This window comes from Malania oleifera, chromosome 6 (assembly GCF_029873635.1).
Source record: "Malania oleifera isolate guangnan ecotype guangnan chromosome 6, ASM2987363v1, whole genome shotgun sequence".
In the NCBI taxonomy this organism is placed as follows: Eukaryota; Viridiplantae; Streptophyta; class Magnoliopsida; order Santalales; family Ximeniaceae; genus Malania; species Malania oleifera.
Genome location: NC_080422.1, coordinates 1,026,976 through 1,099,064, shown reverse-complemented (window position 1 = coordinate 1,099,064; position 72,089 = coordinate 1,026,976). Strand labels below are relative to the sequence as shown.

At 39.0% G+C, this 72,089-nt stretch overlaps 1 protein-coding gene across 1 annotated transcript; it reads left to right on the top strand.

Annotated features, from left to right (window-relative positions):
- The first annotated feature begins 31,996 nt into the window (after positions 1-31,996).
- On the top strand, positions 31,997-45,549 carry LOC131158810 (subtilisin-like protease SBT3.3). The gene is made up of 10 exons (XM_058113695.1): positions 31,997-32,309; positions 32,637-32,728; positions 39,981-40,078; positions 41,341-41,496; positions 42,074-42,741; positions 43,651-43,739; positions 43,847-44,098; positions 44,275-44,389; positions 44,513-44,705; positions 44,791-45,549. Exons 1-10 carry the CDS (start codon positions 32,208-32,210, stop codon positions 45,369-45,371), a joined length of 2,346 nt encoding a protein of 781 aa, XP_057969678.1. The 5' UTR covers positions 31,997-32,207; the 3' UTR covers positions 45,372-45,549.
- Positions 45,550-72,089: the final 26,540 nt, after the last annotated feature.

Here is a 72,089-nt window from a genome sequence, read left to right as displayed (position 1 = left end):
AATCGGACTCGGTGAAACTGTGGTTCACGGTCCTATGTGTGTTTTGGATACTCATTTAGGGGGATCTAACGGGGAAAACTATGAGTTTTTCATTATTACAGTTTTGGAAAAAAGGGGGTGACGGGCTGCATCCCTAGTTTTCTTGAAAATCGAGTGTATATGGTGATTTATACTGTGTTATTAGGATGATCGTGCCTTGACTTGTTTAAACTGTAATTGTTTGGAAAACCATGATTTAGATTACCAAATGGGTGTGGTTTGTTTGGTTATATGAGCATGTGTGTGTGTGTGACTGTTGAAATGCTAGCAGGAACGAGGTTCCAAATTGTTCTAGGTACTGAGAGTGTCCTACTTTATATCCGAGGGCGTGTGTTTATCACGTGCCACATAGGCAAGAGTGTCTGGCTCTATATCTGAGGGCGTGAGCCTATACCGACAGATCAGGCCGAAGGGTGTGGATCTACCAGTTAGCGCTAGTATGATGCCATAGGAGTCGGGGACTAGCTATGTGCCGGTGGCGCCGTGTTCGCAGGTTGGCTACAGGTCAACGCCGTATGTCGAGGGCCGGCTTCGGGGTGAAGGGTGTGACGACACCAGGATTTCTGATCATGTGTATGTGTGTGTGTATGCACTGTGTTAAATTAATACTGGACCGCATTTAACTGCGTGTATTTTGCATCATGATAACACTCAAATGCCACATACCGATATAACATGTGTTCTTCCTTATCGAGAGGTGTCTCACCCCTACTGTACGTACATTTTTACAGGTCCTTCGAGTAACCGGAATTAGCATCCTGGTGTAGGGAGCGTCATGGTTGGTGTACTGCGGTTAGCGCTAGGTAAGTGCTAGTACTGTATTTTGCTGGGTTGCCATTTTGAGATGTATTTGGGCACCCGTTTTTACGTTTTTTATAAAGTCGTGTTCTGCACTTGTATAATCTTTGGTATGGTACTATATATATATAGAATGACCTTTTCCGCTGTATATATTCTGTTGTGTTTGGATGTGTTTAGGGTGCCTGGGAACCCCACGGGGTCGGACCCTCATCCTTTGTACTGTATATGTGCACGATTTGTGTGATACAGGGACATGTTAGGTTACATTTTCACCCCTAGGGGCGTTACAGCTTGGTATTAGAGCTAATCAGGTTGTAAGGTCTTGTAGACTTGGTTAGGCTTAGATGTGGGTACATACCAGAGTATAGGATGTTGGATATGGGTATAGTTGGTTGAGGGTTGTTCGGTTACTAGACCAGGATTTGTCGACCGTATTTTATGTTTTTCCTGGGATGACGATTCCAGTAAAAGCAGGGCAGATCATTGATGACTTTCGTGTTAGTGCGATAGGACAGACCTAGACCTGGCTTGGAGTAGTTAAAACGATTAGTATAGATCATTGTGTTAATTGTATGTGTTGTAGGGATACTGAAAGATTCCTATTGTGTTATAGAATGGAGCCCAAGGATAATGACTTGGGGAGTGGTTCCGAGGAGACTGCGAGTGATGAGTCCCCTTATATGTCTCGAGGTTTGACGAGGCAAGTATTACAAGAGATTGGGCGGAGTGTGAGGAGACGCGAGCGCTCTCTTGATGCTACGGGGTGCACCATTGAGAGGTTCACACGCATGCATCCTCCGATGTTCTCCGGAGGACCTGACTCGATGATAGCAGAAGATTGGGTGGAGAAGACGGAAAGGATCTTGGAGGTCCTGCACTGCACGGATAGGCAGCGAGTCCTTTATGCCACCTTCCAGCTGTCTAGGGAGGCGAGTCGATGGTGGACTATGGTGAGTCTACTAAAGAAGCAGAGAGCCGGTCCGGAGGAAATGACGAGGGGCTGTTTCAAGGAGGTTTTCTTCGATAGATACTTCCCGATTTCAGTACGTGATGCGAAGGCAGATGAGTTTTCTGCTCTAACTCAGGGGAGTATGACGGTGCAGGGATATGGGGCTCGGTACATAGAGCTATCCCGGTTTGCACCATGTTTGATCTCGAGCGAGTACGAGAAGACTCGGAGGTTCAAGAAGGGTTTGAGGAAGGATATCCACAAACTAGTGGGTATGCTTCAGATCCGTGAGTTCTCAGTGTTGGTGGATAATGCCACTGTGATTGAGACAGGTATCTGAGAGGACGAGGTGGATCAGGAATCGAGGAAGAGGACAATATCTCCTGGTTCTCAGACAGGATCTCGTCAGGGATCGTGGAAGAAGAGGAACAAGGGCTCTGGCTACATCCAGAATACCGAGTGCCAGGATTCTCAGGGGAGCCAGATTAGTGGTCGTTGTACTAGGTGCCTCAGATGACACGAGGGTGAGTGTCGGTCTTTTGAAGGTAACTACTATAACTGTGGTCAACCTGGTCACATGACTCGTGATTGTCGTGCATCGAAGCGAGATGTGCCTGCACTCAGTGGGAACCGAGGGAGCAATCAGATACCTCGGGGAACCATTCCGATGAATACAGCGCTGGCTAAAGTATATTCTCTTACTCCAGCGGATGCTGAGCATGCAAGGAACGTGGTGACAGGTACCTTATTATTGCTTTCAAATAAGGTTTCTGTTTTATTTGATTTAGGTGCAACCCATTCTTTTGTATCTGTGAGTTTTATTGGACTGTGTGGGACTGAAACCCAAGACATGAATGAGGTGTTATCTGTTACTACGTCATTTGGGAGTGTATCTTTCTGTAGGAAGATGTTGGTAGACTGCCCAATGGAAATTTGGGGAAAGCTGCTACCGGTAAATCTTGTTATGTAAGACATGTAGGGGTTCGATGTCATTCTGGGGATGGATTGGTTGTTCTCCACTTATGTGGTGATCAAATGTCGTAGGAAGGTGGTAGTTTTCAGACCTCCTGAGGAATAGGAGTACGAATTTGTGGGATCGTGTGTGCGTCCAGCGCCACAGATTCTGTTAGTACTACAGGCGAGGAGGCTACTCTTGGACGGATGTTAGGGGTACCTAGCTTGTGTGCAGGAACCGTCGTAGAATGAGTTGAGACTTGAGGACATTTAGGTAGTCAACGAGTTTTCGGATGTATTTCCAAATGATTTACCCAGTTTACCTCTGAATCGTGAGGTGGAGTTTACGATAAAGTTACTGCCTGGCAAGGCACCGATCTCTAAAGCTCCATACCGGATGGCTCCAGCATAACTTCAAGAGTTAAAGGAGCAGTTGCAGGAATTACTGGACAGGGGATTCATTCGACCTAGTGTTTCGCCCTAGGGAGCTCCGGCATTGTTTGTGAAGAAGAAGGATGGGTCGATGTAGATGTGCCTTGATTATCGTGAGATTAACAAGGTGACTATGAAAAATCGCTATCCTTTACCTCATATAGATGATCTCTTTGACCAGTTGCAAGGAACGTGGGTCTTTTCGAAGATTGATTTGCTCAGGATATCATCAGGTGAGGGTCAAATCGGAGGATGTAGCGAAGACGGCTTTCCGAACCAGATATGGCCACTACGAGTTTTTGTTCATGCCTTTTAAGTTGACGAATGCTCCGACAGTGTTTATGGATTTGATGAATAGGGTTTTCCATGAGTTCCTGGATCAATTCTTGGTGGTATTCATTGACGACATTTTGGTATACTCGAGGAGTACGGAAAAGCATGTGGAACATTTGAGATTAGTGTTACAGATTCTGTGGGAAAAGAAGTTGTATGCTAAACTGAAGAAGTGTGAATTCTGGTTGAGTTAGATTGCATTCTTAGGCCATGTGGTAACTAGTGATGGTATATCAGTTAATCCTAGCAAGATTGAAGTTGTGGTCGACTGGGTGAGGTCGAAGAATGTGCAAGAGGTTCAGAGTTTTCTATGACCGGTGGGTTACTATCGTCGGTTTGTAAAGGGATTCTCTAAACTTTCTGGACCTCTAACATGATTGACCAGGAAAGGAGTGCAGTTTGAGTGGACCAATGATTGCGAGTAGTGCTTTTAGGAGTTGAAGCACCGGCTGGTTACTGCTCCAGTGTTGACCATTCCTTCAGGGGATGATGGGTTTGTGATTTATAGCGACGCGTCTCTGAAAGGCTTGGGATGTGTGCTCATGCAGCAGGGTAAGGTAGTAGCTTTTGCCTCTCGACAACTGAAGGAATATGAGAAGAACTACCCTACGCACGATTTGGAGTTGGCTGTTGTTGTTTATGCACTAAAGATCTAGAGACACTATTTGTATGGTGTGTAGTGTGAGATCTTCACATACCATAAAAGCCTTAGGTATTTCTTCACGTAGAAGGAGTTGAATATGAGGTAGAGGCGGTGGCTAGAGTTGATCAAGGACTACGACTGCATGATCAGTTATCACCCGGGAAAGGCTAATGTGGTAGCAGATGCGTTGAGTCGGAAGTTAGAGTATGCAGCAGTAACTGCAGTTGTAGCTCAGGGTCATGTCAGGCAGGATCTGGAAAGCCTTGGCATGGAGTTGGTGTCCGGTGATCATCAGGCTTTCATTGCTAGCTTGGTGATCCAACCAACCTTATTTGAGCATAAAAAAGCCACGCAGACTAGTGATATAGAGTTGGCAGAGATTATGGAAAAGGTACAGCAGGGATTGACTACGAAGTTTAACATCTCTGAGGGAGGTGTGTTGAGGTTTGGGACCAGACTATGTGTTCTGAACGATGATGAGATCAGAAGGACGATTCTAGAGGAGGCGCATTGTTCTCCGTATACGGTACATCCGGGTAGTACGAAGATGTATCGGGACTAGTGCGAGGCCTTCAGGTGGTCTGGTATGAAGAGGATGATTGCTCAGTTCGTGGAGCAGTGTTTGACGTGTCAGTGGGTGAAAGCTGAACATCAGAGGCCAGCGGGCCGTTGCAGCCTTTGCCTATTTCGGTGTGGAAATTGGAGCATATTTCCATAGATTTTGTGACCGGTTTGCTACTAGCGCTTCACAGGCAAAATGCTATTTGGGTGATCGTGGATAGATTGACGAAATCTGCTCATTTCATACTGATGAAAGTTGGCTATCCTTTGAGTAGGCTAGCAGATTTGTATATGCATAAGATTGTGAGAATGCATTGAGTACCGGTGTCCATAGTATCGTATCAGGATCCGAGGTTTACTTCTCAATTCTGGATAAGCTTGCAGAAGGCATTGGGGATGAAACTTACTTTCAGTACAACGTTCCACCCCCAGACTGATGGACATTCGGAAAGGACGATACAGATATTGAAAGATATGTTGCGAGCATATGTGTTAGACTTTGGTGGTAGCTGGATACAGTTTATGCCACATGTAGAGTTCGCTTATAATAACAGCTTCCAGTCTAGTATCGGGATGGCACCGTTCGAGGCTTTGTATGGTCGGAGGTGTCGATCTCCTTTGTGTTGGGATGAGGTTGGTGAACGTTAGGTGTTAGGACCTAAACTCATGCAGCAGGTATCTGAGAAGGTGGGTTTGATCCGGGAGAGGATTAGATCAGCTCAGAGTCGACAGAAGAGTTACGCAAATGTTCGCTACCATGAGTTAGAGTTCGAAGTGGGAGGTAAGGTATTTCTGAGTATTGCTCCGATGAAAGGGGTGATGAGATTTGGGAGGAAGGGCAAGTTGAGCCCGAGATATATCTGGCCATTCGAGGTACTTGAGCGAGTGGATCCGGTAGCCTACAGGATTGCGTTACCTCCAGCACTTTCGAGGGTCCACGACGTGTTTCACGTATCCATGTTGAGGAGATACGTGTTGGATCCTTCACATGTTATTAGTTATGATGAGTTGGAAATTGGGGATACTTTAACATATGAGGAGATACCTGTTCAGGTTCTGGACCGTAAAGTTCAGAAGCTTCGTACCAAAGAGATATCATTAGTGAAGGTATTGTGGCGAAACCACGAGGTTGAGGAAGCTTCTTGGGAACTGGAAACGAAAATACGCCAGAAGTATCCACAGTTGTTTTGAGCACTTGTACATGATCCTACTATGGGTTGGGATAGGTGGTTAGTCATCGGGAGTGTGTGTATTGTGAACTCCTAAGACAGTTGTATATGTAACCACGGTATTCCTCCGCCATAAGTGAGGGTATGTATGGGTATGTGTATGATGGGCCTACGCTGTAGTGGTTTCCAGTTTTTCTCTAGATTGGTATATATGTGTTCGATTGTAAGAATGAGTTCGTGTATGAGAGAGTACAAATTTTGAGGACAAAATTTTTATAAGGAGGGGAGGTTGTAAGAACCCGACTCTTGATAATGGTTTTTAAATATTTAAAGAGAGGGGCATTTTGGTAAACGAGTAGGCCTCGTCGACGAAGCCAGATTTTGTCGATGAAGTCTTTGTCCTTTTCATTGTCGAAATTCAGGGGCTCATCGACAAGGAAATGCCAAGGGTTCTGGGGAAATTGAAATATCAGCCTCGTCGACGAGGACGCCAATTCGTCGACGAATCCACCCGGGTCAAAGGCTCTTTAAAAGGATATTTTGAGTTTCTTAGTAGTGAAGTAATGGTTTTTTTTTTCTCTCTCTCTCTAGAAACTCGGGATTCACTCTCTCTCTCTAGATTTCTTCGTCGATTGTTGCTGGAATCGGGAATCTGAAGTTACCACGAGGATCGTGGAAGGATTCTCTACAATTTCTACGGATCGGAATCTCGTTTCGGAGATTTTTGGGTTTCGGTGAAAAATCAAGGTAAGGCTCGGTTTTCATTTTTGATCCTGTAGTTTTGTAAAGGATGGTCTTGTGAGTATATTTTGTACTGTGATTTGTAGGTTTTGGAACTCGGTTCGCTATTTAGGGGTCTTGGAGTTCGGGATTTGCTATTCGGGGAAAAGGTAAGGGGAACTATGTTTATATTGGTTATTTTTGAAATCGAACTCGGTGAAACTATGGTTCACGGTCTTGTGTGTGTTTTGGCTGCTCAGTTGAGGGGATCTAACGGGGAAAACTATGGGTTTTTCATTATTACAGTTTTGGGAAGAAGGGGGCGACGAGCTGCATCCCTGGTTTTGTTGAAAACCGAGTGTATATGGTGATTTATACTGTGTTATTAGGATGGTTGTGCCTTGACTTGTTTAAACTGTATTTTTTTGAAAAATCATGATTTAGATTACCAAATGGGTGTGGTTTGTTTGGTTATATGAGCATGTATGTGTGTGTGACTGTTGAAATGCTAGTAGGAACGGGGTTTCGAATTGTTCCAGGTACTGAGAGTGTCCGGCTCTATATCCGAGGGCATGAGCCTATACCGGCAGATCAGGCTGAAGGGTGTGGATCCACCAGTTAGCGTCGGTACGATGCCATGGGAGTCGGGGACTAACCATGTGTCGATGGCGTCGTGTTCGCGGGTTGGCTACAGGCCAACGCCGTATGTTGCGGGCCAGCTTTGGGTCGAAGGGTGTGACGACACCGGGATTGCTGATCATGTGTATGTGTGCGTGTATGCACTGTGTTAAATTAGTACTGGACTGCATTTAACTGCGTGTATATTGCATCATGATAACACTCAAATGCCACATACCGATATAACCTATGTTCTTCCTTACTGAGAGGTGTCTCACCCCTACTGTACATATATTTTTACAAGTTCTTTGAGTAACCAGAACTAGCGTCCTAGTGTAGGGAGCGTAGTGGCTGGTGTACTACGATTAGCACTGGGTAAGTGCTAGGAATGTATTTTGGTGGGTTGCCATTTTGAGATGTATTTGGGCACCCGTTTGTACGTTTTTGATAAAGCCGTGTTCTGCTCTTGTATAGTGTCTGGTATGGTACTGTATATATATAGAATGACCTTTTCCACTATATATATTCTGCTGTATTTGGATGTGTTTAGGGTGCCTGGGAACCCCACGGGGTCGAACCCTCATCCTTTGTACTGTATCTGTGGATGATTTGTGTGATACAGGGATATGTTAGGTTACATTTTCACCCCTGGGTCCCATTTCAGGGTTCGGGGCATGACAACGTACCCGTGAACCAACGAATCTGAATTCTTGCTCTCCAGGGGGTCTGAAAATTACTTCTTTCTGACGACAATCAATGCTGGCATGATTAGCAGCCAACTAGTCCATACCCAGGATTACATCAAACCCACACATGTCAAATACAATCAGATCTGCTCGTAGCACTCTCCCCTGAATTTCTGTTGGATGACTTCTAAGTACCCTTTGACATCTCATCACTGACCCTGATGGTGTAGCTACTGACAATGCTATATCTAACAATTGAGTCTCACTTCTAAAAAATTTAATGTAAGATGCAGAAATAAAAGAATGAGTGGCACCTGAGTAAAAAAGAACAATAACTAGATATGATAAAACAGTAAATGTACCTATCACCACATCCGTAAGCCTCTCCATCACCTGGAGTCACAGCGTATACTCTCGCTGGGGCCACATTCCTCTGCTGGCCACCACGAGGCGCCTGATATCCTCCTCGAGCTGCCTAATGTCCTCCCCGATATGACCTAGGAGCTGGAACCTGGTCCTGCGGCCCTGGGCATGCACGTGCTATATGGCCGGGTCTCCCACACCGATAACATACACCTTTCCCTACCAGGCACTCCCCCAAGTGTCGCCTCCCACATGTCTAGCATACTGGAAAGGTCTGTATACTCTGGTACTCCCGAGGTCTTGCTGCCTGCCTCTGGTCTCCTCTATCACGGCCTTCTCTCCATGGACCCCTATTGGAGCCAGCCTGGTAACCCTGAGGCGCCGGCCTTTTCCTCTGACTCTACGCTGCTAAACCCCTCTGAATACCACTCTCAATAATCACAACCATCTACAACCTCTGTAAATGTCTGAGCTATGAAGCCAATCACCTACTCAAATAAAGAGTTTTTTCCCGTTTTATAATTAAAAAGAAATAAAATATAAAATAACACTCTGATTGGAAAATTTTTTCCCAAAATAATGCTCACGTAATCTCGCAGCTTCATGCTGCGAGATTTAAACTCATGGGTCGCTTTGGCTTCGACGCGTGGCAACGAGAGAAACAGCAGGTAGGTGACGCGTGGCGACGCTGGACCAAATCTCGCAGCTTCGAGCTACGAGATTTAATGAGGGCATCGAATTGGAACGTGACGCATGGCGGAAATCTCGCAGGACCAAGCTGCGAGATTTGCGCCTGAAATCCATCCGCGTGGTGACACGTGGTAAACAATAAATTTAATCATAACTTTCCTTTATAAATATAATTTAAGGTTAAATTTAAACTTAAATTTAAATTTTTAAAATTTTAAATTTTAAATATATAATTTTAAAAAAAATATTTACACAAAAGAATATGATTCTAACCCCTGAATTTTCAAAAAAATACTAAAAAATTTCTTACAATTTAATTTTATTGACGAAATGAATATTTTGTTAGTTAACTATTAAATGCATGTGGAATAACAAAATTTTTTGTTAATAAAATGATATTTTAAAATGACATTAATTTAGTAAATAAAAAATATATATATGATTAATATAATTATTAAAGTCAAATAAGTGGATTACAGACCGAACAAAAATTTCAAATTGACTGCTTTGATGCTTTGGGCCAACTAATTATATAAGTAAGACAAAATAATTTGTATTATTTCAAAATTTTTTAAAAATATAATTAGAAAAAATCAATTTCTCAATAAGTTATAAAAATGCCTAGTAATTATAATGCTGAAAAATATTTATTAAATGTAATATTTAAAATTAACAATTAAACATTTTGCAAGACAAATTTAAATTTATTATTTGAATTTAAATTTAAATTTGTAAAAAGGGAAAGTTATAATTAAATTTAAATTATAACTTTAAAAAATTTAAATTTAATTAAATTTTAAATTTATAAGGGAAAGTTATATTTTAACAATTAAACAATTGTTATATTTTAATTTTAAGTTTATAAAATTGAGAAACTTAAATTTTATATTTTAAATTATAATTAAATGTAATTATAATTAAATTTAAATAAAACACATTGTTAATTTTAAATATTACATCCAATAAATATTTTGCAGCACTATAATTACTAGGCATTTTTATAACTTATTGAGAAATTTACTTTTTCCAATTATATTTTAAAAAAATTAACAATGTGTTTAATTGTTATGAAACCCAACAAAACAAAGTACTAATCTATTGGAATTTAACTGAAAAATGATTAAAATTATACGAAAATTATCTTAGGATACTATCATATAGGTAGGTAGAATATTCTTATTTAATTTATTATTTTGAGATAAGGTATAAAATTGTTTTATTAAGAAGTTATTTATTAAGACTCGATTATTGTTAAATACAATAAATAGTCTTAAACACATATGACACTAGTTTCCACGCACACTTAAATGTCTAATTTGTTTTCATAGTCTTGGAAAATTATACGAAAATTATCTTAAAAAAAATTGAAGCTATTTTTTTTTTAATACACAAGTAATCTTACTTTGACTACCCACGACACTAAATACATTGCGAAAAATAAAATCCATTAACCAAATGCTATACAAATTTTAGCGATACGAATTTTGAGAGGGTTAAGACAATTCAATTTAAGGAATTAACTGAACTAGACATGCAAATTCTAGCGATACGAATTATGTCTCATTTTTTATATTTGGCAGTATTGAATTCTTTAGAGATACGAATTATTAAATGATATATACAAAAGAATCAAAAAAATAATCAATTATATACAAATGAAATCAAAACAATCAATGATATACATACAAATAAAATGCAATTAAAATAATGCTAAACTACTTCGTGCCGCAGCGAGGTCGTCTCCGGGGTTGTGGTGGCTGCCGTCTGTGTCTACCCTCTTCCTGCTGGTCAGCATCATCAGGTGTCCTGTCCCGTCGTCCTGGATGTGGATCCTCTCCCCCAAGAGGTGCTGCATAATCATCATCATCCATGCGGAGCGCACGCAGTGAGAAATAATACGATGTCTCGGGACGAGAACGAGGCGGCATAGGGGGTGCATCGACCTCCACCCCATCGAAAAGATCGTCCAATAAAAATGACATATATGGGGTAACAGCAGAGTCGGATGGTGCATCAGTCGGTCTGCTTGACGGTCCGGCAATATAAGCTGCAGTGGAAGGCGCATAAGGCGTTGACGGGCCGAACAAGTACTCGGCCTGTACGACTGGTGGGGAGGACATGGGAGTCCCTGGACGACTAGAGGAGGCATGTCGTCCTCCTCGTACTAGAGCTACTCGACCTCCTCGTGCTGGTATATCAGGTTGGCCTCGTCGTTCTGGGATCCGTCGACCGTCCTCGTGGACGAGGTCCAGTGCAGCACTCATCAATCGATGGATCGCAGGATCCGAAGAGATCTGGTCTGCCTCAATGACTATGTCAGCCTACAGGATATGAACATATATTATTAACGCATTCAAATCGGAACATATATATATATATATATATCATAAAATGAGTTGTGGCATTAGTCTTCTTACGAGGCTCAAATATACAGCAGCGGTCTTGTCGACGAAGCGGCGTGTGATAAACCTATACAAGTGAAGTATGGGTCATCTAGACGCATCGGACCGTGCTTCGCCACTCCTCGTACGATGTAGTCTCGCCGATGCTCTCACGCAGTGATGAATATCGCGTGTGTACTCGACTAGTCTGTGACCCCTCAACCGCTCCCATCTATGCCGTGGAGATCGTCCCCAACAATATCTACCCCCGAAGTCATAAATGGGGCGGGAATGACCTATCGAAACCTGAACTGTCACATGACTCGATCGGGGAGATACCACTCAATAATATGAAAGCATATGAGTGGCACTCAAGCTACCCACAGGTTCCTTCCATCTGCATAGTCAGGCGGCATGTCGGCTAAAATCTATTCCGTGTAGGGCATCCATAAAAACTGCACTTAGACAAAACAAAAAGATAAGTGGACTATACACAATTGAAAGAAAGAAAGAATATCATGTGCTATACTTTAACTGATTTATACTTCATGCTCCCGGTGCATGTCCAACTCGAACCTGTACCAGGGCAATGTGTGAAGCGCAACCATCGATGCCCTCAAGTCGTCACTCCATCTGTATCAGATGAAATGTAAGATCCCAAATGCAAAACTACTACGTATTACGAATTAGTATTCGTAATAGTTATAGAGTGAATGAGGAGGGATAAATAAAGTTTGTACTAACCGGTATGCGAGTGGGAGAGGATCAACCGGACGATTGTCCTGACCCCTCTCAATCTGCAGGAAACCTCGCCGCGTAGGCGCGAATGAAGGAAATCTATCGTAAGCCCAAACCTGGAGTAAGCAAAGCCCGCAATCTGTGTCTTCGAGTGGTGCGCGGCGCGACACATCTCTCTGTACAACCACGCCAAAGTGGCGAACCCCCAACTGTACGAGTGACATGCTTCGAAGTCCTCAAGGAGTGGAAGGAACATCAGATGTGCATAACTACCGGAAACATTAGAGAAGATCACCCCACAAATCAAACGCAACAAGTGGGCTCGTGCATGGCATGCTATCGTCTGAAAATCTGCATTTGTTAGGAGCTCACAAAACGCATCCCCCTCGAGGAACTACATACGGATGCGTGCACCAACCAATTCTCTGTCAAGCGGAATGACGCCTAACAAACGCTCGCACATAGTACGCAGGGCGAGTCGACCCTGACGGTCTGTAGGTCCCTCCATTGGTCCGGCAATGCGACCAGTGACGGCTCGCCCATCAATCGGCAACCCGAACAAAACAGCTACGTCCTGTAATGTTACAGTGGCCTTGCCATGAGGTAGGTGGAACGTGTGCGTCTCGGGTCTCCATCGCTCCACCAATGCTGTGACAAGATGCCAATCAAGCTGGATATGAGCAATCCGATAAATGCCATAAAACCCCGTATCGCGTATCATCTGGACAATGCGGGGGTTTGCCTCTAACCAACGCTCTGCAAACTGCATGCCACCTCGGCAGAACAAGGGCTCTGCATGCCCATCAGCCCACGCTCTGCTGGCCCTGTGATGATTGCCCATCGTCAAGATGCTTGGATTGGACGGCCCTGGATCAATCCTATAAAATGCATCGTTGCATCAGAATAGTTATATACAAAAAAATAAGGGTGTGAAAGAGTGTCAAACTGCATATGACATCAACGCGACGGTCCAGCTGCATTGCCCGAGTGGGTCCTTCTCGGACACCTTGTGCGATTATGTCCTTCTTGATGACATATACTGCACGTACTCCTCTTCCTACCTTCCCTAGCGTCCATCTCATTGTGTATACGGGAGCTCCTAGGATGACCTTTATGTCGAGCATACGCTGGATTTGCCTGTATAGTCGGCAACGACGATGTTGGCCAGTACGCCTCGCGCATAATCGGCTGAAAATCCGCTGCATATGTTGCATAATGTTCGGCGGTGCTCCAACAAGGCTCAACATACTGTATGGCGTTCAGTCGTGTCTCTGCACATGCAGCGAGAAGATGGGAGCATGAAAGTGCAAGGCTTGCCACTTCCCACATGAGCAGACGTGCAAATCCTGAATGCGCAGGGTTTGCATGTTGTTTCCTTTATAAGGTCCCAACTGCGCAGTTGTGATGCTAAAAGTACCTTTAGAATGGTTGAACGTCGTCACGCGATGTCCAGTCACCTTCAACTTCCTTCTTTCCATCGCAAGCAATATATGAGGAGTTAATGCATTTCCTCTTGATATTGCATTACGAGCAGCCTCCCGTCTGCTGTTGAAATAATGTGCAACGCGATAAAATATCAGTTTCACAAGGGCAGTGATTGGGAGGCTACGAGCACCCTTAAGGATGGAGTTGAAACATTCGACGAGGTTTGTCGTCATGTTCCCATACCTTCTGCCACCGTCGTGGCACTGAGTCCACATATGAGGAGCGATCTGATCAAAGAACGTCTTCGCGGTTTCCCCACCCTCTTCGAAGATCTTCTCCATCCACATGTTAAACTTTCTGACCTGATGCTCCTTTCCCGCTCGCTCAGCCATTCGCTTAAGATTGACATTGTGCACTTTCGTGCTGAAGTTGCTTACAATGTGTCGAAGGCAGAATTGATGGTGCGCATGCGGTGGCTACCAATCGGGATTGTGAGACACTGCAGTGATGATCCCTGGATGCCTATCTGATATAAGGCAAATGTCGTCCCTGTCGGTAATGGAACGAAGACAACACAGAAACCAATTCCATGTGTCCAAACTTTCCTCTTGCACAATAGCGAATGCAAGGGGAAATATTTGCCTGTTTGCATCCGGGCACGTCGCAATAAGGAGTTTTCCCTTATACTTACCGTACATGTGTATCCCATCTATACATATCACAGGAGGATAGTGGGGAAAACCCTTAATAGATGCTGCGAATGCCCAAAAGACTGATACAAATGTTACGGTCTGATCGCTACTTGGTATAGGGTTCCACCTCCACTTGACGACAGTACCAGGATTATAAGTGCACATTGCTTCCATCCACCTAGGCAAAGTCTGATAAGACTTATCCCAATCGCTGAATACTTGGGCAATTGCCTTCTGTTTTCCTAACCAAATCTTATTATATGAGATGGAATAGCCGAAACGACGATCTATGAATTCTTTCAATGTAGCGATTGAGGTCGACGCATCACCCCTTATCATATTCACAATCTCCCTAGCAATAAGGGACGATGTGATTTGGCTATGGTCTTGCGAGAGGAGTTCAATCAAGCATGTATGTGGACCACCATATTGAGTGATTTCGAAAAATCGATGTTTCTAACGATACATCGCACGTAGTCTCCAACTGCATTCAGAGTTCTTACACCTAACAACCCATAATAGTGGGGTCGACTACAAGACGTGGAAGTCATGGTGTGTTCGAGCGTGGTATATTCACACAGCAGCTATCAATTGATCTTTCGACCCGAATAGCATCCCTTTACTCAGTTATGATGATTCATCCCAACGAGTTACCCGTATAGGAAACTCGTCACCATGGGACAAATCTACAGCATCTATGTCAATTACACCATACATAGGAGGTTCATCCATGGAATCTGCCGTATACATCGCATCGTTCTATTCACGGGGGGGTAGGTCGACATCATCGAGGAACTCGTTCGTCTCTTCACCAATTTCCTCCTCATACGTGTCATCTTGTAAATGAACATCGTTCGTGATGTTCATCCCCTCGTCTAGCGTGTTGTTCGCAATAGCGAACAACGATCCTGGTTGTTCTGCTGAAACTTCTTCGCAAACACCATGATAATTTGTATGAATAGTAGTTCCTTCGTACGTCTGCAGCTCGAATGACGATCGTGGACATTCGTTCATATCCACAACAGGCATCCCACCAACATCTACTTCTTCTTCCTCCGCTTCAACCACGTGCTCAATAGACGTTCCCGGCTGCCCATCTGCGGCGACACCCATTTGAGGAATGTTTTCGACATACAGTTGCACAGTCAAATATGTTGTCCCTATGCAGTGTGCATCCAACACAATGCGCAAACCGTAATCACTAGTTACGGGAACAACCTCATAGAAGATTGTATCATGATGCCCCTTAATCGAGTATCTTGCGATTACTCGCAATGCATATTGATTTGGATTAATATGCAAGTACTTGTATATTTTTGTATACAATTTAGTTAATTTACACCTATGACCAATTCTAATAGGTTGAACTGGCGAAATACTATAACTAACACCGGTTTGTCCGATTATAATGTTACCCCCATGTACAACAATACCGGAACCGGAATACTGCTTGAACTTCCTGCCATCTAGATTAACGCCCGGGAAATATAAAAGACCTACGCAAAACAACAATTTTATGTATAAGTGATGTGCTAAGTGAATAGTAAACAAAAATTATTTTCACTACGTTCATGTGCATGCAATATTCTCTAAATGTTTCACTTGTCACTTTGAAAATATTTTTGCATGCAATTCTGACTTTTCTACGAAAAGTCGTATCGAAATTTCGGCAGCATTCCGAGTGTAATTTGAACATTTACCCATTTTTACAATGACCTTTAAACGTTTGCAGATAATATAATAATATAGTTTAAGCATGCGAGAACCTATGATATCTACCAGCATGCAATTCACATCACTGCATCAGCCACGTATGAGGCATTTAAATTCGCGCTTAGAAAAAAAAAAGACTTCTTAGATATAACATATAATATCTTTGGAACTTTTTTGTAAGCAAGCCTTCAATTAATGTGTGTGTCACAAATATTTATTTAATATTTTATGAAAATTAATTAACATTTTATATTTATATTATATAATTAAATTAATTATATATATATATATGTATGTATATATACATATCTTAAATATAGATTGCAAAGCTCCAAAACATCATGTGCCATTGAGTGTATACTAAATAATTAACTTATAATTCCTTCAACTTATATGCATGCCACTATCATATTCACATTGCTGCCAAACATGAATAAAAAATTGTTTTTAATATATCATTTATCTCCAATGAACTCATCTTGTCACTAATTTAGAAAGTTACTTTTGATACATTAGAAAGAAAATGAGATTCATTTTTCTATTTTTTCTTAAAAAAAATTTGGGAGGAGTGAGAATCCACACATCAGTTATGATTAAAGTTTAGGCTATGTTGAATTTTATCTAAATTTAAACAAATTTAAATATAAAGTTTCAAATTTGTGTCCTCAAATACAATATAATTTAAAAATTTTGATAAGTCAATATAGAGAAGTGATGCGACAAGCTTGATGAAGATGACACTACAATGATAGATCTAAATAATTATCTCATAAAGAGAACTAGTTAACCACATACCTTTTGTCATTTATATAGTTTGTATTATCAAACTATATTAGAATCTTCTCTTTGTAAAAAGGAAGGGATTATAGTTTTATTAGTGCTCGTCAACCTCGAGTTTGTTAAAATTTTAAAAAGTAGGCACATATCTTACATTATTGTAATTATTTAAAAAATTACAAATAAGAATAAAACTATTTCTAAAGGTAAATAAATTTTCACTATTTTTATTTTTTTCGCATACATATGTTGTAAAATAATAAAATAGTTTACTTTTTTATAATTTTTTTTAAAAAAAAACTTGAATAGAAGAATGAAAACTATTTTCCAACAAATAGACAAGTCATTACTTTTCAATTTCAAGATTCATGCTCTAAATAGGATGGACATAGTTTTTACCACTCTCGATTCTTAAACTCACTACTTACTCTATTAGATAAATTACATGAATAAGGGCATGTAATGTTTTTATTCATTTTTAAAATATTAAATATAAATGAAAATAATTTCTTGATGACAGTGACTTAGGGATGTTTATGGACTAGTTTATATATATATATTGTATTTTTTATGATGTCTAATATCATAAGCTTATCGACAAATTTCAGTTTTATTTTGGACACATCGAAAATAAGAATTTAATTACTACTTTAACTTCAACAAGTATTTGCAATTAAAGTAAGGTAAGTTTCAATTGTTTCAAATATGTATTTGTATTTATCATGTTTATTTACTTACTAGCTAATTAAGATATTAAGGACAAACATTTTAAAAGTAATTAATTACTCGAGATAAATAAGGGATGTTATGTACACATCCCATGTTTTCATTGATTAGTTTGGTGAAACATTTTTTTGTGTATGTAATTTTTAGTGTTTGATATTATGAGCTCGTGGTGCCGTATTGATATTTAAAATTTAATTAACTTCATTTAAGCGCATTTTCTTATTTAATGTAACCAATCCTTTTATATTTCAACATAATGTACGATAATCTTGAAATATATAGCCCTTTTATTTGCATATATGCATGTCAAAAGAATAATTTCTTTTTCGATTTGAAAAATTTTGATCTTCTTGAAAATAAAAAGCACTATCTACAAATGTTGGACATAGTTTGGTTAACTGAACAATGCCCTCGAACCGTTAACCGAACCAATGTTTCGATTCTCTACAAAATGCGAATTGAAATCAGTTCGCTTAAAATGGTAATTGAAATTCGGTTGATAGATTTTTAAATTAATTTCCATGGTTAATTGAACCGAACTATTAAGTATAATTTGAAAATTTAAAGACACTACAAACAGTATTTTTTCTTTGATAATAATGAATATGTAAATTTAAAATATTCAACATAAAATTTGAAGCATGAATATTAGATCAATATACTTTTTTTAATTTAAAATATTAAAAATTGACATGATATTATACATAATATGCATTATATATATATTTATAGTATATCGGTTTGGTTTGGTTAATTGTGATTATTGAATGGGCCAAATAAAAACCAAACTGATAAATGAAAAAAATTAAAATTTTGTGACCAAAATTGAACCAAAGAAATGGTTAACCAATTTTTTGATTTGGTTTGGTTTGATGTTGCGGTTCGATTTTTTATTATGAAACATAGAATCTTAAGTAATATCAATTAAGCAAATAATAAATAAATTTTATAAACTGAAATAGTCAAAACTACTCAAGTGACACAATTGAAATTAAACATTGAATTTCTAAAAATAGTAATAATAAACTTGGAAATGGAAAAAAAATTTATTTTCAAGAACTAAACAGGCCCTAAGTGTACAGCAATACCAAGTTCTACAGATCATTATGCACACAGAGTATATACACATACTAATAGAGACACAAACATACATGGCATGGGTAACTGATTTGTGAAGAAAACTCAGGTTTATAAATATAGATATATTCATGGATCTTATGATACTTCATTGCTTTTACTAAAATTGCACGTAAATTAATTTAGTAAATTAAAAAAAACTAACCTTCCTCTAGATGCAACAACGAACCCAAATAGTCGGAAAGAAAATATCAAACGAAACCAACTCAAAATAGAAAATAAATCTCAGTAAGTAAAATAATATATTCACGTTTTTTCTAAATAAAAAAAAACCTACCCCATCTTCGGCCCTTAAATAGCATCGCCTTCTCCTTCGCCTGAACGGTCACCTGCCACCTCGAACGGTAACCTGCCACCTCGAACGGTCCTCTCTGCAAGCTCAGCTCGAACGGTCCTCTGCAACTCCTCTGCGATATTGTCTTCTGAGAGAGCTCGGGAAGGATTTGAGAAGACGAAGCAAATCTCACAGGACTATCCTGCGAGATTTACCACGTGTCACCACGCGGATGGATTTCAGGCGCAAATCTCGCAGCTTGGTCCTGCGAGATTTTTGCCACGCGTCACGTTCCAGTTCGATGCCCTCATTAAATCTCGCAACTCGAAGCTACGAGATTTGGCCTAGAGTCGCCACGCGTCACCTGCCCGTTGTTTCTCTCGTTGCCACATGTCGAAGCCAGAGCAGCCCATGAGTTTAAATACGTGAGCATTATTTTGGGAAAAATTTTCCCAATCAGAGTGTTATTTTATATTTTATTTCTTTTTAATTATAAAACGGGAAAAAACTCCAAATAAGTTCTGCCTTAATCCCTCTTCAAACTTCCTGGCCTTTTTGTCTTCATTAGGTGCTAGATGTGGAGTAAAACGTGACAACTCGATAAAATGAGCTGCGTACTGGGATATGATCATTTGCCCCTATACCAAATGCAGAAACTCTGCTGCCTTTGCACTCTGAACAATAGCAGGGAAATACCGCTCGAAGAACAGCTCCTTGAATCGGTTCCACGTCACTAGCACCAGAGCCGGCCTCTGCTCCTCTATCAGTTGCGCTGATCTCCACCAGTGCTTCGCCTCCCCTCTCAGTTTAAACACGGCAAATGCCATTTTCTGTTCATCCGTACATGGAAGCACAACCAACGTCTCTTCGGTATCCTAGACCCAATTCTCAGCTACAATCGGGTCATCTCCTCCTGCAAAGGATGGAGGCTTCATCCGCGTAAACTGCTCGATCGAACAGCCATGCTCCCCAGAGCTCTTGGCCATCTCAGCCATCACTTGCTGGGTGACGCTGCGTAGAACGACATCAGTGTTGGCTTCTCCCATACTGGAAGGTCCTGCTCCATCCCTCCCAGTGTTTGTATCTCTACTTCCTGGATCCATCCTGAAAAACAAAAACACACTTGAGATGCTTATCCTCTGCACAAACCCTATTTATTTTATACTATTCAAATCCTACATTTATATTTAACTACTCTCCCTAATCTTAACTCAAAATCCAGTTCTGCAACCTAGACACACGACCCAACGATAGTTTACTATGATTTTCCTGAAATTGTCATCTCAAGAAAAACACAGAAACCACCACAGAAAATCCTGTACCCAGACCACAGAACAAACCTCAAATCATTTCCTATACTCTAGTATTGCTTCCGTTGCAATTCTAAAGTCTATAGAACCTAGCAACCTAGGCTCTGATACCAAATTGAAATGACCTACTAATAAAATAAAATTATTTTCCCCCTATTTTAATATCCAACAATAACCTAAACAGCGGAAATCCAATCATATAAAATAAGTCCACATATAATATAATACTAGAGTGTCAAATCATTCCATGATATACAAACAACACTGTTTCTCTCAAAACTACCCTTTCTAATACCAAGGGTTTACAAAACATGCCACCCAAAAAAAAATAATACTCACTCTCAAAAAGGGCAGTACAACAGCCCCTTTACCTGCGAGCTTGCTCCGCTCGCCTAGCTGGTTCACCTGAAAAACAATTCAACACTGGGATGAGCCAATGCTCAGTAAGACGAAACATGCTATTACTAGTGTGTGGCCACTGAGCTATAGTCAGTAAAAATAATCTGAATTAAGAATAATACGAATAATTGAATTTGGAAATGCTGATATTACATAACGTATAATAACATCATCAACTATATTATTTAACATGTAAATCTATATGAAACTACTTTTCGTATTAATATTACTATTTCTGAAAATCTACTTATACTTATAATATCTGAGAAAATTCTCCTGGATGGCTGTATGTCATTATTTAACCCCTCATGACAGGGTTGTTCGACCCAAAGGCGGGATCTATCCTGGTTGGCCGACCATGGTAAGTCAACTGAACTCCGACAGTCTGATCGGCCCCCTCAATCCATATCTGATGGAGAGCATGTCCCAACGTGGGCATGATCGACCTCATACCACTTAGTATTTGAGTAAAGTGGTTACACTACTGAACTGAATATATGTAGCTACGGTACTGTGCTCTACTGTCTGATCCATCAGGGTCTGATACTATATAGGTAACTAATATCTATATACGGTTTTTACTGTGATTTCTAAAACAACCATAACCCCATAAAATTTAACTGAAATTTCTAAATAAGCTGACTGAAAATCTATTTTCTGTTTAACTAAACCACTGTCTGAATAACTATATATTGGGGCGTTATGGTACTGATAAACATGTTATTCTAGAATTACTGAAAATGCATATTTCTGAGTATACTATTTACTGAAAAATTCATCATTCTATATCGTGCAAATATCATGATATTTCTGTTAATGACTATAAACATAGTATTCACAAATTCTGTAAATATAGTACTTTTTCTGTTATCGACTCAAGCCACACAATTACATACTAATATTATCAAGTCCTGGAAACTGTAATATATATATATAACCTGAATAGTAATTTGATAAAAATATATAATTCATGCTGAAATCATAAAAGAGTTCCCTAGCATAGCATGTTTCCTTTACCTGACTACTGGGAAGCCCCCTGTGGTATACTGGTCTAACACCCGCAGGGCTTTCTACTCAACACCCTGAAAATAATATTCACCAGAACAAAATATCAATATTTCTTGGCCTACATCATTTCCTACAACTGTTAGAAGGTCAAAAATTAGCTAAAAAGTCTTACCCTGATTTTGGGAAGAAATTCAACTTGATTCCACCGACGATCCGCTCCGGCAAACTTGTAGAGAACTCCATCAGGAGCGTCGTGGTGGCCTCAGATCGTCGATCTAGAAACTTTCAAGGCCAAAATCGAAGGAAGAAGAAGGAAGAGCTGCAGGGGTAGAGAGAGAGAGAGAGTTTACAACAAATTTCTATGATTAAAATCAATTTAGGGCTATTTATACTATGGGATCCGTTGACGAGCCATGTCATCTCGTCGACGAGTCCTTATGTAATTTCATCGACGAACCTTATCCTTCTTCGATAAAATTCAGAGTAGCCCAAATTCTTCTTTTGAGATTTTCTCGTTGATGAAGCTCGCCCTCGTCAGCGAGGTCCTGCTGTACCCTCGTTGACAAATCCCTTGTATTCGTCGAAGAGGCCCTGATAAATTTATTGGGGTATTTTTCCCAAAGTTTGATGTCCGTGTTCGTCGACGAAGTTGTCTACCTCCTTTTGTTACTGTTTCCATTTATCTCCCTCATTATTATTTAAATACTATTATTCTTCGGGTTACTACATTTAATAAGTTCAAACCATCTTCTTTGCCTCATATTCAGTTCATTCTAAGTGAAAAAGTACTTTAAGCTCTTGTGGTCGAAAAAGATCTCACACCGCTCGCCATACAGGTAATGCCTCAAAATCTTCAATGCGTGTACAACTGCGGCCAATTCAAGATCATGGGTAGGGTAGTTCTTCTCATACTATTTTAACTTTCTGGAAGCATACGCCACCACCCTGCCATGCTGCATCAACACATAGCAAAGTCCTTTCAAGAACGCATCACTATAAGTGACATAACCCTCACCCCCCTGATGGGATGATCAACACTGGTGCTATGACTAACTTCTGCTTCAATTCCTGGAAACTCTGCTCACAGCTGTCGTCCCACTCATATGAAATTCTTCCTCGTCGGTCATGTCAAAAGCCTTGCTAATGTTGAGAATCCCTCAACAAAACGACGGTAATACCCAGCTAGCCCCAAGAAACTTCTGATCTCTTAGACGTTCCTCGGTCTAGCCCAATTCACTACTGCCTCAATCTTGCTAGGATCTACAGAAATTTCATCTCCAGAAATAACATGCCCCAAAAACACGACCTTCTCAAGCCAAAAGTCACATTTTCTGAACTTAGCGTGCAACCTCTTTTCCCATAGCATCTGCAGAACCTGCTTTAAGTGCGTCTCATGCTCCTCATAGCTCCTCGAATAGACCAGTACATCATCAATAAACACAACAACAAACTGATCTAAATATGGATGAAAAATCCTATTCATCAAATCCATAAATATAGCAGGAGCATTCGTCAGACCAAATGGCATAACAAGGAACTCGTAATGCCCGTACCGGGTCCTAAAGGTCGTCTTCGAGACGTCTTCTGCTTTCACTTTTACCTGATGGTAGTCGGATCTGAGGTCAATCTTCAAATACACCTGTGTACCCTGGAGCTAGTCAAACAAATCGTCTATACGGGGTAGAGGATGTTTGTTCTTGATCGTCACTTTTCTCTCTATACTCTATACACACCCTCATCGACCCGTCTTTCTTCTTTACAAATAGAACTGGAGCTCCCCACGCAGATACACTTGGTCGTATAAAGCCTTTATTAAGTAGATCTTGCAACTGATTGTTCAATTCTTCCAATTCCGTTGGTGTCATCCGGTAAGGTACTTTAGAAATCGACGCTGTACCTAGAAGTAGATCAAGAAGGAAATCTACCTCACAATCAGGTGGCAAGCCTAGTAACTCATATGGGAAAACATTTGTAAACTCTTTTACCACTAGTGTGCTAGCAAGTTTCAATTCATTCTCTAACATCTCCTTCACAACTGCCACAAACCCCTGACAACCACTCAGCAGTAGCCTTCTGGCCTGGATAGCTGAAACTAACTGAGGTGGGGATTGCACTCGTGATCCTACAAACCTGAATTTCGCTTTCCCCAGAGGTCTGAATATCACTTCTCATGCATGACAATCTATGCTGGCAAAATTTGCTTCTAGCCAATCCATACCATATATGACATCAAACCCATGCATGTCTAGCACTATTAAATCAGCAGACAAAGTCTTCCCCTGGATATCAACTGGACAGTTTCGGAGCACCCTACTACACCTCACCACTAACCCGGTCGGTGTAGATACCAACAACCCCGTATCTAATAATTGTGTTTCTACCCCACATAATCTAATGCACTCTAAGGATACAAACGAATGTGTAGCCCCAGAATCAAACAATGTAATAACTTTAAAGGTAAGCATGCTAACCATACCTGTCACCATAGCGCCGGCTGTCTCAGTATTCCCCGGCGTCAAAGTAAAAACTCTGGTTGGAGCCGTATTCCTTTGCTGGCCCCCATGTGGTGCCTGATAGCCCCCCTGGTATGGTCTGGAGCTGGAGCACCATCTGGTGGTGTAGAGCAATCACGCATCAAATGCCCCTGTCTACCGCAGCAATAGCAGATAGCTCGTCCTAGTTGACACTCTCCCCAATGCCTCCTCCCACAAGTCTGACAGACAGGAGGATTCTGCACCGCCTGCACCTCATGACCCCCAACCACCTGCCTCTGTCCTCTACCATAGTTTTCTCTCCTCCACTGACCCTACCTAGGACCCTGCTGAAAGCCTGATGACGCAGATCTCTTCTTCTATCCCTACTCCTCTACGTCCATATGCTTGCTAATCTCAGCCAAATCTGCTATATCGACCAACTCAGCAAAGTCTTGTATCTTCAGCACTACCACCTACTTGAATATACCTTGCCTCAAACCTCTCTCAAACTGTCTCACCTTCTTAATCTCATCAGGAACAATATACGGAGCGAATCGTGAGAGCTTTATAAAACGCGCCGCATACTACTGTACCAACAGCTGTCCCTGTTTCATATTCAAGAACTCTTCCACTTTAGCTTCCCTGACCGTGGCTGAGAAATACCTATCAAAGAATAACTCTTTAAATTGGTCCCAAGTCATGGCTATCGACGTTGTCCTCTGCTGCTCCAAAAGCCTCACTATAGTCCACCACCTCTCATCCTCTCCTACCAGTTTATAGGTGGCGAAGAGGACCCTCAGTTCTTCCGTACACTGCAACACAGCCAAGATCTTCTCAATCTCCTGCATCCAATTCTCAGCGGCTACAGGATTGACCCCTCCTGAAAATACCGGAGGATTCATCTTCATAAACTTCTCTATAGTGCACTCATGCCCTGCATACGGACCTCCCTACTCTCTAGAGCTCCTAGCGATCTCAGCCATAATATGCTAAGCCACGCTGCACAAAACTACATCAGAATCAGCCCCGCCGGCAGTCGAGGGCCCTACTCCATCACTACCACTCGCGTGGGCACTACCTCCTCCAGGGTCCATCCTGAAAAATAATAAACATGATTTAGATACCTATTCCCCATATTTCGCTCGCTCTATATAGTCCCTTATCTTAATAACCCCATCCTATTCCTAAATCTTGTTCAACATTCTAGGAACACAACCCGATAATAGCTTACTATGATTTTCCTAAAATCGTCATCCTAGGAAAAACACAGAAACTACCATGGAAGTCTTGTCTCTAGACTGTAGAACAAAACCTCAAATCTTTTTTCCTATACTCTAGTATTGTTTCCGCTACACTCTAAAGTTTACAGAACCTATCAACCTAGGCTCTGATATCAAACTGTAACGACCTGCCTATTTTACCATTTTTTTTCCAAATTAATAAATCTTACAGATCATAATCCACCTGTACCCGTGGGTACTACGGACATATCAAAAATACAATGCGGAAGCTTAGGCAGCAGGAAAACATAAAATCATATATATCCTAGAATATCATTAAATACAAAACTAAAGTTTACTATATCCATAATACAACTCCCAAAATCTCCAAAGACCAGTCCTAGGGTCGTTTCCCACAACATCCATCTGACCCTACCAAAAAGACTTAACCTTCAAAAAAGGGTAGACCATCGATATCTATCTCAGCAGAGCTTTATCCGCTCTCCTATCCGGGGCTTCAGAAATAATCAAATAATTTGGGGTGAGACACCTCTCATTAAGGAAAAATAAACTAATACTAGTGTATGACAACATGAGTATTCCGTGTTATACATAAGAGCATACATAAACATATTTAGTATAACTGTCAATATTATTTCTGAGAAAACATGTATAATCATAACATAACCAAACATATTGAGTTTCTACAAACATAATCTTTCTTTTATAATGATAATAATACGAAAACAACCTTGATAGGTTAGCTGGCTAATGTCATGTATTACCCCCACATGACTAGGTTGTGTGGCCTAAAGGTGGGACCTGACAATGATTGGCCGACCACTGGCAAGTCAAAATAAATGTCCATAAGTATGATGGGTCTGCCAGACTAGTTCGCACACTAGGGCGCCAACACTTCAATAACCACATCGACTATCCATCCTCACGCTGCCCCGTACGATAGTGATAACACAAATATCTCGATAAACGTGACCACGTAGCTATGGTACAGTGTTTAGTGTAAGCCTAAACTAAGCTAACCAGGTTCTGATACTATATATCATATTCCAAACCGTGATACATCATTATTCCATAGTAATAATTGTCAATTCACTATCATCATACCACATTTCTTATACAAAGTGAAAAATCATCGGCCTGTACGCCAGCATTTTATATTTTATCAATCACGGCCCGTACACTGCATTACACAACAAATAAGAGTCTCGGCCCGTACGCCAGCTCAATCACCTCAATAGCTCGGCCCGTACATCGGCATATCACATCAGTAGCTCGGCTCGTACGCCGGCATATCATATTAGTAGCTTGGCCCGTACACCAGCATATCATATAAAAATATTCTCAGAAAACAGTATTTCACAATAAATCTTACTCATGCCACACAGAATAGGTATTAGGTATATTTAAACACATCGCCATTTATCACAATATTTCCCAACATAAAATATACATATATATTCATTTTCCTGAAACCAAATATTGTAAGATCATACATACATTTTCATAAAATTATTGACTTAATTTATTCCCTTACCTGATTCCTGAAAAGCCCCTAAAATAATCCGCTCTGCACCTGTAGGGTTCCCTGCTCAACACCCTGAAAAAAATATTTTTCAGAACTAAACTTCAGTATTTCATCGTATATAGCATTTACTACAACTATAGTAAGACCAAATACTGGGTAGAAAGCCTTACCCTGAATTTGGGATGATTTTCAACTTAGTCCCACCGACGATCCACTCTAGCAAATATGCAGAGAACTTCACCACGAGTGTCGTGGTGGCCTCAGATCATCGAACCAGCGATAGATCGGCTTGAGATCTTAGAAAGAAGGAAGGAGGGGCGTAGGGGAGAGAGAGGGAGGAGTATTTGCGTCGGAAATGGCCAAAAAATGAAGGTTGGCTCTACTTATACACTAGGCTTCGTCGACGAGCCACGTCATCTCGTCGACGAGGCCAAGAAGAAGACCCGTCAATGAACTCTCTCCTCATTGATGAAATTCAGAATCACCCAAAACCCTCTCTCGGTATTTTCTCGTCGACGAGACACGTCCTCGTCCTTGAGCCCAATTGTAACTAGTGTTCATCGACGAGGCATGTTGCCCCTTTCTTTTCCCTTCCAACTTCTATTTTCCCTCACTTTATCATTATTTAAAATACTACAATTCCTTCAGGTCATTACATAATAACCCCTTTCAACGGAGCTATTTTCAAAAATACATGAACGCCTATATCAAATTCCAATTTCCTGTGGCGGTTATCGGCATAACTCTTTTGTCGGCTTTGAGCTGTACTGATTCTATCCCTAATGAGTTGAACCTTATCATATGCTTGCTGTACCAACTTTGACCCCACAACTCGCCGCTCACCCAACTCATCCCAATATAAAGGAGAATGACATCTCCTACCATAGAGCACCTCAAACGGTGTCATGCCAATATTGGCTTGATAACTGTTATTGTACGCAAATTCCACCAGCGGCATAAATTGGGTCCAACTACCCCCAAAATTTAGCACACATGCTCGAAACATATCTTATAATATTTGAATCGTCCTCTTAGTTTGCTCGTCGGATTGAGGATGGAATGTTGTATTAAATGAAAACTGAGACCCTAGAGCCTCCTGCAAGCTCCTCCAAAAACGTGATGTGAAATGCGGGTCCCAATATGACACTATAGACATAGGCACACCGTGAGAACGAACTATCTTCTAAATATAAATCTCTGTCAGTCTGTTTAGAGAGTAGCTGATCTTGATGGAAAGGAAATGGGCAGTCTTAGTCAAACGATCTACTATCACCCAAATTGCATTTTGGCCATGCAATGCTGACGACGGTCCTAAAATAAAATCTATAGATATGTGATCCCATTTCCATTCTGGGATAAAAAGTGGCTGCAACTGGCCTGCCGGCCTGTGATGCTCAACTTTTACCTGTTGGCATGTCAAACACTGTGCTACATACTCGGCAATATCTTTCATCATACCACTCCACCAATAAGACTGGGATGTACTGTAACAACTCGAAATTTTTGCACAGGGTTCGTCGACGAATACAAGGGATTCATCGACGAGTGCATAAGGGACTTCGTCAATGAAGCCACGTCTCGTTGACCAGAAAATACCAAGAGAGGTTTTGGGGCAGCCTGAAATTCGTCGACCAGGGAGGAAGTTTGTCGAAAAAATTATTGAAGAACTCGTCGATGAGGTGACGTGTCTCGTCGACGAATCTGGCCCTATAAATAGTGAAAGCTCAGATTTTTATCTATTTTCAGTGTTCTTCTCTCTCTCCTCTCTCTCTCTCTCTCTACGTTCCTCTCTCACTTCTCTCTTCATTTCTGGGCCTATTTCTCGCCGGATCGAAGATCTGAGGCTACCACTACGCTCTTGGCAAAGTTCTTTGTAAGTCTACCGGAGCTGATCGTTGGAAAAGTTGGGTTGGATTTCGTCCCAATCTTAGGGTAAGGCAATTTATTCAGTATTTTCCATTCCCTCAGTTATAAGAAATGTTGTAGGTAAGAAAATACTGATATTTTGTTCTGGGGGATTGTGTTTTCAAGACGTTAAACTAGGAACCCTGCGGGTATAGAACCAGAATTTTATAGGGGCTTTTCAAAGTTAAGGTAAGGGAAATATGCTATGCTAGGAGTTTTCATAAGGCTATCAGAGATTTCATAGACATATATTTATACCAGTTTATTATACAATTTTTACAGAATATGAGTTTAAATGCTAGTGTGGCTTGAGTAGATTTTCATGTGATGAAGAACTTATATAGCTTTTATAATATGTCATACTATACTGAATACACAGATATAGACAGTATATACAGTTTATATAGTTTTTCCCAATATATGGAGTTATACAGAATATACAGAGATAGATATATATATTCACAGAGATTATACAGAGAAATTTACATGCATATACAGTTTTTATACTAATAGTTTCATGAAATATATATACATATATAGGTATACATTTTTATTCTGATCAATATATATATATATATATATATATATTACAGCTTTATACATAACAGTATATAAAGAGTTATAGCATGCCATGTTTCCTATTACCATAACATACAGAGTATACAGATAGATATACAGAGGTAGCATCAAGATGCTACAGATACAGTATACAGAGATTTACAGTACAGAGAGATAGCGTTATGGTAATTTTGGAAACATGATGAAAACAGTAAAATAGTATATATGTATATACATACATAGTATCAGATCCCAGTGGAAAGATTACAGACAAATACAATACAGATATAGAATACAGAGTATGGTACCGTTGCTATATACAGATAGAGTGCAACCACATATCTCAGATAGTGTGTGGGTACCGTCAGTCGTGCTCGGAAAGGATGCAGCTCCCCAGTTCACTGGGTTGAGGGGGCCGATTTTGACAAGGTAGTAGCCAATCCCGAGCCTAGGAGTGGATGCAGTTTGGCCTGGTTGAGGTAGTGTAGAGTATATTGACTTATCTGGAGGGCCGACCGGATGAAGTCCCGCCTATGGGCCACACAACCCTGTCATAAGGGGTCAAATCATGACGTACAGACTCCCAAGGATAAAGCACAGTTATGTATATATATATATAGATTTATAGTATATGATGAGTATAGTATGATATTATCAGTATAAAAGTAGAAAATACAGATGATACAATATATTTTAAATTGTGAAAGAAAGATATGCTTTGCAGATTATTTATTGCATTACAGTTCAGTTACTATTTAAAAGTATCCTTAACTTAGTTGTCACACACTAGTAATAGCATATTTCCACTTACTGAGCGTCGACTCACCCCATTACTTTAACATTTTTCAGGTGAGCCAGTTAGACGAGTAGATCAGGCTCGCGGATAGAGAGTGTTTTGATTACCCTGGTTATAAGGTAAGTTTTTGAAAGAGTTGTGTATATTTTTGAGTAAATGATGCTGGAGGGGTATTTTTGTATGGCTATGGTCTGTATACACTGGATTCTGGTATTGTATAGTATATATGTGAATGGTTGTATGATATGTGTTCCCACTGCTTAGGTATGGATGTAGATACACACACACACACACACACACATATATATATATATATATATATATATATATATATATATAATGGTAAGAATTTTTGGGATGTTACATGTATTGTGTATAAAGATATGTGAACCTCTTCTAAGGTGGTCTTCCTGATATCAGTCTCAGTTGGAACACATAATCTAGAACAGAACTGCAAAGCCCCATCATCTGTGATACTAAACTCTTTTCCTTGACCACTTTGTACTCTGACCATTACCTCTACTAATTCTGGATCCTCTTTCTAAGCAGCTTTAATCCTTTCCTGTAGAGTAAGCTGCACCACTGAATTGGCTATATAAACATTTTAGGAAATCCAGGTAAAGGAGCAGATAGAGCTTTGTGACAGTAGAGTCCGACTAAGCTACCCTGTCAGAAGGGTGAGTTGTAAAGCCAGGGTTGGATTTATTTTTAGGAAGTGACCCTAGGCTTCTTTTGAACTTTTGTGGACGATTGTATATATATATAACAGTTTTAGTAGGACTCTTGCATTGTGATTGGTTGCATGATATGTTTGTAAATTACGTTTCCTGCTGCTTAGGTATCAGAGTTGCATTTCCGATATATTCCTTGTACCCACGGGACCAGGTTGATTATGTTTTATCAGTTGAACAAGATTATTATATTAAATGTTATTATGAAAAAAGAGTACTATTTACGGTAAAATAGGTAGGTCGTTACAGAAAGTGACTTGTGAATTGTAGTTGATTGGTTTCGGAAAGGTAGATGTACTTTGTGGTATCTTTGGGATTTTTGGGAGGAGCTCGCGGCGGAGCTAGAATAAGTGAATTTCATGGTGATACATCAATACAGGGAAAGTAATAGTGCGACCGATTTTTTTGATAAAGAAGGAGAAACGGGAAACAATGTAATCTATGAAGAACAACATCTTTTACATGTTATTCGAAAGGTATTATTCGGATGGATAGGTTGGGTCTCACTTCCATTTGTCGTTAGTTCAAATCTCGAGTTTTGTTCGGTGGATTTTGATTTGTTTAAGGTTTTTTTTGTGTTTTTATTTAGGCCTTTTTCTTAGTTAGCATTGTTTAGATATGTTGTCCTGGTTCGGTTGGTTGTTGGTGTTGTTTTTTGAGAGGGTTTTATTTTATTTATCAGTATTCTCCCTTTTGCTTATCTTGTAATCACGGTATTCTTCCGCTAAAAGTAATGGCATATTAATAAACAATAAGAGGTACCACCCTCTTTTTAAAAAAAGAAAAAAGAAAAAGAAAGGGCCAAACACATTCATATATATATTCAAGTCTTGAATATGGGCTTAATTAATTTATTGATCCACCAATCTAAATTCAACATTTTGCATTATATCTAAGGAATTTCTGAGGCCGTAGAAGCAATGTCACTCCATCATTATCAAACCCGACTTCTGTCCATAAATCATAACGGTGCTTCCAAGCAATTACAAGAACTATTTCATTGACTTGGCATTACTCCCACCTTTCACACACACAAACAAGAACAGATGTGTATGTCTGTATATATGCAGAATATTGAATTGGTCAAGTTGAATACATACACATAATAGTGATCTACTCAAGTCCTCGATATCTTAATTATATGTAGAAATTGCATTTCCATCCAAATGGAAAATGGATGGATTCCTGATCGATGCATTATATTCAAAGCGTAGTGCGTGTGGCTGTGGTTTCTTCTCACTGTTCCACCATGCGTTGGAACTTTGAAGGAATGGCCCTGCCATCACCATCACCACTCATCCATACAAACACATTGACTCAACAGATTTAATATATTAACTAATTGGATCTGCATTCTATTAATCCTGCACACTACAAAACTATCTCTCTCTCACTCTCTCTGAGACAGCACAGCACAGAGCCACAGAGACGATCGAAACATGAAGATACAAAGCAGTCAAGTCGTCTTTGCTTTGCTGAATGTTGTGTTCTTTCTGAGTGCCATGGACAAGATGATGACACTAGCGGACGCCAAGAGCAACGTAAGTCTACATATATATATATATATATATATATATATATATATATATATATAATATGTTCATCACATTTTAATTATATGTATGTATATTACTATTAATGGCATGCATGCATGTAATTCCCAGCAGCAGCGCTCTACAAAAATGAAGAAAATTTAGAAGAACCCCAGATCATGAAAATCACTTCGTTTGCAATTGCTTATCCGAATTTTATCATATTTATTTACTTAATTAAACGTTAACTTTTTTCATTAAATGAGTAACTTTTTTTTATGATGATTAAATTTAGAAATTCATGAATTTGATTTTAATGATGATCCATCTACGTAGGTTCACATCATTTACCTGGGCGAAAAGCAGCACGATGATCCCAAACTCATCACCGACTCACACCACCACATGTTGGCTTCCGTTGTTGGGAGGTACATACCTCTCTCTCTCTCTCTCTCTCTATATATATATATATATATATATATATATGTTGAGAATTCTACTTGTGAGTTTGTCCCACATTGGAAAATTAGAGTAGATTATGGGTGCTTATATACATGGTTGGACCCAAGACCCAATAGGCTTAAGCTTTTGGGTCAAGTTGGTGTTTATCCATGTGTATTAAGTCCACTCATAAGCTCCTCTGATCCTAACAAATGGTATCAGAGCCGACGGTTCGTAACTCTTGGCAAGCGACATCATAAAAGTCGAGACGTGAAACTAATTCTCCTGACGTGCTAACAGTTGGAGGACCAAGTGTGTGACCGATGCCAATAAGGATCATCTAGCCCTGAGATGGATTCGAATAGAGTCAAGACGTGGGAGGTAGGATTGGTTCGGAGGCATGTGAAATGCAATCTGAGGCACGTAAGGCATCAGTGGTAAGGCCCACTTGAGCAATTGTTGGGGAATTGAGCTTACTCCCATAAGGGAAATGGTTTCCGTTCAAGGGAGAGCGATTGGAACTCACAAGTGAGGGGGAGATTGTTGAGAATTCCACTTGTAAGCTTGTCCCACATTAGAAAATTAGAGTGGATGATGGGTGCTTATATACATGGGCCCAAAACCCAATAAGCTTAAACTTTTGGGTCAAGTTGGTGTTCACCCATGTATATTAAGTCCACCCATAGGCTCCTCTAGTCCTAACAATATATATATATATTAAGTAGGAGATTTATTCATGGATGGATGGATGGATCTATGGAGGCGAAATATAAAAAGAACATGAGTATTAAGTTTTATTGTTTTTCTATTTTTTTTAGTTATATTAGTTTGTATTTAGGTATAGGAAATTACTATTTTGTCCATGGGTATTTGCTTATATAAACCTTGTTGTAACGACCTTCAAAATTTTTATCATTTTTTAAAAAAATATATATACAATAAACATTCCTACACAGCGGAAACACAAATCATAAAATCATTTATATATAAATTGTACAATACCAGAATCTAGAATATACAGACCATGCAAAAATATTCCTCCAGTGTCATCTACTCAAAAAGATATATAGCTATGACAAAAACTTACCCTATAACCAAGGTGATCTAACTACTTTCTATCCGCGAGCCTGATCTGCTCGCCTAGATGGCTCACCTGAAAATGGTAAAGTAATGGGGTGAGTCGACGCTTAGTAAGTGGAAATATGCTATTGCTAGTGTGTGGCAACTAAGTTAAGAATACTTTTAAAAATACCAACTGAATTGTAATGCAATAAATAATCTGTAAAACATATCTTTCAAACCTTTCTTTCTTTCTCAATTAAAATATACTGTATCATATGTTTTCTACTTTTCATACTGATAATATATCATACTATTCTCATCATACGCTAGAAAACTGTTTTCATACATATAACTATTCTGTATCCCTGGAACTCTGTACGTCATGATTTGACCCCTTATGACAGGATTGTGCGGCCCGTAGGCGGGACTCTATCTGGTCGGCCCTCCAGATAAGTTATTATACTCTACACTACCTCAGTCCGGCCAAACTGCATCCTCTCCTAAGCTCGGGATTGGCTACTACCTCGTTAAGCCGATCCCCTCAACCCAGTGTACTGGGGAGCTACATACTCTCTGAGCACGGCTGACGGTACCCACATACTATCTGAGATATGTGGTTGCACTCTATCTGTATCTAGCAATGGTACCGTGCTCTGTAATCTGTATCTGTCTGTGTATCTTTTCTCAGGGACCTGATACTATATACATATATACACTTTTACTGTTTTCATCATGTTTCCAAAATTACCGTAACTCCTTCTTTCTGTACTGTAAATGCTGTAATCTCTGTATATATAACATTCTGTATAAAATTGTGATACACATACTGATCTGAATAAATATGCATACATGTATATATATATATATATATATATATAAATATCTGTTCATGAAACTACTCGTATAAAAACTGTATATGCATGTAAATTTTTCTGTATATGTATATCCTTATCTGTATAATTTGTATAATCTCTCATTGAGAATGAGGCGTTACGTATTGCCGTCCCTCAATTCAGTATAGTATGATATATTATAATAACTGTATAAATTTCTCTCATAAAAATCTACTCAAGCCACACAAGCATTTAAACTCATATTCTAAATCAAATACTGTTTCAAACTCATATTCTAAAAATTCTGTATAGTAAAATGGTGTAGTTATGCATCTATAAAATCTCTAATATCATTACAAAAACTCATAGCATAGCATATTTCCCTTACCTCAGCTTTGAAAAGCCCCTATAAAAATCTGGCTCTATACCCGCAGGATTCCTAACTTAACATCCTGAAAACACAATATTCCAAAACAAAACATCAGTATTTCTTAGTCTACATCATTTCCTATAACTATTAGAAAGTCAAAAACTCAATAAAAGATCTTATCTTGAATTTGGGATGAAATCCAACTTCATTTTCTCGACGATCCGCTCCAGCAACCTTATAGAGAATTCCACCAGGAGTGTCGTGGTAGCTTCGGATCGTCGATCCGGCGACTAGTGGGGCCGAAAATGAAGAGAGAAGGGAGAGAGAGTCGTAGAGAGAGAGAAAGAGAGAGGAGAGAGAGAGCGGCGAGAAATATGATAAAAATCCCGATTTTCCCATTTTTATACTGCTGGATTTGTCGACGAGACACGTCACTTCGTCGACGAATCCTTCATTAAATTTGTCGACGAAGCCTTGTATTCGTTGACAAAATTCAGGCTGCCTTGCAACCCCTCTTGGTACTTTCTTGTCGACGAAGCTCTGTATTCGTTGACGAAATCCTTAAAGCCTTCGTCGACGGAACCCTGTGTTTGTCGACGAAGCTTGGCAATTTCCCGCAACTATGATTATTTAATATTATCTCAAAAATGCAATGTCGTCGGTGAAGTTTATGACCTCCTTCTGTTTCTGTATCTATTTTCTCTCCCTCATATTATTAAAATGTTATTATTCTTTGGGTCACTACACTTGTACTGTTCACAGTTTGAGAATAGAATTGAAATTCATTTTTTGATATGGTATCAAAGCATTTCCTTTAAAAATTTTGAAAAAAGCCTCAGATTTTGTTGCTAAGGCAACTGATTCAATAGAAACAGGAGCATTTCTAATGCCTCGTTGTCTCTCTTCTTGTATAACAAGGGAAAAAGCCTTATTAATAGAAGGCAAGGGATCCATCATCAATATTTGACCTCTCACATTATCAAAAATATCATTAAGTCCCATAAGAAATGTCATAAGGTAAGATTGATGATGATATTGAGCAAGAACATTAGATGAATTGCATGTGCATCCATGACAATAACAAACAGGTAAAGGCTGATAGTTCATAAGTTCATCCCACAGCACCTTTAAATCTGTAAAATATATGCTCACATCACTTTGATTTTGGCACAGGGCAGAAATAGCAGTTTGCAACTCAAAAATCCGAGGTCCATTGCCTTGCGAGAAATGCTCATTCCAGATTACTTTGTAGCCATTGTGGTATTACTGGACATATTATTGATAAATGCTACAAGTTGCATAGATATCGTCTTAACTATAACTTCAAGGATAGAACCAAGGCTGGATCTGCTTTTGTAAATTCAGTTCAATAAGCTTCTGTGGTTAATGATAATTCATCCACCCATATGTCCCTTACTATAGATCAGTATCAACAATTGTTGGCTCTCCTCAAGCCACAGTCATCCTCCACTTCTATTTCTTCAGTCAATATGGCTTTACTACCAAATTTTTCAGGTCATTTCACTTTGTTTTGTCTTGCTACACATTCTTTAACTCCATATACTTTGATAATTGACAGTGGTGCTTCAGATCACATGGTTCATTCTCCAAGTTTATATATTAATCCACCAACAACAGTGTCATATTTAGTCGAATTACCGAATGGTACCTGTGCTAATGTCACACATATATATTGGTGAGATTATTTTCAGTCCTACTCTCCTCCTGAAAAATGTACTTTGTGTCCCTACTTTTTCACTCAATTTGATTTCAGTCAGCAAGATTACTTCTACTTTAAATTGTCGCTTAATTGTTCAAGCTGACAAATGTTTTCTGCAAGACTTGGCAACTTGGAAGATGATTGGGACGGGTGAATTGCAAGATGGCCTATACAAATTGAATACTTCCAATTCCTCTCCTGATTTGCACAGTGATTCTTCTATTACTTGTGTTTCTGTTCATCAAAATGTATCCTTGTGGCATTTTAAATTAGGACATCCTTGTTTTTCCAGATTACAACTTTTGAATAAACATATTCCTTATTTGTCTTCTGAATTTGTTACATGTACTACCTGTCCTATTGCTAAACAAAAATGATTACCCTTTCTTGATAGTAATAATAAATCTATTATTCCTTTTCATTTGATTCATTGTGATATATGAGGACCTATGTCAATTTCAACAAAGGAAGGATTTTGGTACTTTCTTTCCATAGTAGATGATTTTTCTAGAGCTACTTGGATTTTTTTTAATTAAATCAAAATCAGAAGTTGGTTCTTTGTTACAATATTTTTTTGTTCATGTAAAAACTCAATTTTCTTCAAAAATCAGAATTATTAGGTCTGATAATGGACCTGGATTTGCTCAAAAATCTTTCTTTGCATCCAAATGGGTTATTCATCAATTGAGTTGTGTTGCTACATCACAACAAAATTATGTTGTGGAAAGGAAACACCAACATATTCTCAATGTGGCATGATCTTTGCTCTTTCATGCTAAGGTTCCTATCTCTTTTTGGGGGGATAATGTTCTTATAGTTGTTTACATCATTAATAGAACGTCAAGTCCTGTTCTTCTTAATAAGAGTCCTTTTGAACTCTTATATAATAAGCCACCTTCTTATTCTCATCTAAAAGTGTTTGGATGCTTGTGTTTTGGTTCTACACTTTCTCATAATTGAACCAAATTCTCTCCTAGAGCTGTGAAATCAATTTTTCTTGGTTATCCCTCTCATGTTAAAAGCTATAAATTGTTAAATTCGGAAACTCAGGTTTGCTATATTTGTAAAGATGTGGTATTTCATGAAAATGTGTTTCCTTTTGACAAATCTTTCTCCACATCTTTTCCTTCTTCAGATATTTCTTTTTCTCTAAATTTTTCTTCTGTTTGTTTACCCACATTTGCTCCAGATTCTGAATTTCCTGCTTCTTCTTCTACTCCAGCTTCTGACCTTCCTGCTCCTTCATCTACCTCAAATTCAGTCTCACATTCAGAGCATTCTTCAATCTCTCTTCCCCAAGTTGATCCTCCTAGGAGATCAACTCGTGTAAGGCATCCTCCTACATATCTTCGGTATTATCACTATCAATAGGCCATGTTACAATTTCCTAATTCCTCTCATTCACAGGCTGCTGGGCTCTTTTTTCAGTAAACTCCCCATCCTATCAGCTCTTATCTATCTTATGAGAAATTATCTACTTCTTATAAGCATTTTTTTCTAGCCACTTCTATTCTTTTTTAACCTAAAACTTTTTCTCAAGCCATTTCTTATCCTAAATGGAGGATTGCTATGCAAGAGGAAATTTCAGCCTTAGAGCAAAAGCATACATGAGATTTAGTTCCTTTACCTATTGGCAAACATCCTGTGGGCTGTAGATGGGTCTATAAATTGAAATTTAATTCTAATGGCAATGTTGAAAGATGTAAGGCTCGATTTGTTGCTAAAGGGTACACTCAATTAGAGGGTTTTGACTATCATGAGACTTTTAGTCCTGTAGCCAAACTTACTACCGTTCATCTTTTTCTTTCAATTGCTGCTATTAAGAACTGACACATTATTCAAATGGATTTGAATAATGCTTTTCTTCATGGTGACCTTCATGAAGAGGTTTATATGGACTTGCACCAGGTTTTGACAGCAAGGGGGAGCCTAATATGATTTGCAAACTTAAAAAATCATTGTATGGTTCAAAACAAGCCTCACGACAACAGTTTGCTAAATTTTCTACTACTTTGACAACTGCTGATTTTACTTAATCAAAATTAGATTATTCTCTTTTTTCTAAGATTGAAGGAGCATCTATCATCATGCTTTTAGCATATGCTGATGATATTCTAATTGCTAGCAATGATGTTAATGCAATGGATTCTTTAAAGACTTATTTGAATAATCATTTCAATTTAAAAGTTTTAGGCCCTTTGAAACATTTCTTGGGTCTAGAGGCTACTAGGTCTTCTAAAGGGATTCACTTGTGTCAAAGGAAGTATTCATTAGAAATTATTGAGGATTGTGGCTTGCTTGGCTATAAACCAACTAATACACCAATGGATCAGAATTTGGTTCTTGATTCTAGTGATGGTGATGAAGTAGATCCTTCTCAATACAGACGATTAGTTGGAAGGTTGATATATTTGACTATAACAAGGCTAGACATTACTTTTTCTGTTCAAAGGTTAAGTCAATTCATGAGTAAACTTAGAACATCCCATATGGCTGCAACTTATAGAGTGGTGCAATATATCAAAAGTAGAGTGGGTTTGGGTTTATTTTTCTCCGCTATTTCAGATAATTTTCAACCGAAGGTTTATACAGAGGTCTGTTACTAGTTTTGCTGTTTTTCTGGGTGACAATCTAATTAGTTGGAAGTCCAAGAAGCAGCATACTGTTTCTAGATCCTCAGTTAAGTCAGAATATATACAGGGTTATGGCAGCTACTGTTTGTGAAGTTATTTGGTTAAAAAATTTGCTATTAGATTTTGGTGTTAAGTCTCATCATCCGGCTTTGTTATATTATGATAGTCAAGCTACAATCCAAATTTCTTTCAATCTAGTGTATCATGAAAGGACTAAACATATCGAATTGGATTGTCATATTGTAAGGGAAAAATTACAAGATGGAGTTATGAAGCTATTTCATGCAAGATCAAATAATTAGATAGCAGATACTCTGACCAAGGCTATTGGGTTGTACCAGTTTAATCATTTCATTGGCAAGATGGGACTAGTGAACATATACAGTCCATCTTGAGGGGGAATATTAAGTTTTTCTGTTTTTATTTTCAGTTATATTAGTTTGTATTTAGGTATAGTAAATTACTGTTTTGTCCATGGTTATTTGCCTATATAAACCTTGTACTGTTCATAGTTTGAGAATAGAACTGAAAATAATTTTCTGATAGTGTGATTGAGAAATTGCAGGAGATTTTGGTTTAATAAATTAAGTAATTAAACATGCACGTACTTACTGCGCGCAGCAAGGAAGCTGCAGCAGAGTTGATGGTGTATAGCTACAAGCATGGTTTCTCTGGGTTTGCGGCCAAGCTTACTGAGCCTCAGGCTCAACTATTTGCAGGTGCTTATTTATTATTAATTTACTCTCCGCGTTTCTTCTTCTTCTTCTTCTTCTTCTTCTTCTTCTTCTCCAAAAAGTGATCGATGTAGGATTATATGGTCAACTACACACAAAATCGAACTATATAAAAGGATTAACAAAAATACGGTATTGTCGTTTATTTTTGTTCATTGTTTTTCTTCAAATTTTCCTCCAAATAATTATTCTGGTTTATTGATTCGTTAGAAAACGTAAATCAAAATCGAACTATTTAAATGATTAACAAAAATTCGGTCTTGTCTTGTTGTTTATTTTGGTTCATTGATTTTCTTCAAATTTTCCATCATATGTATATTAAATAATTATTCTGGTCTATTGATTTTCATTTTGTTATCGCTTTTATTAGAAAAATTATATAAGAGACCCGCCTTTTTACATGTCAATGTACCTGTTTTTGGATGTAAAACATGCGACAATAAGTTTTACATTTATTAACATAGAATATTGGATACGTTCAAAAAAATAAATACATAGAATTATTAATTATTTTAATAGAACCAATATGATTATCAAATATATATATATATATATATATATATATATATATATATATTGCTTTTAAAAGAAAGATTCAGTTTTATTTTCGCATATTTTAGTCTATTGTAAAAGCTCCCTACTTTTGGAATATGGTTTGAGACAAAAAGAGACTTTGAAGTTTGAGATTTTTAGTACATTCAACATCGTTCTTGAATGATATATAGCTATAAACTAAGTTATATATAGATCATTAATGTTCATTTTTTTAGAGCATGCCTTAAATTCTTATACTCCTGTATTATTTTTAAATGATAAAGTTGAATGAATTTATTAAAACTAAAGCAAGCTGATTCAAGCCAATAGCTTAAGAATTTATACCCTGTACTCTTTCCCAAGGGGTAAAATTGAAGGGTATGAATATATTTTTTTTCTTTTATAATTGGCATGAGGTTGAATGTATTCAGAGTTAGAATTAAGTGTAGTGTGATTTTGATATTTATGTGCTTCAGCTTGATTAATAGTAATTTCTCCACCGACCGACATAAAATAGAACCATGTAAATCCTTGTGTGTGTGTGTGTTTTTTTTTTCGGTAATGTATTTCATCTAGTTTGCTTATTTGATTTACAATTGCATTGATTTGAAGTTTTCATAACAAGGTTGCCAACAAGGAAAGTTAATTGTGTTAGCTAGCTAAAATGATTATCTTATAAATATATATTAATACAAATTTAATTGTTAACTTAGAGTTACCTGGTGTGGTTCGAGTCATTCCCAATCACCTTCATCCGTTGCAAACAACTAGGAGCTGGGATTTCCTCAACCTTTCTGATCATTCTCCTTCCAATCTGCTCCATGGAAGTAATATGGGTGATGGAGTCATCATAGGCATCCTTGATACAGGTCCGTATCTAAGCATTCCCTCACGAGAAAAAAATTTGATCCTTCTGAATGTCCAACATAGTCCTCTCATCAAACCTTCTCATCTAATAAAAAAACACTTCAATCAATGAGTTCCACTAAATTATATGTGGACTTTATGATGTGGAATCCATTGTTTGGAGTGTTTTCATTTGATGGGAGGACTGATGAGAGGACCATGTTGATCCTCCTAGAGGACCTGACTTTTTTTCTCATCATTCTATTTAACATATATGTGTGTGTGTGTGTGTGTGTGTGTGGCATGGTTTCTCCACCAAAAATTTGAATTATGTCATACTAATGTTTGAAACCATATCAACGGACCTTGACCCACAAAAGCACACATCTTGCTTGTGCAAGTTTAAGTGCTAACACGCATTCCTGATTGGTGGAGGGTTCCAAATCTTATATATGAAGAAACCGTTCCATAAAATTATTTCTCATTTGAGGTAGCCACGCATGGACAAAAAAAACTAGTATGGAACAATGTGAGAAAGGTTGGGAGCATGTCCCCAATACCTTGAAAACTTGATAGCTCATTTTAATTGATCATAAACAGGAATATGGCCAGAATCTAAAGCTTTCAATGATGAAGGGCTTGGGCCAATCCCATCTCGTTGGAAGGGAGCTTGTGAATCAGGACAGCAATTCAATGCTACAAAACATTGCAATAGAAAACTCATCGGAGCACATTGGTACGTCGATGGACTTCTTGCTGAGTATGGACAACCATTAAATACCTCAATAGATTATTTATCTCCGAGGGATGCTAATGGGCATGGAACGCATATAACCAGCATCGCTGGTGGCTCTTTTGTGGGCAATGTTAGCTACAAAGGCCTTGGTTTGGGCACCATAAGGGGTGGTGCACCCCGCGCTCGACTAGCTATGTATAAAGCATGTTGGAATGTGCTCGGTGGATCATGCTCTGCTGCCGATATTCTAAAAGCCTTTGATCAAGCAGTACATGATGGGGTTGATGTCTTATCACTGTCCATTGCATTTTCCATTCCTCAGTTCTCTGACGTTGATGCGCGCGGTGCAATAGCTACTGGTTCCTTCCATGCCGTGGCCAAGGGTATCATTGTTGTTTGCGCAGCTGGAAATGAAGGACCGTTAGCTCAAACTGTGAAGAACACAGCACCATGGATCTTAACAGTTGGAGCTAGCACCATGGATAGAGCATTTCCTACACGTATTACCCTTGGAAACAATAGAACTACATTGGTATGTATGTATCTTCTCTTATATATTTATATGCATATGCGTGTGCACTGCGTGTGCACTTATTATGGTAACAATTAATTAGTAATTTAACCATGTATACCCTAACACTATAAATAAGTTTTTGAAGCAATTATTGATGATTAATTGGTGTTCAAGGATGCTTTACCTGGAGTTCATAAGAAATTATGAAAAGTTTTTGCATTGATTGTGAAAGGCGCAAATAAGAAATTATACAGGAACTGTCCCTCTACGCATCTATGAGCCTGTTTTTGGATATGAAATATGTGGTAGTTGATTCCACATTTATTAATATTAGATGTAGAAGAAGTGAGACATATTTGTCACATGTTTCATATCTAAAAAATTGGTGCATATATATCGTGGAGGGGGTAAACTCTATATATCACAAAGAAATTTTGACAAGTAACTACTAATTAGCAATCCTATGATTTGTTAAAATTAATTTATTGAATTTGAAAAAAGAAAAAAAGCCAACTAAATTCAACAAATCATGTGAATCCATAAATATGTTGTGATGAGCTTTTAGTGATGAATGGCAAAATGGTATTGTAAAGGGGTATTATATATGAAGTTTTCATGTATGGCTATATAAATTGATAGTTTTCTGAAATAAATTTCATTCTATAGTGTGGTCGGAATGGTTGAAATTCTAAGACAATTTAACTCCGTAGTATAGCTGAGATTTCACACGTCTCTGTTAATGCAAACACACTATCCATTAAATCATGTAAAATTTGTCATATTTTTCTCTTCACTCATTTCTCTTGTACTTTTCAGCGATGTATGTGTTGCGCATGCACACGTATCCTTACAAATTAAATTATTTTCACAATAGAAGTTAATGAGGCTGGCTGATATTTGATTTGTTTTGTGTTTGATAATTGGTAGGGTCAAGGCCTATTTGCGGGGAAGGAGAGTGGGTTCAGGGGCTTGGTACATCCAGAAGCCAAGGGTACCCTTGACCCAAATTCTGCAGGGTATATTTTTTGATTGTCTGAACTTGCTTGTCAATTACTGGTCATGATGCATAAATTACTACGTAAGTATGTATATGTAAGTAATTATACGGGTGCAACGCTTGTAGCATTTGTGAAGCTCTGGAACTTGAAGGCATCTCTGTTGAGGGGAAGGTGGTTTTGTGCTTTGCTGCCGGAGCTCGATGGCCTATAACGGCAGGAATTGCTTCATCAGCGGTGAGGGCAGCAGGAGGCGTTGGAGTGATCATTGCCACCAATCCCAGTGATCTTCTATCTTCTTGTGGTGATGACGATTTCCCATGCATTGAAGTGGACTACGAGACTGGAACACACATTCTTTACTACATCCGTTCTAGCCGGTGCGTACCACCGCCGCCGCCGCCGCCGGCATTATCATTATATAAATATATATACATATATACTTCACTTCCGTAATTACTAATGCATACCATCAAGCCCTTCTTAGTTTAATTTCCATCTCTGACTTGGTTAATTTGTGTGTTGTGCGTTATGTGGTGGCACAAAACGCGTGCAGTTCTCCTGTGGTGAAGTTAAGCCATTCTAGAACTCTAGTGGGTAAGCCTGTGTCGGCGAAGGTGGCATATTTCTCGTGTCGAGGGCCCAACTCTGTTTCCCCAGCAATTCTCAAGGTAATGTATATATTAACATAGCTAGTATTCCCATAAGCGCTTGTCAATTCTCATTCTCTTTTTGTTTAGTTTGCCTCAGTCTCACCGTTTATCTGTTATTGCTTAATTGGGTGTGAACTGCAGCCGGATATAACTGCGCCTGGAGTAAATATATTAGCTGCTACGTCTCCCCTGGATCCATCGATGGGTGACAGATACGCAATGTTTTCGGGAACCTCAATGGCTACTCCTCATGTCTCTGGCATTGTCGCACTCCTTAAAGAATTGCATCCTACTTGGTCTCCAGCAGCTATTAAGTCTGCTCTACTTACAACTGGTATGCATATATGTTTGTAAGTTTGTGTGTGTGTATAACCGATCTGAACAATGACAAACGAATCTAATGGCATGGGTGCGTGCAGCATGGAGGTATGATGTCTCTGGTTTCCCGATATTAGCCGAAGGAGCTCCTAAAAAGATTGCTGATCCATTTGATATGGGAGGTGGCATTGTAAACCCAAATGGCGCTGCGGACCCTGGCTTGGTATATGACATGGGCATGGAAGACTACATTCTCTATCTCTGCGCCATGGGTTACGACATTTCTTCCATCTCTTGGCTGGTACGACGAGAGTCCAACGCAACTGTACTATGCCCCAATGAGCTGCAGAACCTCTCCGTCGTAAACGTAAACCTGCCTTCCATGACCATACCAAACCTCAACGGCGCCATCACCCTCACACGAACTGTGACAAATGTAGGAGCCATTGAATCTAATTACAGTGTGGCGATCGAACCACCAATTGGTACAACTGTGGAAGTGAGGCCAGAAGTGTTGGTTTTCAACGCCACCGCCAAGAGCGCATCCTTCACGGTGGTCGTCTCCTCGGCTCTCCGGGCAAATACAGGATACTACTTCGGGAGCATAACTTGGACGGACGGTGTGCATGCCGTGAGAAGTCCCATGTCTGTTAAAATACATGCTTTTGTGGAGAACAATTAATCAGAGTTATTAGAAGCAAATGCGGGCTAGATGTCTATGCCATATATATAATATGAAGTAATATAGAATCACAAATAGGAGGGGAAGATCTCCTGTATATTTTCCTACATATATATAAAATATGTATATGTGTGAGTGTTTTGCCCTATTTTATATAGCATAAATATTTATTCTAAAAGAGTAACGGACTGCAGGCACTACTTGGTATCATTTTTATTGTCAAATTTTTATTTTAAATGTTATACATGTTAGAAGAAGGAGAGTCGTTGCAATGATAGAAGAGGGAGAGTTACTGCAAAGCTGCTCGAGTTTCTCATTGAAGGATATATGAATATATATATGCACACGAAAGGAGAATATTAAAACAAAAAAGAATTTGTTACAGGTTGTTAATAACAAATTACAAGTAATAACATATTACAAAGATGGAGATTCTTGCACACCAACTGTTTGTGAAAATGACTCTTTGTGTGCGGCTAGGTTATATAGTTTAATACGTCCATTGGAGTCCAACGGTGTATCTACAATATTGAGACTTGATTTGAATTAAAGAAATTTGTTAGCAACCAATGGTTGTGTTAAGACATCCGTAATTTGATTTTTGGAGCTAATGAAAGAGACTTTAAGCGATCTGACAGCCACCCTAGCTATCTCGAACAAAATAAAAATCATTATCCATGTGTTTTGTTCTTAAGTGAAAAACTGGATTAGCTTTGAGGTACGTCGCCCCTAGGTTGTCACACCATAAAGTAGGAGCTTGAGAAAGCTTGATGCCAAGTTCACACAATATTATTTGTAGCCAAATTAGTTTAGCAACTTTGGAAGAGTTTACAAAGAGCCTTGGGATCTCAGCTAACATTCAGTATAGCGTTTCATCTCTAGACTGATGGACAGTCAGAGCAAACAATTCAGATTCTGAAAGATATGTTGCGGGCTTGCGTATTGGATTTCGAAGGTAGTTGGATTCAATATTTGTCACTAGTGGAGTTTGCTTATAATAACAGCTACTAGACTAGTATCGAGATGGCACCGTATGAAGCGTTATATGGTCAAAGGTGCCAATCTCCACTGTATTGGTATGAGGTTGGTCAAAAGGCAAATTTTGGGGTCAAAGATTATACAACAAACTTCTGAGAAAATCAGACTCGTCCAGGAAAGAATTAAAATAACTCAGAATCGGCAGAAGAGTTATGCTGATACTCATCGACGAGAACTAGAGTTTGGTGTGGGGGATAATGTATTTTTGAAAATTGCACCAATGAAGGGAGTTATGAGATTTGGGAAAAAGGGCAAACTAAGCCCTAGGTATATTGAACCATTCGATATACTGGAAAGAGTTTGTCCAGTTGCCTATAGGATAGCGTTACTTCCGGTATTGTCGAGGATCCATGACGTGTTTCACGTGTCTATGTTAAGAAAATATGTCGCGGATTCGTCGCATGTGATAAGTTATGAGTCATTAAAGCTTAGAGACACTTATCATATGAAGAAGTATAAGTTCAGATTCTAGACCGAAAGGAGCAAGAACTACATTCTAAAAAGATCCCGTTGGTGAAAGTACTCTGGTGTAATCACGTAGTTGAAGAAGTTTCATGGGAATTAGAGGAGCAAATGCATCATAGGTACCCACACTTATTCAGCTAGGCTCAGCATGAGGCAGGTAAGTATTTAGTTGTTTAGAATAAGCTTGTTTAGTTTAAATCTATCTGTATATGGTATTCAAGTTTTGAATGGTTTTGGGATAATTTTTATCTAACTACTTGTAATCTCCCAGAAATCTTTGTTGTAACCACGGTATTCCTCCGTCATAAGTGAGGGTAATTAATAAATTTGGCACGGGGCGGCTAAATTTGTTGAGCTCAAGAAAGGTCGTTGACGATTTTGAATTATCGAGAGCCGTTAAAGAAAAACACAGTAAAAATGGTTTGGTTAAATACCAAACCATCGACGGTTTTATCTGGGACAGCAGCCTATAAATAGAACTTTAGTTCATTTTTTTGGGAAATTCTCTCTCTCTTCCTAGGGCTGTGAATCCACTCTCTCTCTCTCTCTCTCTCTCTCTCTCTCTCTCTCTCTCTCTCTCTCTCTTTCTCTCTCTCTCTCCTCAAATTCTCTTCATTTTTAGGCCAGATTGAAAAACAAACACCATTTCGGGATCCTAGCTCCGATCCTCAGCTTTTTAACCAGAACAGATTCGTCGTTTGGGCATCTTAGGCACCACTCCGGGGATAAGATAAGGGGAATAGATTATGTCAATTATTTTTAGAAATTTAACCGATTAAAAAGGAGTATGTGATTACATGAACATTGTATATGAATTTTCTGAATATTCAAGCATATGGATATGGTCATTCCGATTATTATATATATATATATATATATATATGTATTTGGGAAAAACAAAAGTGAGTAGGGTAATCATCTCATTTTTCTTATTAAACAGGTATTTTGAGTTATATAAAATTATGGAGATGATCATACCCTTGTTTTCAGCGAAATATATTTTTCCTAGACAGCTAATTACATTATAAATTATCACTCAAATTGTGTGGCATGAGGAACAGTTACGATATAACGATTTTATACCGATTATGATATGATGGTTTTATACTGAGATATGATATGACAGTTATGATATGACGGTTTTATACCAATTATGATATGACAGTTTTATACTAAGATACGATATGACAGTTATGATATGACGATTTTATACCGATTATGATATGACAGTTTTATACTGAGATATGATATGATAGTTATGATATGATGGTTTTTATATCGATTATGATATGAAATGATAGTTATGACAGGATTTATATGGACTTGTGAATATGGCAAGTTTTATACTAAATTGTGAAATGAGAACATGTTATTGTTTATGTTATAAATGGTACTATATGGTATAAGAATCCTGATGGACCAGTAATGTTAAGAGCACGGTACCATTGCTAGTATGATATGTTAGTGCAGCCATACTATTGCAAGAGTGTAGGTGGTTGGATAGTCGATTGGGTCTAAATAGAGTAGAGTACCACCTAGTGTAGAGACTCGATGAATTATATCAATTAAATAATAAAGGAGAGAAAAGAAAGGAAATTTTAAAGTTGGAAGTTCATCAACGAACAGGCTTCTTGGGCTTGTCGACGTGGACATGCGTCTCGTCGACGAACACTTATCGAGAGACTGTTTCCCAAGGCCTGAATTTCGTCGACAAGGGGTAAGTGTTTGTTGACAAAACTCCTTCTTGGACTCGTCGACGAGGAGATGTGGCTCGTTGACGAGGCCACACGGACAAGCATTTCGATTTATAAAAGGCCCAAAACTCATTTGCTGTGAGAGAAACATGCACATCAACCTTTCTCTCTCTAAAAACCCGTTTTCTCTACCTTCTCTCAAGAAATTCGGCTTCATTTCACGCCAGTTCGACGATTTGAAGCCGCCATGCTACTCCTGGGAAGTTTCTCTTCATAACTGCAAGAGTAGATCATTGGTTAGGCCAACTTGGGCACCATCCCAAAATTTTATTTGGTATTTCTAGACCAAGGAGGTGTAGTAGATGAAATAATACTAAAGTTTTGTTGGAGAAAAATATGAATTTCAGGATGTTGAGCTGGGAACACACATGTGCAAATTTAGTTAAATTTGTGGGCTTCTTAGTAGACAGGTAAGGCGATAAATTAAGTCTATTTATTTTTATGGAAATTCATTATTTTAAAACAACATGTATTTACAGTAATTATGTATGTTATATCAGAATATTTGGGAATACTGTTATTGAACAGGAAAACGGTTTTAAAATATTTAATCAGAAATATATTCATGTTAGGTATTCAGTTTTAATACTATATAAAACTGTGTGGCATGAGTACCATTTTACGCATATTATGTTATATCAGATTTTTAGTAAAAGCATGTTTACAACAGTTTTTTAGGAAAACCATAAATAATCCAAGAAATTCTGGTTTCAGAATTTTATGATAAACAGTATGAATTTCAGTTCAGTATGTTATAATATGCTCGGCACAAGGTTGTGATTGATAGTCGGCGCAAGGTCGTAATTATGTATGTTATTTGGCGCGAGGCTGTGATTATGTATGATATATAAGAATTTAGAAAAATGTTATCAATCTAATTTCATGTTAAATCAGTATATGTAAACATATTATATGCTATCAGAACCCGGATGGTTTAGTTTAGATCAGTATTTAGGGCTCAGTACCGTAGCTATTTAGTTCAGTTCAGATTAGTGCTACCACACTTGCCAGTAAAGAGTGTGGGAAATGGATAGTTGATGTGGCTTTAATGTAGTGTCGTAGACGTCCCCCTGGCAGTCCGGATGTAATGACCCGAATAATAATAATGTAATTTAAATAAATAAAAAGGGAAATTATCAGGATCTCATGAACGAACACAAGGGATTCGTCAACGAGGGTATAAAAGGACCTCGTCGACGAAGACAAGATTCGTCGACGAGAAGATACTGAGAGAGGGTTTTGTGGAAGTCTGAAATTCGTCGACGAAAGTGCAGGTTCATTGACAAACTTTCTACAGGACTCGCCAACGAGGTGACGTGTCTCGTCGACGAATCCAGTCCTATAAATATCAAAAACCCGTATTTAAACTTCAAAATTAAGAAATCTCTCACTCTCTCTCTCCCCCTTTGGCTCCATCCTCTTCTTCCTTTGATTTCGGGCCGGATTTTCTCTGGATCGACGATCTAAAGCCACCACAACTCTCCTAGAGAATTTCTCTGTATATCTACCGAGGCGGATCATTGGTGGAACTCCGTTGAAAATCATCCCTAAGTTGAGGTAAGACTTTTTAAGCCAAATTTGGTCCTACTGTAGTTATAGGAAATCATATTCGCATGAAAATACTGAAGTTTAGTATTGGGAGTTTTCATTTTCAGGGTATTGATTAGGAAACCCTACGGGTGTGAGACCAAAATTTATAAGGGCTTTCTCAGTAGCCAGGTAAGGGAATAAACTAAAACAGTTATTTTCCATGCAAATTATTATTATGTATGAATAAATTTATTTTCAGGAAAGCATGTATCATATATGTATATTACAAAGGAAATGCACGTTTGGAAAAATACTGCTATTATGTTGAAATGTATATATATGTATGAGATGTTAGAAATTATGATTTTTAGAATACAATGTATGGCTTTATACAGCAAATGAGTGGCATGAATATTACTTTATGTGAAATGTATTACGATATGAATTTTTGTTACGAATGAAGCATGTTTTCAGGAATATGAAATGTTATAGTACAAATGATGTTGAAAATGCATGATAATTGAGTTACTTTCAGAATGATATATATATATATATATATATATATATATATATGAAATGTTCGACGCGAGGCCGTATTTATGAATGTTCGGCGCAAGGCCGTATATATGAAATGATTTCGGCGCGAGGTCGTATTTATGAAATGATGAAAAATGCTATAATATTATATATTATATGTTATCAGAACCCGGATGTTAGTTTAGTTCAGTTTCAGGAACTCGGTACCGTAGCTTATAGATCAGATATCTATGATCATATTGGTGCTAACCACCCCACGAGGGGGTGGGAGATGGATAGTCAATGTGGCTTTCAGTAGAGTGTGGACGTCCACCTGGCAATCCGGACTAGGGTGTGGCGGGCCCATCGTACTTATATACATTTTTGACTCGACAGTGGTCAGCCAGCCATTGTCGAGTCCCGCCTTCGAGCTGCACAACCCGTCATAGGGGGTAATATATGACATCAGCTAACTATTCATCCTGGGTATGTTTTTAGTATTATCAGTTATAATAGAAGTTTTATGAATGATATGATTTATTAGCAAATATGAAAGTGTATGATTATTCCACCATGTTATGATGCATGTTTTTAGATATATGAAATGTACTGAGTATGTATAACTACAATAAATATTCATGTTACCACACAACTATATTTTGTTTATTTTCCCTTACTGAGAAGTGTCTCACCCCCGAACATTAAATGATTTTCAGGAAATCCAGAGAGACCTGTGAGTCAAGGCTGCCGTTGAGTGAGTTGAGCTTCCCTACTAGAAGGGTAAGCGTTGATCTAGAATCAGGAGATTTTTGTTTTATGATCCTAGGGTTATTTTAATGTTTTAGAGGTTGTAAATAAATACAGTATTTTTTTGATGTAATGAACTCTGGTATTAAGTATATTATGTATTCTATGGTTTTGAGAATGTGATTTATATTTACTGCTGCTTAGGTTTCCACTGTGATTGACAAATGTTCCCATTACCCACGGGTTCGGGTTGACTTTTCTATTTATTATGTTTCATTTTATATTAAGATTTCGAGGTCGTTACAGTTTGGTATCAGAGCCTAGGATACTAGGTTCTGTAGACTCTAGAGTGCAGCAGTAATAATACCAGAGTATAGGATAAGGGAATTGAGGTATGGTTTTGTAGTCTTGATGCAAAACTTCCGTGGTGGTTTGTGTGATTTTCCTGGGGTGACGATTTCAGAAAAGTTATGGTAAACTATCGTCGGGTTGGGTATCTAGGTTGCAAGATTAAGCCTTGAATTAAGATCAGAAGAGATGAATTAATTAGGAGAATACATTATAGGAGTTGGATGATATGTATAGAGAAGGGGGTTCTGAGTTAAGTTATTTGTTTTTTAGGATGGACCCTAGTGGCAGTAGTGTCCACGCTAGTGGGAGTGAGGGTGCTTGACCCTCAAGCGCTGCTGGTAGTGATTTAGATGCCGTCTTACACAGCGCGGCACAGCAGGTTATGGCAGAAATTGCCAAGAGTTCGAAGGAACAGGGTGGTCCATCGGCAGGCCACGGTAGCTCGATAGAGAAATTTATAAAGATGAATCCTCTGGCTTTCTCAGGAGGAACAGATCCTGTAGTTGCTGAAAACTGGGTGCAGGAGATAAAGAAAGTGTTTGCAGTACTGCAGTGTTTAGAGGAGTAGAGGGTGCTATTTGCAACTTATAGACTGACTGGAGAGGCTGAGAGATGGTGGTCGGCAGTGAGATTATTAGAGCAGCAGAGGATAGTACCTGTGGAGATGACGTGAGAGCAGTTTAAGGAGACATTCTTTAATAAGTATTTTCTGGCCTCATCCAGGGAAGCAAAGATTGAGGAGTTCTTGAATCTGAAGTAGGGACAGCAGACCGTACAGCAGTATGCAGCGACGTTTATCGAATTATGTTACTTCGCCCCGTACATTATACCATATGAAGCAAAGAAGGTATGACAGTTTGAGAGAGGCCTGAGGAGAGGAATTATAAGCAGGTATTGATATTGAAGTTGCAGGATTTTGCTGAGCTAGTGGATAGAGCCACTATAGCGGAGATTGGGGAGCGGTTGGAAGCTGAGGAGCAGAGGCAGAAGAAGAGATCCGCACCTTCCAGTTCCCAGCAGGGAGTCGGTCATGCTTCATGGAAGAAAGGTGGCTATTATAGAGACCGGAGATAGGAGATCGGGAATCGCAATTTCCAGGGTGTGCAGCCATCTCCAGCTTGGCCATCTTGCGGGAAGAGACACCTGGGGGAGTGTCGTGCCAGGCAAGGTGTCTGCTACAGGTGCGAGGAGCCAAGACATATGATGAGGGAGTGTCTGACACAGATTGGTGCTGCTCCTACTCCTATACCTGCTCGAGGAGGCTACCAGGAGTCACGTGGAGGCCAGCAGAGGAATATGGCCTCAGCTAGGGTTTTTTCTTTGATGCTAGGCGATGCTGAGGCGGCTCGCGACGTGGTGACAGGTACGGTTAATATGTTTTCATTTAAAGTTATTGCACTTTTTGATTCTGGTGCCACACACTCGTTTGTGTCCTTAGGGTGTGTTAAATTGTGTGGGGTCGAAACACAATCACTAGATGTCAAGTTATTAGTGGCTACACCGACCAAGTCAGCGGTGAGGTGTAGTAGGATGCTCCATGGTTGTCCAATTGATGTTCAGGGAAAGATTTTATCTGCTGATTTGGTGGTGTTGGATATGCACGAGTTTGATATCATCTTCGCCATGGATTGGCTAGCAGCTAATTCTGCTATTATAGACTGTCGCGCAAGAGAAGTGATATTCAAACCTCCAAGGAAACCAGAATTCAGATTTACAGGGGCCACGAGTACAATCTTTACCTCAGATGGTCTCAGCTGTTCAAGCGAGGAAATTGCTCTAGAATGGTTGTCTAGGATTCGTGGCTTTTGTGAAGGAAATGTCAGAAAATGAATTGAAGCTTATCAATATGCCTGTGGTGAAAGAATTTATGGATGTGTTCCCATATGAATTACCACGTCTACCACCTGATCGTGAAGTAGATTTTCCTATTGATCTACTTCCAGGTACAACGTCGATCTCTAAAGCACCGTACCGAATGACACTAGTAGAGTTGGCAGAACTAAAAAATCAGTTGCAGGATTTGCTTGATAAGGGCTTCATACGACCTAGTGTATCTTCGTGGCGAGCTCCAGTGCTGTTTGTAAAAAAGAAAGATGGGTCTATGAGGATGTGTATAGATTACAGAGAGATTAATAAAGTGACAATCAAGAACAAGTATCCTCTACCTCATATCGATGATTTGTTTGACCAGCTCTAAATTACACAGGTGTATTCCAAGATCGATCTCAGGTCAGGCTACTATCAGATAAAGATGAGAGCAGAGGATGTATCGAAGACGGCCTTCAAGACCAAATTTGGGCATTATGAGTTTCTTGTTATGCCATTTGGTCTGACGAATGCTCCTGCAATATTTATGGATTTAATGAATAGGATTTTTCATCCATATTTAGATCAGTTTGTAGTTGTTTTTATTGATGATGTACTGGTCTATTCGAGGAGCTATGAGGAGCACGAGATACATCTGAGGCAGGTTTTGCAAGTGCTCAGGGAGAAGAAGTTGTATGCAAAATTCAGTAAATGTGAATTCTGGATTGAGAAGGTTGTGTTCTTGGGGCATGTTGTATCTAGAGACGATATTTCTGTGGATCCCAGTAAAATTAAGGCGGTAGTGAATTGGGATAGACTGAGGAACATACAGGAGATCAGGATTTTCTTGGGGTTAGCTGAATATTACCGTTGTTTTGTCAAGGGGTTCTCAGCTTTATCAAAGCCTCTAACACGACTAACTAGGAAGAATGCCAGATTTGAATGGGATGACAGCTGTGAACAAAGTTTTTAGGAACTGAAGTAGAGGCTAGTCATAGCGCCAATACTGATCATCTCATCTGGGGGTGAGGGGTATACTATTTACAGTGATGCGTCCTTAAAGGGACTTGACTGTGTGTTGATGTAGCATGGCAGAGTGGTGGCATAAGCCTCTAGACAGTTGAAAGAGTACAAAAAGAACTACCCTACCCATGATCTTGAATTGGCTACAGTGGTACACGCATTGAAAATTTGGAGGCATTATTTGTATGGTGAGCAGTGAGAGATTTTCTCCAACCATAAGAGTTTAAAGTATTTCTTTACTCAGAAGGAATTAAATATGAGACAGAGGAGATGGTTGGAGCTTATTAAGGATTTCGATTGCATTATCAGTTACCACCTAGGGAAAGCAAACGTGGTAGTTGATGCACTGAGCAGAAAGTCTGGGGAATCAGCGTTGGCAGCTATGGAGATCCAACGTCCGATCATGATGGATCTAGAGAGACTAGGCATTGAATTGATAGAGATTAATACTCCAGTATATATCGCCAGTCTAGTGGTACAGCCTATGCTGCAAGAAAGAATTATTGCTGCTCAAAAAGAAGACCCAGAATTGGTAGAGGTAATGGACAGAGTGCAGAGTGGTCAGGGAGAGGAATTCTGCATTTCAAATGACAGAGCTTTGCGGTTCCATTCCAGATTATGTGTTCCTGCCAATACTGACATTAGGAAGACTATTTTGGATGAGGCTCACAGATCTTTGTATACGGTTCATCCGGTAGTACGAAAATGTACAGGGATCTGCGAGAGTTTTATTGGTGGAGTGGTATGAAGAGAGAGATTTTCGAGTATGTAGCCTAGTGTTTGATGTGCCAGCGGGTAAAAGCTGAGCACTAGAGGCCAGCGGGTCAGTTGCAGCCGTTATTTATCCCAGAGTGGAAGTGGGATCATATTTCCATGGACTTTGATTCAGGGCTACCGTCAACATCTCATGGCCAGAATGCGATTTGGGTGATAGTAGATCGGTTGACTAAGTCCACCCATTTCCTCCCTATCAAGATCAACTATCCCCTCGGCTGATTGGCAAAGATTTACGTTCAGGAGATAGTTTGTTCTTATGGAGTGCCAGTATCCATAGTGTCAGATCGAGACTCGCGTTTCACGTCACGGTTCTAGAGAAGCTTGTAGGATGCTTTAGGGTCTCAGCTATCATTTAGAACGGCATTACATCCTCAATTAGACGAGCAGACTGAGAGGATGATACAGATACTAGAAGATATGCTCGGAGCATGTGTTTTAGATTTTGGGGGTAGTTGGACTTAGTTCATGCCACTGGTAGAGTTCGCATATAATAACAGTTACCAGTCCAGTATTGGCATGGCACCTTTTGAAGCACTGTACGGTAGGATATGTCGATCTCCTTTGTATTGGGATGAGATGGGTGAGTGGTGAGTTGTGGGGCTAGAGCTGGTTCAGCAGGCGTATGATAAAGTTTGACTTATCAGGGATAGAATCAGTGCAGCTCAGAGCCGATAGAAGAGTTATGTCGACAATCACCATAGGAATTTGGAGTTCGATGTGGGTGATCACGTATTTTTAAAAATAGCTCCGTTAAAAGGAGTCATGAGGTTTGGTAGGAAGGGTAAACTTAGCCCTAGGTTTATCGGTCCGTTTGAGATTTTAGAGAAAGTGGGGTCAGTGGCCTATAAGCTAACTTTGCCACCTACACTATCCAGGATGCACGACATATTCCACATATCTATGTTGAGGAAATACGTCCCAGATCCTTCTCATATTATCAGCTATGGTAAGTTAGAGCTCAATGATTCGCTAGTCTATAAGGAGGTGCCAGTGCAAATTCTAGATAGAAAAGAATAGGAACTACGTAATAAGAAGATTCCGCTGGTAAAGGTTTTATGGAGGAATCATGCAATAGAAGAGGCTTCTTGGGAGCTCGAGGAACATATCAGACAGAAATACGCGCAATTATTTTAAGAAGTCCATATGTAAATAAGAAATGTGAGTAAATATGTAATGTTTCTTTTGCAGGTACATGTAATGTTTTAGGTAGTATGTGGTATTTTAGTTTTGGGAGAAATTTTCTTTTGGTATATGTAATCTCCTAGGACTTAGAATGTAACCACGGTATTCCTCCGCCATAAGTGAGGGTAAGTAATAAAATAAGTAAACCATTTTGCCTTTATGGGATGATAGAAGGAAACACAGATAGTAAATTTCAATGACGAAATTTTATAAGGAGGGGAGAATGTAATGACCTGAATAATAATAATTTAATTTAAATAAAGAGGAAGGGAAATTATTAGGGTCTCGTTGACGAACACAGGGGATTCTTCCACGAGGGTATAAGAGGACCTCATCGACGAAGACAAGATTCGTCGACGAGAAGATACCGAGAGAGGGTTTTGGGGAAGTCTGAAATTCGTCGACAAAGGTTCAAGTTCATCGATGAACTTTCTATAGGACTCGTCGACGAGGTGACATGTCTCGTCGATGAAACCAGTCCTATAAAATATCTAAAATCTGGATTTAAACTTCAAAATTAAGAAATCTCTCACTCTCTCTCTCTCCCTCCCTTTGGCTCCCTCCTTTTCTTCCTTCGATTTCGGGCCAGATTTTCGCTGGATCAATGATCTGAAGCCACCATGACTCTTCTGGAGAATTTCTCTGCATATCTGTCGGAGCGGATCGTTGGTGGAACTCCGTTGAAAATCATCCCTGAGTTGAGGTAAGGCTTTTTAATCCAAATTTGGTCCTACTGTAGTTATAGGAAATGATGTTTGCATGAAAATACTGAAGTTTAGTACTGGGAGTTTTCATTTTCAGGATATTGATTAGGAAACCCTATGAGTGTGAGACCAGAATTTATAAGGGCTTTCTCAGTAGCCAGGTAAGGGAATAAACTAAAACAGTTATTTTCCATGCAAATTATTATTATGTATGAGTAAATTTATTTTCAGGAAAACATGTATCATATATGTATATTACAAAGGAAATGCACGTTTGGGAAAATACTGCTGTTATGTTGAAATGTATATCTATGTATGAGATGTTAGAAATTATGATTTTTAGAATACAATGTATGGCTTTATACAGCAAATGAGTGGCATGAATATTACTTTATGTGAAATGTATTACGATATGAATTTTTGTTACGAATGAAGCATGTTTTCAGGAATATGAAATGTTATAGTACAAATGATGTTGAAAATGCATGATAATTGAGTTACTTTCAGAATGATATATATATGAAATGATTTCGACGCGAGGCCGTGTTTATGAAATGTTCGGCGTGAGGCTGTATATATGAAATGATTTTAGTGTGAGGCCGTATTTATGAAATGATGAAAATGCTATAATATCATGTATTATATGTTATCAGAACCCGGATGTTAGTTTAGTTCAATTTCAGGAACTCGGTACCGTAACTTATAGATCAGATATCTATGATCAGATTGGTGCTAACCACCCCATGAGGGGGTGGGAGATGGATAGTCGATGTGGCTTTCAGTAGATTGTGGACGTCTACTTGGCAGTCCGGACCAGGTTGTGGCGGGCCCATCGTATTTACAGACATTTTTGACTCAGCAGTGGTCGGCCAACCATTGTTGGGTCCCGCCTTCGGGTTGCACATCTCGTCATAGGGGGTAATACATGACATCAGCTAACTATTCATCCTTGGTTTGTTTTCAGTATTATCAGTTATAATAGAAATTTTATGAACGATGTGATTTATTAGCAAATTTGAAAGTATATGATTATTCCACCATGTTATGATGTATGTTTTTAGATATATGAAATGTACTGAGTATGTATAACTGCAATAAGTATTCATATTGCCACACAACTGTATTTAGTTTATTTTCCCTTACTGAGAAGTGTCTCACCCCCGAACATTAAATGATTTTCAGGAAATCCAAAGAGACCTGCGGGTAAAGGCCGTCGTTGAGTGAGTTGACCTTCCCTACTAGAAGGGTAAGCGTTGATCTAGGATCAGGAGATTTTTGTTGTATGATCCTAGGGTTATTTTGATGTTTTGGAGGTTGTATATAAATACAGTATTTTTGTGATGTAATGAACTCTGGTATTAAATATATTATGTATTCTATGGTTTTGAGAATGTGATTTATATTTACTACTGCTTAGGTTTCTACTGTGATTGACAGATGTCCCCGTTACCCACGGGTTCGGGTTGACTTTTCTATTTATTATGTTTCATTTTATACTAAGATTTCGAGGTCGTTACACCAGACCAGGGTGGGGCGGGCCCTTCGTACTTATAAACACATTTGACATGACAGTGGCTAGCCATCCATTGTCAGGTCCTGCCTTCGAGTTACACAGCCCAGTTATGGGGGGTAATACATGACATCAGTTAGTTATCCATCCTGGGTAATATTTCAGTTCTATTAGTTATAGTAGATGATTTTATAATAACTGAAATTTTGTATGATTTAACATGATCATGATTATGTATGTTTTATCCAGTATTATATCTCCAATTTTTATCCAGACATGTGTTATGTATTGTTTATCTATTATAGTACGAAAATACTCATACCGCCACACAACTGATATTAGTTTATTTCCCTTACTGAGAGGTGTCTCGCCCCAACTTACAAAACATTTCAGGGAATCTAGATAGACAGGCGGACCGAGCTCCACATCGGTAGAGGTAGTTCATACTACCTCGGTAGGAGGGTGAGTTACTGAGATAAGGTCAGATGGTTTTTGGATTATATCCTAGTTTTTCCTTTTGGTCTTTTGGAGGATAGTATATTTATATTTGCAGAAATTTTATAAATTGTAGTGAAACTCTCATACTGTTTGTTGTGAATGTAATCTATGTTTTCCGCTATTTAGGTGTTCGTTGTGTATATCAGGTGCATCCCCGGCACCCACGGGTTCGGGTTGATTTTGATATATTGGTATCAGAGTTATTATTAAGAATGATACTTAGTATATGATAAAAAAAATTTATGGTAAAATAGGCAGGTCATTACAGTAGGTTGCTAGGTTCTGTAGACTTTAGAATGCAGGGAAACAATACTAGAGTATAGGACAACAGAATTTGAGGTTTTGTTTTGTAATCTGGATACGAGACTTCCATGATGGTTTATGTGTTTTTCTTGGGGTGATGATTTCAGGAAAGTCATAACAAACTATTTTCGGGTTGGGTGTTTAGGTTGTAGGATTGAACCTTGAATTAAGAATAGAGATGATAAATTAATTAAGGATATGATATACTAGTTAGATGAAATGTGTTGGACATGTTATGGTAATAGGGTCCTAAAGCCAAGTGTATTATCTTTTTCGGATGGACCCTGGAGGTGTTAGCCCGCATGTAAGTGGTAGTGAGGGTGTTAAACCCTCGGGTGCAGCTGGTGGCGACTCAGATGCAGTATTATGCAACGTGGCTCAGCAAGTTATGGCTAAAATTGCCAAAAGCTCCAGGGAGCGGGGAGGTCTGTTTGCAAGCCACGAATGTACGATTGAGAATTTTACAAAGATGAATTCTCCAGCTTTCTTTGGAGGAACTGATCCTGCAAACGCCGAGAATTGGATGTAGGAGATTGAAAAGGTGTTGGCAGTGTTGCAGTGTACAGAGGAGCAGAGGATTCTATTTGCCACGTATAAATTGACAAGAGAGGCCGAGAGATGGTGGATGGCAATGAAACTCCTAGAGCTGCAGAGGTCAGTGCCTATAGAGATGACATGGGACTGATTCAAAGAAATATTTTTTGTGGATACTTTCTGGCCTTGTCCAAAGAAGCCAAGGTAGAGGAGTTCCTGAATCTGAAGTAGGGACAGCAAAATGTACAACAGTACGCGGCAAGGTTCATTGAATTATCTCGCTTCACCCCATACATTATCTCAAACAAGATGAAGAAAGTAAGACAATTTGAAAGAGGTTTGAGGTGAGAATTATATTAGCAGGTGGCAATACTAAAACTGCAGAACTTTGCTGAGCTAGTAGACAGAGTAGCTGTGGCAGAAGTTGGAGAGCGAATGGATGCTGAGGAACAAAAATAGAAAAAGAGATCCACGCCTTCAGGTTTCTAGCAAGGATCTAGTCAGGGTTCATGGAAGAAGGGTGGCTGCTATAAGGATAAAAAATAGGAGTCGGGGAGCCGTGGGATTCAGGGTACGCAGTCATACCTAGCCTGTCGAGAGAGTGTCGTGCGGGGCGAAGCATCTACTATTGATGCAAGGAGCTAGGGCATATGATGAGAGACTGTCAAGCTCATTCTGGAGCTTCTCCCGCTCCCAGATTTGCTTGGGGAGTTAATCAGGCACCCCGTGGAGGTTAGCAAAGGAATACGGCTCCGGTGAGAGTTTACGCCCTGATGCTAGATGATGCTGAGACAACTGTCGATGTGGTGACATGTATGATTAACATGCTTTCATTTAAAGTTATTGTATTGTTTGATTCAAGAGCCATACACTCGTTCGCGTCTATAAGGTGTATTAGATTATGTGGGGCAGAAACACAGTTGGTAGACACTAAACTATTAATAACTACACCGACAGGGTCAGTAGTGAGGTGTAGTAGAGTGCTCCAAGGTTGTTCAGTTAATATTCAGGGGAAAGTCTTGCCAGCTGACTTGATAGTGTTAGACATGCATGGGTTCAATGTAATATTTGGTATGGACTAGCTGGCAGTTAACTACGCCAGTATAGACTGTCATTTGAAAGAAGTGATATTCAGACCTCCGGGAGGACCAGAATTCAGGTTCATGGAATCGCAAGTGCAATCCCCGCCTTAGTTAGTATCAGCCATACAAGCGAGGAGATTACTCCTGGACGGTTTTCAGGGGTGTAATGACTCGAAGTATGATGGTATTTAAATAATAATTGAGAGAGAAAAATGGGAATAGAAAATAGGGCACAACAGACTTCGTCGACGAACGCGAAACATTAGTTGACAACGCGACACTTAGTGTAGTGACCCGAAGAATAATAACATTTTAATAATAAAAGGGAGAGAAAATAGATACAGAAATAGAAAGAGGCCGTAGACTTCGTCGACGAACACAGGGTTTCGTCGACGAAGGCTTTAACGATTTCGTCGACGAATACAGGGCTTCGTTGATGAGAAAGTACCGAGAGGGGTTCTGAGGCAACTTGAATTTCGTCGACGAATACAGGACTTCATCGACGAATTTAATGAAGGTCCGTCGACGAAGTGACGTGTCTCGTCGACGAATCCGGCAGTATAAAAATTGGAAAACCAGGATTTTTATCATTTTTCTTGCCCCTCTCTCTCTCTCTCCTCTCTCTCTCTCTCTCTCTATCTCTCCTCTCTCTCTCTCTCTCTCTCTCTCTCTTTTTCTCTCTCTCCCTTAGACTCTCACTCCGTTCTCTCTTCGTTTCCGGCCCCACCAGTCGTCGGATCGATAATCCGAAGCTACCATGACGCTCTTGGTGGAATTCTTTACAAGTTTGCAGGAGCGGATCGTCGAGAAAATGAAGTTGGATTTCATCCCAAATTTAGGGTAAGATCTTTTATTGAGTTTTGACTTTCTGACAGTTATAGGAAATGATGTAGACTAAGAAATACTGATGTTTTGTTCTGGGATATTGTGTTTTCAGGATGTTGAGTTAGGAATCCTGCGGGTATAGAGCCAAATTTTTATAGGGGCTTTTCAAAGTTGAGGTAAGGGGAATATGCTATGTTAGGAGTTTTTGTAATGATATTAGAGATTTTATAGATGCATAACTACACCATTTTACTATATAGAATTTTCAGAATATGAGTTTGAAATAGTATTTGTTTTAGAATATGAGTTTAAATGCTTGTGTGGCCTGAGTAGATTTTTATGAGATGAAGAAATTTATACAGTTATTATAATATATCATAGTATACTGAATTGAGGGATGGCGATACGTAACGCCTCATTCTCAGTGAGAGATTATACAGATTATACAGATAAGGATATACATATACAGAGAAATTTACATGCATATACAGTTTTTATACGAGTAGTTTCATGAACAGATATTTATATATATACATATACATGTATGCATATTTATTTAGATCAGTATATGTATCACAGTTTTATACAGAATGTTATATATACAGAGATTACAGCATTTACAGTACAGAAAGAAGGAGTTACGGTAATTTTAGAAACATGATGAGAACAGTAAAAAAGTATATATGTATATATGTATATAGTATCAGATTCCTGAGAAAAGATACACAGACAGATACAAATTACAGAGCACGGTACCGTTGCTAGATACAGATAGAGTGCAACCACATATCTCAGATAGTATGTGGGTACCGTCCACCGTGCTTGGAGAGTATGTAGCTCCCCAATACACTGGGTTGAGGGGGCCAGTTTGACGAGGTAGTAGTCAATCCCGAGCTTAGGAGAGGATGCCGGGCTGAGGTAGTGTAGAGTATGATGACTAATTTGGAGGGCTGACTAGATAGAGTCCCGCCTACGAGCTGCACAACCCTGTCATGAGGGGTCAAATCATGACGTACAGAGTTCTAGGGATACAGATTAGTTATATGTATGAAAACAGTTTTACAGTATATGATGAGAATAGTATGACATATTATCAGTATAAAAAGTAGGAAACATATGATACAGTATATTTTAATTAAGAAAGAAAGAAATGTTTGAAAGATATGTTTTACAGATTATTTATTGCATTACAGTTCAGTTGCTATTTTTAAGTATTCTTAACTTAGTTGCCACACACTAGCAATAGCATATTTCCACTTACTAAGCGTCGACTCACCCCATTATTTTACCATTGTTCAGGTGAGCTAGCTAGGCGAGCAGATCAGGCTCACGGATAGAAAGTAGTTAGATCACCCTGGTTATAGGGTGAGTTTTTGTCAGAGTTGTATATCTTTTTTGAGTGGATGACACTGGAGGGATATTTTTGTATGGTCTATATATTCTGGATTCTGGTATTGTACAGTTTATGTATAAATGGTTTTATGATTTGTGTTTCCGCTGCGTAGGAATGTTTATTGTATGTATTTAAAAAAAATGATAAGAATTTTGAGGTGGTTACACTTGGGCTTGTCAACGAGAAAATACCGAGGAGGGATTTGACAATTCTAAATTTCGTCGACGAAACTCTTCAGGGACTCGTCGACAAGGTGACGTATCTCGTCAAAAATTCGGCTTTATAAATAACCTAAAACTCAGATTTAAACGCAGAAAAATCAGAAAATTTTCACTCTCTCTCCTCCATACGGTTTCTCTCTCCTCTCTCTTCGATTTTGGCTCCGTTGTTCACTGGATTGACGATTTGAGGCCACCACGACGCTCCTAGGAAAGTTCTCTCCAAATCTGCCGGAGATGATCGCTGGTGGAAGCGAGTTGAAATTCATCCCTGAGTTGAGGTAAGACTTTTTATGCCAAATTTAGTATTTTCATAGTTATAGGATGTAACGACCTGCTATTTAACTTGGGGTTTTTTTTTTTATATATACTATATCATTTATAATGTCTTGATACCAAACTGTCAACCTAAGCAGCAAGAAGCTGAATTCATATAACTATATCCAAAATATACAATACCAGAGTGTTAAAATGTTCCCAAAATATACATGTACGACCGTTCCTCAAAATTCCCTCAACTAGGCTAGGGCTATATAGAAATACTTCAAAAACATACTCACTCTCTACTGATAGGGTAGTACTGAGGTCCCTCTATCTGCGAGCCTGGTCTGCTCGCCTACCTGGATCACCTAAAAAATGTTAAAGTAATGGGATGAGCCACGTTCAGTAAGATGAAATATGCTATTTTTAGTGTGTGGCAAATGAGTTACAATACTGAGAAGATCTGTTTCTATATAAACACATAACTAAATCTAAAAATATAGTACAAATAATATAACAAACCACCATCCCATGTTGCTTAACATAATTGTATTTATAGGTTTCTATACATAATACTTCTACCATACATAAATACACCCTTTGTTATTGTAAAACTGTATATACATATATTAGCTGAAAACTTCCCTGTGGATAACTGTGTGTCATTTAACCCCTCATGACAGGGTTGTTTGGCCCGTAGGCGGGATTTATCTTGGTTGGACAACCAGGATAAACCATTATACTCCATCGGTCTGATCAGCCCTCCTCAACCCATATCTGATGGGGAGCCTGTCCACTCGTGGGCTTTATACGATCGACCTTTATATCACGTATTATCTGAATAAGTGGTTGCACTCTGTGTTGTATATAGTTACGGTACCGTGCTCTGTAATCTGTAATGGTCCAACAAGGTCTGATACTATATAATTACATCTCTATATACAACTATCTGCTTTACCATGATTCTGTAATAACTGTATAAACCATGACGTTGTGATAAACTGTATCTGTTTCAACTGTATTTTCTAAAATAAACTGTAAAACTATATGTCATGGTACTATAATATGTATCTGTATCAATTATATAATCATGGTATTCTGTAATTACTATAAAACATATCCACTGTCTGTATATTTTGTAAAACATAACTCAGGAAAATACTGTAAAACATATTCTTGTACTATATCTATATTCTCAAGCCACACAGTAATTTTAAAACATATTTAACATACTTGATAAATTGTGTAAATTTCTGCTGTGAACAATAATCTGGTAAAAATGTATAATTTATGCTGAAACATACTAGAATCACCTAGCATAGCATATTTCCCTTACCTGATTTCTGCTAAAATATCCTTACTGTAGCGGGTCCTACACCTGCAGGGTTCTCTACTCAACACCCTGAAAACCATAAATCTCAGAACAAAACATCATTATTTCTTTGCCTACATCATTTACCCTGATTTTGGGAAGAAATTCGACTCGATCCCACCGACGATCCGCCCCAACAAACTTGAAGAGAACTCCGTCAGGAGCATCGTGGTGGCCTCAGATCGTCGATCCAGCAACTAACAGGGCCGAAATCGAAGAGAAATGGAGGTGGAGCCATAGGAGAGAGAGAGAGAGAATAGGGTTTTGATGAGATTTCTGTGCAAGAAAAATGAGTTTGGCATTATTTATACTGCAGCCTTCGTCAACAAGCCACGTCACCTCGTCGACGAGTCCTGTAAAAAGTTCGTTGACGAACCTACACCCTTGTCAACGAATTTTAGACTTCCAAAAATCCCCTCTCGACATCTTCTCGTTGACGAGACAAGACCTCGTCGACGAGATCCTGAAGACCCTCGTCGATGAAACCTCTATGTTCGTCGACAAGGCCTGGGAAATTTCTTGGAATTATCACCTCCAAAATGTAATTTTGCGTTCGTCGATGAATTCTCCTACCTCCTTCTGTTACTGTTTTCATTTTCCTCCCTTTTATTATTTAAATATTATTATTCTTTGGGTCATTACATAGGAAATGATATTCACGTGAAAATACTGAAGTTTAGTTCTGGGAATCGTTGAATTCAGGGTGTTGCTCAGGGAACCCTGCGGGTCCAGGGTGAGTGGAATTTTTAGGGGGTTTTTCTTCAGTACTAGGTAAGGGAATAAACTAAAACAGTTATTTTCCATACAAATTATTATTATTTATCAGCAAATTAATTCTTAGGAAAACATGTATTATATTTGTATATTATGGAGGAAATGTATATTTGGGAAAATATTGCTATTATGTTGAAATGCATGTATATGTATGAGATGTTAGAAATTATGATTTTAGAATATAATGTGTGGTTTTATACAGTAATGTGTGGCATAAATATTACTTTACATGGAAAGTATTATGATAAGGCAATTTTATGAATAATGCAATACATTATGATTTTTAAATGCGTGATAAATGAGTTATTTGTTCAAAATGATATGTATGAGAATTTCGGTGTAAGGCCGTGATTGATAGCTGACGCAAGACCGTGTATGTTATATGTTTTCGGCGCAAGGCCTTGTTTATGAAATGTTCGGCGCAAGGCCGTATTTATGAAATATTCGGTGCAAGGCCGTATTTATGAAATTATACAAAATGCTATCAATCCATTTATATTAAACGCTATATTATCTTGTATTATATATTATCAGAACCCGGATGTTAGTTTATTTCAGTTTTAGGAGCACGGTACCATAGCTATATAGATCAAATATCTATGTTTAGATTGGTGCTAACCACCCCACAAGGGGGTGAGAGATGCATAGTCGATGTGGCTTTCAGTGTAGAGTTGTAAACGTCCACTTGGTAGTCCGGACCAGGGTGTGGCAGGCCCATCATACTTACAGATATTTTTGACTTGGTAGTGGTTGGCCAGCCATTGTCAGGTCCCGCCTTCGGGCTGCACAACTCGTCATGGGGGGTAATACATGATATCAGCTAGCTATTTATCTTGGGTATGTTTTCAGTATTATTAGTTAAACCAGATAGTTATGATTAGTATGATTTATTAAAAATATGAAGGTATACATTTATGCAGTTGTTAAATGATTAATGTTTTCTAGTATGGAAAATGTACTTTATATCTGTATTATCATTAAATATTCATGTTGCCACACAGCTATACTTAGTTTATTTTCCCTTACTGAGAAGTGTCTCACCCCCGAACATTAAATGATTTTCAGGAAACCCAAAAAGACCGGCGGAGTGTGACTGTCGTTAAGTCGATTGTACTACCCTGCTAGGAGGGTATGTTTGGGCTATGGTCAGGAGATTTTTGTTGTGGGATCCTAGTTGTATTTTTGATATTTTGAGGTCGTATATGAATACAGTATTACTATGGATTGTAGTTAACTCTGGTATTTTATATTTTATGGTTATAAGAATGTGATTTACATTTACTGCTGCCTAGGTTTCCGCTGTGTATGACAGGTGTCCCCGCTACCGTCGAGTTTAGGTTGACTATTTTATTTATCATGTTTTACTATATGATAATATAAGCAGGTCGTTACAAGGGGTTTGTGGCCTTTGTAAAGGAAATGTCAGAAAATGAATTAAAGCTTGCTAATATGGCAGTGGTGAAAGAGTTTTCAGATGTCTTTCCAGACGAGCTACCCAGGTTGCCTCCTGATCGCGAGGTAGATTTCTCTATTGATTTATTTCTAGGGATGGCACCAATTTCTAAAGCTCCTTATATGATGGCTCCAGCAGAGTTGGGAGAGCTAAAGAATCAGTTGTATGACTTACTGGATAAGGGTTTTATTCAGCCCAGTGTATCACCGTGGGGAGCTCCTGTGTTATTTGTAAAGAAGAAAAATGGGTTCATAAGGATGTGTATAGATTATAGGGAAATTAATAAGGTGACAATCAAGAACAGGTACCCTCTACCCCGTATAGACGATTTATTTGATAAGCTTCAGGTTACACGGGTCTATTCCAAGATTGACCTCAAATCAGGCTACCACCAGGTGAAAGATAAAGTAGAAGATGTCTCGAAAACAGCCTTCAGGACCAGGTATGGGCATTATAGATTCCTCGTTATGCCTTTTGGTATAACGAATGCTCCTAATGTATTCGTGGATTTGATGAATATAATTTTTAACCAGTATTTATACCGGTTCGTTATAGTTTTCATTGATGACATACTGGTTTACTCGAGAAATTTTGAGGAGCATAAGACGCATCTACGAATGGTACTTCAGATGTTTAGGGAAAAAAAATTGTATGCCAAGTTTAGAAAATGTGAATTCTAGTTAGAGAAAATTGCGTTTCTGGGGCACATTATATGAGGTGATGGAATTTCAATGGATTCCAGTAAGATTGAGGCAATGGTAAATTGGGAAAGGCCGAAGAATGTTCAAGAGATCAGGAGTTTCTTAGGACTGGCGGGATATTATCGTCGATTTATAGAGGGATTCTCGGGACTATCAAGGCCTTTGACGTGACTAACCAAGAAGAATGCTAAATTTGTATGGGATGATGAATGCGAGGAATTAAAGCAGCGGCTCGTCACTGCACTAGTACTGACGATTCCATCGGGGGTTGATTGCTATGTAATTTACAGTGACACATCTTTGAAAGGGTTTGGCTGTGTATTAATGCAGCATGGTAGGGTTGTAACTTATGCCTCCCGACAGTTGAAAGAGTATGAAAAGAACTACCCTACCTACAATCTAGAATTGGCTGTAGTGGTACACGTGTTAAAGATTTGGAAGCATTACTTGTATGGTGAGAGATGCGAGATATTCTCTGATCACAAAAGTTTGAAGTACTTTTTCATTCAAAAGGAACTAAACGTGAGATAGAGGAGGTGGTTGGAGCTTATTAAAGATTATGACTGCACTATTAGTTACCACCTAGGGAAAACGTGGTAGTTGATGCTCTAAGTAGGAAATCAATGGGACCAGCACTGGCAGCCATGGAGGTTCAGCACCCAATCCAGATGAATTTGGAGAGACTCTGAAATGACTCAAAAATTAAAATTTTAAAATAATTAGGAAGTATAATAAATAACATGGATTAATGGATAATAAGGGTAAAGAAAAGAAATTAGAGGAGGAATAGCAGGCCTCGTCGACGAATGTTCTATCCTTGTTGATGAGTGTCCTTCTAGAGATCGTCGACGAAGTCTGTTTCTCATTGACGAAGGAATCCCGAGAGAGTACATTTTATGTCACGCCCCAAACCTGCAGATGGGTCCCAGGTGAGAATATAGTTATATAACCTGCCTCTGTATCAATTAAAACATACATGATACAATACAATAAGAGGGTCCGACCCCGTGGGGTACATGGATGCCCTACACATATACACATATACATCCATACTTATTAGTAACGCAGCGAAAAATGTTTCATCTATCTATATAACATACCATACTAAAGTCTGTACAAAGCTAGGATACACATACCCAAACAATACTAGGGTTCACATTCCCATAAATACTGTACATACTCCGGGTGTCTACAAAACCACCACGACAACCCGGTTACAAAAACTCGTACCTAATCAGGCACTAATAGCTACAACGACACCCCCACTTCTAATTGCTAGAGTGCTAGTTACGGCTACCTGATCGACCTGAAAACAATGTACGTACATTCGGGGTGAGACACCTCTCGGTAAGGAATAAAGCAGGTTATATTAGTGTGTGGCATACCATTGTTATTTTACATAAATCATAACATTATACAATACGATACAATTCCAAAACATTTCCATACAGTTTCATACTATTCCATACAGTTCCAGTATTTTCACAAATGCATTCCAGTACATACGATACCCAAAACATACGGTCAGTGTCGTCACACTAATACGCAACTACGCTATCAAACCCGAGGCTTCAAGCGATTACATTGCCAATATGATGTAACTCACAACAGTATGCAACTACTCCATGAATCCAAAGTTTCACAGTGATTACATTGCCAACACGCAACTACTCCATAAACCCGAGCTTCACAGTGATTACATTGCCATACAGTATAGCTCACACCCCTCGGTGACCAGCTGGGATACGTAGTGATATTTCACACCCTTGGATATAGAGTCGGACACTCTCGCCCATGGTTTTCCGGTACATGGCACAGCGTACGGTAATTAGCCACCACATAGCTGTTTCGGCGAAAGGTAACTAGCCGCCACTAGCCGATTGCACAAAACCTGGAATCATTTGGAGCTCATACTCCTATACATATCAGCGTACTGTAATAAGCCACCACATAGCTGTTTTACAACATACCTGGAACAATTACATACAACCATACATACCACACTTATTTGGTTTATGGCAAATCATATCGTTTTCCATTTCAAGTATACAGTTTATGCAAATATGGATAACAGTCATCTCAATAATACAGTTTAAAAAAACAAACGGTTTTCCAAACAAAGCAATGATGATACCCGAAATTCCCAAATGTTCCCAAAAATTGAAACTCAAAAATCCCGTATTTTACCTGATAGATTTCCCCAAATAAGCTACCAAAACATACATACGATCGTAGCCTACAAGCTTACTGATCTTGATTTCGAAAATAAACTGATATAAACTGAATCCCCTCACCTTAACCTGAATTCCAACTACGAACTCTACGGTCCCCAAAACTACGAGCCAAGACTCCAAAACCTACAAACCACAGTACAATACATGCTTACAATTCATGCTACTACCCATATTCTAAATCAAAAACGAAAATCGAGCCTTACCTCGATTTTAGCCCAAAACTCAAAACTGCTTGAAATGAGATTCTGAACCACTATTCTCGAAGAGAATCCTCCCCTGATCTTAGTGGTAACTTTGGATTTATGATTCAGGCAACGAACGGTGAAGAAATTCGAGAAGAGAGAGAGAGAGAGAGAGAACTTTGAATTCTAGTGCGTGTGTGTGTGTGTGTGTGAGAGAGAGAGAGAGAGAGAGAGAGAGAGAGAGAGAGAGATAGAGAGAGAGAGGAGAGAATTTCCAAATCTTAGCTAAGAAGCAACCCCAAAATATCTTTTAAAGGCCTTTGACTTAGGTGGATTCATCGACGAATTGGAATCCTTGTCAACGAGTCCGCCATTATCTTCGTCGACGAGAAGGTGTCCTCGTCGATGAGCCGGATATTTCCAACTTTTTCAAACCTCTTGGCATTTCCTCTTCGACGAGCCTCTGAATTTCATTGACAAGGAGCCACTAGCCTTCGTCGACGAATGATGGCCTCATCGACGAAGTCTGCACAATTACCTTTTTACCCCTCTCTTAATCAATTTAATCCATATACTACGGTTCGGGTTCTTACAACCTCCCCTCAATCTCTCCTTACAAACACATCCATACTACTACATACATACACACTCTAAGGTGAAACGGCGGCCATTTATACGCAGCCCCTCTACGATACATACATACTCTAAAGAAGACGGTGGCCATTTATATGCAACCCCGTCATGATACATACATACATACTATAGAGAAAACGGTGGCCATTTATACACAGCCCCGTCATGATACATACATACATACTCTAGAGAAAATAGTGGCCATTTATACGCAACCCCGTCATGACACATACATACATACTCTAGAGAAAACGACGGCCATTTATACGCAGCCCTGTCATGATACATACATACATACTCTAGAGAAAATGGCAGCCATTTATATGCAGCCCCGTCATGATACATACATACGTACTTTAGAGAAAATGACGCCATTTATACGCAGCTCCGTCATGATACATACATACATACTCTAAAGAAAAGGCAGCCATTTATACGCAGCCCCGTCATGATACATATATACATACTCTAGAAAAAATGGTGGCCATTTATATGTAGCCCCGCTATGATACATACATACATACTCTAGAGAAAACGGCGGCTATTTATGCGCATCCTCATTACGATACATACATACATACATCCCCTCACTTATGGCGGAGGAATACCGTGGTTACATACATATGTGGTCTTGGGAGCTTACAATACAACAGGACTCCCTCAGAGACTAACCACCAAATACTAATACGATAGAAGAGTATTACATACATACATACATACTCATACCACTCAGCTACTTAGAACAATTGCTGATACTTCCGGCGTATTTCCGTTTCCATTTCCCAAGAAGCTTCCGCAACCTCGTGGTTTTGCCACAATACCTTCTCTAACGGTATTTCTTTGGTATGAAGC

Excerpts from the sequence above, each read along its gene's own strand:
- LOC131158810 (XM_058113695.1), top strand. The coding sequence starts at position 32,208 with ATGAAGATACAAAGCAGTCAAGTCGTCTTTGCTTTGCTGAATGTTGTG. Across the intron at positions 32,729-39,980 it reads TTGGCTTCCGTTGTTGGGAG|CAAGGAAGCTGCAGCAGAGT; the intron begins GTACATACCTCT and ends TACTGCGCGCAG. Across the intron at positions 44,390-44,512 it reads TTTCCCCAGCAATTCTCAAG|CCGGATATAACTGCGCCTGG; the intron begins GTAATGTATATA and ends TGTGAACTGCAG.